Raw genomic sequence first — 70,654 nt, forward strand, 5'->3', positions numbered from 1 at the left:
AGGGTCTCAGGGAGGGAATATATGCCCAGTTTTGCCACCGACTCTCCAGCTGGGCCTTGGCTTCCCCTTCTGCCCAGGGGGCTAATGATCCCCACCCCTCAGGCCTGTTCTGAACACTGAGGGCAGTAACATATGGGAATGAAGCTTGTGGAAATCAGGTCAGAAGGAGTGGTCGCTCTGTCCCCCCACTCCCCACCCCCCCCGAAAATGCTCTCTCTTTTGGGATCCCTGCGTCTTGAGGATGCAGGCAGGTGCCCGCAGATTATGCCAGGGCCCCCTTGTCTCCCCCAGAGTAGTCCTAGGTGAGGGACCTGCACAGCCTGGCCTGAGTGGGTGGGTGGGTGGCTCTGGCTCAACCGTGAAGTGCCTGCTTCTGATTGGAGGGCTGGTTGCTATGGTGACCGATTGATTGCCTGAGCTGCAGAGACTCAAGGGGAATGAGCAATGGGCCTTTCTCCCAAGCTGGATAGCTCAGGCTTGGGCCGAGAGGCCAAGGCAGCGGAGACACCCATGACTCCTCTCAGGACTGAGGGATCCACTGGGAACAGAAGGGCACCTCAGCTCAGCCCAGGAGCCACTATTGGGCACATGCTGTGTGTGTGTGTGTGTGTGTGTGTCCTGAGCTACCAATGTGATGGAAGGAGGGGGAGGGACAGCATTTATGAAGCACCTACTGTGTAAAAATGAAGCTGCTGGACAAATGTCATATGATATCACTTATATGTGGAATCTAAAAAGAATGATACAAATGAACTTATTTACAAAACAGGAACAGACTTCGAAAACAAACTTATGGGTACCAAAGGGGAAACGTGGTGGGGGGAGGGATTAATCAGGAGTTTGGAGTTAACATATACACACTACTGTATATAAAGTAGATAATCAACAAGGACCTACTATATAGCACAGGGAACTCTACTCAATATTCTGTAATAACTTATATGGGAAAAGAATCTGAAAAAGAATGGATATATGTATATGCATAACTGAATCACTTTGCTGTGCACCTGAAACTAACACAACATTGTAAATCAACTACGCTCCAATATAAAATAAAAAATTCAAATTAAAAAATGAAGTTGCTGGGACTTGAGCCTGGCCCAGCAGAATCTCAAGCTGTTTGTGAGGACTAAGCACATTTATGGGGGCCCAGCATGTACCTTTGGTCCATCAGAATGTAATCCCAGTAGCATCAAGCTGTAAGGGTGAGAAAGAGACAGTCGTTGCTGAGGGAGGTCAGGGCTGGAGTGTCTGAGGACCGGAAGAGTCAGGGCACACGGACTGGGGATGAGTTGAAGTGTTTGGAGTGGGGGAAATAAAGGCGTCCCTTACAGGGGGTGGGGGCACTGACTTAAGCAAAGGCAGGGAGGTGGGATGAGCAGGGCACGTGGCAGGAATCGGTCCCGCCATCTGTGATGCCGACTTGCATACGCTGAGAGGGATGGCATTGGTCTCTCTGGTTTGTTAGCCCCAGAAGTCTGTGCTGGTCCTACCCTGCCCCCTATCTTAGCCCCTCCTTCCAGCCTCCTCTCTGGATCTGGAGATAAGCTGGTCTCCACAGTGCTTCCCCTTTGCCAGGGCCCCGGTGAGTCCTTGGCCCTCTCTGGCTGCACTGGTCCCACCTGCCAAGGGAGGAGATTGGCACAGGTGAGACTGTCCCCAGGACTCAAGTGTCAGTGGCTTCCTCCTCTCCTCTCCCTGCTCTCACTCTCCTCTTAGATTCCTTTCCTCTCCACCTCTTTCTCAAACTGCTTCCTTCTCTCCCCTGACCTGGGAGGACCCCTAACTCTCTCACAGTCTCTGTTTCTGCCCCCCTGGTGGTGGCATGATTTTGTCCTGATCCCTGTACCAGCCCCATCTCCCCAGTGAACCCAAACCCTGCTCCAGCCCTTATGGTTCCTGCCCCAGCTCTGCCTCATCCCAGCCCCATTCTGCGCTTCTGCCAGCCCCTGCCCTGCCCTGCCCTGCTCTGCCCTCTCCTATGCAGCCTCTGCCCCATCTTCATCCAGAACTCCTACCCCACCCGCTGCCCCTCTCCTACCCCTGCCTCAGTCCTGCCTCTCTCTGCCTCGTCTTCATTCTGAGGCCCTTTTCCAGCCTCGGGTTCCCAGATAGGCTTGCTTAGGTCTTGGCCTCATTGTCATTCTGTCCACCGCAGCATCAGTTGCTGGCTGCAGGCGCTGTTGGGGGTGAGGGAGAGAGGGGAAGAGCCAGGTTGGGGCTGCAGGGTGCGGGGAGCTCTAGGTCTGCTCCCTGAGCTCTTTCTCTGGGCAAAAAAGCTCTGACCAGGACTGGAAGAGCTGCTGTTTATTGAACACCTACTGTGTGCCAGAATCTTTAGACCACAGCATCTCTAACCTCCCAGCAGCCCTATGAGGCAAGTGTTATTCTCCATTTTACTCCAAGAGGTGAAGTGATGTCCCCATAGTAGATGGCAGGATTCACCCTGGACCCAGGTCCTCGTGGTCAGAGCCCCTGCTCACTGGCTTTTGCTGTGGGATCTGGGGAATGTGACAGTAGTTGGCTTCCCTACATCAGGTGCCCCTGGGTCCGTGAAGTCCTGTGAGGTCTCCAAGGTTGGCCTGGGCTCCCATAGGCACAAATGGGGGTGAGTGCAGAAGACGTACAGGGAGGGGGAAATGCATGGGCAAATGCTTGGAGGTTAGGGCTGTTTAGGAGAGACAGGCCTGGAGGACCCAGTTCTGTTCCTGCCCGCCCCCCCCCCCCAAGGGGTGTATGTGATCAGAGTCACTTCATATAAGGCTTGAAGACCAGGCTGGGTGCCTGGCCTTTATACGGGAGAACTGGGGAGCCACTGAAAGTTGTTGAGCAAGGGAGGGACGAGATCCCATATGTATTAATCCCTTCCTTCCTTCATTGATGCATTTATTAAAAATTTTACTAAGAGCCTTCTCTGGGCCATGCCTTTGCTGGGATTGATGATACAGAAATACCAGTCACAATCTTGGTCCTCAAGGGGCTCAAGGGCTCACGAGGGGCATGCATATTCATGCTTTCATATTCATGCATATTCATAACGGCACTGAAATCCCACTGGTGCCAGGATAGCTTTGTATACTGGGGGCAGTGGAGGTGGGTGAGAGATCTGGAAAGTTTTCAGGAGGAGTTGGGGCCTGAACTGAGTCTTGGGGAGGGGTCGAGTAGGAGATGCCAGGCACATTGGATTGGAGGTAAGGAAGAAGATTCCAGGCAAGAGGGAATAGCAGGAGCAACCGCCTGGAGGCTAGATCCAACCTTTTGTGTTCTGGGATGCGCTAGCGGTTCGGATATTTGGTAGGACTGAATAAGGGCGGTAGGTCAGCTCTTTGTGTGCTGCACTGGGGAGCATGGCCTGAACACAGACAGCAGTGAAGAGCCATGGGGGAGGTGTGACACAGGCCGGTCACCCTGTCTGTAGGGTCAGAGATGGAATGGAGAGAGCTCGACGGGGTCAGGGAGACTTGGCAGGAAATGACGGAGGTCAGAGCAGAGAGAATGGAGAAAAGAGAAAGACTGCAAAGTATCCACTCATCCATTTATCTAGACCGTGTTTGCTGAGCACCTACTGTGTGCCAAGGACTGTGCTGGGCACTGATGGGGAGCCAGCCAGCCTTGGTCACTGATTGGATAGGGGGCTGGGGGCTCAGTTGATAAGGATGGAATGAGGACAAGCAGGATTAGGCAGTGGGAGGTGGATACTTTGAGTTCAAGGTGCATTCATCCAGGTGGCTGTGCTTGGGGATGGGAGAGGGAGCAAGTGGCAGGGGCTAGGAGAAAACGAAAGGTATTTCCAAGGTTGGGGGTGGGGAGAAAGGAGCTAACTTCCTGGTGCTTTGCTGGTCTTTTCATTTAATCCTCATTTAATGTTAGTCCTGTTTGTTCAGATGAGGAAACAGGCTCAGAGACTGCATCGCTTGTCCCGTTAGTGCAAGGGTGGGCAAACTTTTTCTGGAAAGGATTTAGGTTGTAAATGTCTTTAGCTTTGAGGGCCATGTCTCTCCGTCAAGACTTTTCAACTGGGCCGTTGTAGTGGAAAGCAGCGATTTCAGTAACCAATATTAAAAGGGTATAGCTGTGTTCTAATAAAACTATACGTATGAACATTGAAATTTGGATTTCGTATAATTTTCACGTGTCAGGAAATCTTATTCTTCTTTTGATTTTTTTAAATATTAAAAAATGTAAAAACCACGCTTAGTTCCTGGCAGCTTGGTGGACAGGATTTGGCCGGTGGGCTGCAGTTTGCTTACCCCTGCTTGGCAGGTGGTAGAGCTGGGGTTCGAACTCGGTTCTGCAAGCCCGGTGGACTTCCAGACCAGATCAGCTCCAGGTGCCGTGCACAGCCTCGGCGTCCCTCCTGCGGGCTCTGCTCACTCTGTCTCCAAGGTCAGCTCAACTTGGGATGCACGCGCGCAGCCGTGCTCTTGGGAGGAGGCCGCGAGCTCTGGATCTGCCAGCCGGGAAGGGGGTCCCTGCTCAGCCCTCATCAGCTGGGAAGACCCGAAACCTCTCCGGGCCCCCGTCTGTTAAGTGGGGCTTAGCAGAGAACCCACTCTCAGGGGCGCTGTGAGAACCTGCCTGGAGACGTGCCTCTGCCCTTATCTGCCTCAGTTTCCCTCCTCTGCTCCTGTCTCTGAGGCTGGTCTATAATCGAGCCTCGGCCTCCCCCGGCCTCCCCGCCTCCCCCGCCTTAATGGCGAGAGCGACGTCCAGGGTGTCTCGCAGCTGCCTCCCGAGCCCACGGTATCTCGAAAGCTTTTAAGAATGAGGCTCCCTCCGGGGTGGCGGGGTTGGTCGGGAGAGGGGCGCTCGTCCGCCGGAGCATCCTTGGCGGGCCGCGGCGGCCGCTCCCGGTCTTCTCGGAAGATCTGCGGCTGATTATTATGGAAATCAGGCCCCAGCGGCGCGCCTGGTGGCGGTGACGCGGGAGCGGGGAGGCGCGCGTGGCTCGTCTGCAGGCCGCTCGGCGCGGACTCAGCTGCCCTGGGGAGGTGGGGAGGGGCGCAGCCCCTTCCGCCCTCCCGGCACTACTCTGGCGTCTCCGAGCCCCGGCGCCCGGGCAATGCAGTTCCCGGGCGGGGCTGATGGGCTGAGCTGTCCCTGGAGGGTCTGGGGTCGCGCTCGGAAGCCTGAACGGGCAAGGGCTCTTTGAGGCGTCGAGATTCACTTCTGCGGAGACCTGGGGACTTGGGACCCGCGGTGCTGGGTATTTTCAGTCCAAACAGAGGAAAAGGCTGTGGGACTCATGCCCCCGCCCTGGGAACAGAATTGGGCATAACGACAAGACCCATTTATTGAGTGCTTACTTTGCACCCAGCAGTGTGCTAAGCGCACTGTGGCTGGTGATCTATTTAAAATTTTCCATTCATGAGGGCATTATCACTCCCATTTTGTAGATGAGAAAATAGAGTCTCAGGCGAATTCACAAGGCAAACACTTGAGAGATCTGAACCCGAGGCTGTCTAAGGTCTATGGCCAGTTCTTACACCCTTGGTCATCCTGTCCCCTTGCATTTCCAGTGGCCCCATCCAACCCTGAACTGCCCAGTGCCTCTCTGGAGGGGGTGTCTGCAGATGGGGAGACAGACAACATGGCTGTGTCTGGGGCAGAGCTGAGGGTGCGGCGTGGTGGGTAGTGCTAAGAGGCCCTGGGTTTCTGCATGTACCCAATACTCTGAGAGAGGGTTTGAGGTGAGCCAGGAGGGCACCCTCTCCCCACTCCCCACCCCCACCCCCAACTGTCAGGGCGCACCAAATCCCATCATTTGAAATCCAGTTCCTTTATATTTTTTTCACATTCTGTGGAAGGGAGACAATCTCAGGTTAAAAGTGATAGAGGGAATAAAAATGGAAAAGTCAGATGGATTTGGCCACTCTGTAATATGACCAGAAAAATGAACTCAGTAGAAAGGCAGGCAGCAACCCTGGAAAATTTTTGTAGCAAACAAGACCAGCCATGGGGTCTGTCTGTTATCTTTGCTCTCTAACAAGCTTGGGTAGACCACGAGGAAAGACAGGGAAACCTGTGGGCAAAGGACAGGAGCTGACGATTCATATTTAAAAGGAAATACAAATGCTTCATCACCGCATGGAAAAAAAAATCATTCCCACTCAGAGACATAAAAGGCACGAAAACTTTAATAAATGCAATTCTATTCAAATTAACAAATATCTTAAAACATGAAGTTATTTAATCTACCGCTGAATAACTGTAACTATCTTTAACTGAGCTCTTGTGACACGCTTTTAAGAGCTCTCCCAATGTTAGCTGTGCTCATCCTCACAATGGCTCCAATTCACAGATGAGGCAACTGAGGCTGAGAGAGATCCGTTACTCAGTTTGCCCAAGGTTACACAGCTGGTGAGTAGTTGAGCAGAATCACCTGTCAAATTACAAAGCAGGGGCATTAAACCACTAGGCCAGTGGTTCTCAAAGTGTGGTCCCAGACCAGCATCATCCATCACCTGGGAACTTGTTAGAAACACAAATTCTTGGGCCCACCTCAGGACTACCGAATCAGAAACTCTGGGGGTGGGGCCCAGCAGTCTGTTTCAACAAACCCTCCAGGGGATTCTGCTGCTAAGATTGGAGAATGATTGCTCAGGGCTCTGGGTGAGTGTTCAGGAGTGGACCTTGCTTCTGCTGTAGAAGGCAGGTTGTGTTGTTCCAAACTCTTTTGAAATACAAAGGGACGGCGGGTATTCTGAGACTGAAAAATGGCCAGTAATTGCACTTCTGAGAAGCTATATGGACAAGGTTTTATTCATGAAGCTATTAAGATAGTGGATTTATAAACGTGTAAAACTGGAAACAATCTAAGTCTCCAACAATAGGGGATTAGGGAGGAAAACCATGACTCATCTGCTAGATGGACTGTTGTGCAGTCACTGAGAAATGAGTTTGTGAAGAATATATAACATGGTACAGGGAGGGTGAACAACTCATCCTGGTTTGCCCTGGACCTTCTCAGTTATGGCTCTGAGAGTGCATTCCAGGAAAGCCCTTGGTCCTGACAAGTGAGGACAACTGGTCATCCTAATTACAATGGGCATTAGTGCTGCAGTCCAAGTATTTCTATTCTCCCTTCTTGATAAGCAGGTGGTAGAAGGGTAACTCTCTGGCTCCTTGAAGTTAGGTGGCCATGTGACTTGCTTTGGCCAATGAAATGTGAGCAGAAGTGATAACATGTCCAGACAGTACTCCCAGTGGCCTGTGTCAGGATGGCACCTCCCCAGCCCGGGTCCCTGAGTGACTGTGATAAACAGAGGCCCCTGTCCAACACCCCACTGAACATACAGTGTGAGCAAGGCGTAAACTCTTATGTGTGAAGCTGCTGAGATCTGGGGGTTATTTGTTACCACAGCATAAACTAGCCTGTGCAGACTGGTACACATGGGGAAATATCGATTCCATGGAGTTCAGGACTTGTTACAAACTTGTCTGTGCAGTAGAAGCGTTGCAGAGATGTCACGTATAGAGTGTATAGGTGTGCTGGAAAGAATCTGAAATGTTTATGATATCAGGTAGAAGAACTCTTGATCTAAGTTTTTTTTTTTTTCTTCTTGATCATTGCATTTTCCAATTTTCTCCAATGAACATGTTTTATTATTTTTTAATAGAGGATATTTTATTCAAAAAATAATTTCTTTGGGTCAAAGCTGGGTCCTTTCTGGGCTCTTTCATTTTACTGAATGAAAATCTTTTGGAGGAAACAGGAAGAGAAGAGAGTTAAGCTTTAGTTTCAAGAGATCAAGGGGATTGTAAAGGTCATGGATTAATCCTCCACTTCTGCTGGAAACTCCCTGCAGGTTCCTGGCTCCTCCTGGCCTCAACAGCTCAACAAAAACAAGTTGATCAGATGCTGCTTCCTGGCCATGTAATTCTGGGCAAGTCACAAACTCACTGAGCCTCCACATCCTCATCTGTTAAATGGGAATAATCCTGTCTCCCTCGTGGGCTACTGGGAGGATAGATGAGATGAAGGATGCTCAATAAATGTTGGTACCTTCTGCCTCTGTCTTCCTCGTGGAGCCTCCATGGTGGCTGACCCCTTAGCACATGTCCTTTGACCTCTGTGAGCCTCAGTTTCCTCATGAAGAAGGGGAAGGATGATTTTACAGGCCAAGGAATTCCTGGATGGAGCTGGAGGTCTCTTTGTGGAAGCAGAGAGATGGGGAGAACGAGGGGGCTTGTGGGCCTTGGAGTCCAGCAGCAGAATCAAATCTCACACTCTCCTTTGAGCCTGGCAGCCCCAGGCTATGAAGTCAGAAGGACTACCTGCAAACAGCCTCCAGCCCCGCCTGTCTCCTGCTGTGATCTCTTCCCCTTCCCCATCCAGATAGAGTGTAACTGCTCGCTGGCCAGCCTGGTCCCAGCTTCTATTCAACTCCAACTGCTGCTGTTCTAGGCACAGGCCCCCTCTGTGCCCAGTGAACAGTTCACCGCTCCCCAGCCGTGCCACGCTGCTGTGTGAGGGCTCCAGGCATTTCCCTGCACAGCCCTTGCCATGTCCCCCCAACTGCCTGGCAGATGTCCCTCCTCACCCCCGACAGCCCCTCTTCCACTGGTCCTCCGAGGCGCTGCAGGCCCCCTTCCCACACCCCTACTGCAGCCCCCAGCCCTCTGCCCCGCGAGGAGATCATTCTTGCCTCCTCTGTCTGTCCTGCCTCCGGCCTCTGACTCTGATTCATTCTTGTTTCTCCTGGAGCCCAGTACCAGCCTGGAACCTGGTACCGGAAGAGCATGTTCTCTGGAAATGAGGCCCTGTGGAATCTGGCTTGTCTCCTGGAGGGAAGTTGGTAGATTTCAGGCAGAGGAGGCTGTGCTCACAGCTGTCTGGAAGAAGCCAAATTAGGTAGGAATGACACTGCCAGATAGGGAGAGGGAGGAAAGGCCCTGGCTTGGTGGGCATCTGTCCTCCCTGGTGAATGTGGGACCAGAGAGGGTCAGCCACTTGTCTAAGGCCACGCAGCAATTTGGGGCCAGGCCAGGACTTCGACCCAGATCTGTCTCACTCTGAAGCTTCGCTCTTCAGCCATTCTGGGGAGGTTTGGTGGGGTGGGGGGCGGGCAGGGGATGCTGGCTGGAGTGGCTAGGTCTCTGCTGCCCCTTGAGGACCAGGCTCTCAGGACAGTTGGAGTGGTCCTTCTATTGCCGAAGGACAGCTCCAGGCTGGCAGAGCCCGGGTGGGAGGAGGCCTGTCTTTGATTCTTTGATGCTCACACTTTGTGGACCCCTGGGGAACGCCTGAGTCATCGCTGAGCTGGCAAACATATTTAGCTCCTTTCATCGTCTCTAATAAATCAATTTCTCCAGGTCTCTCACACCTGCCGCTCGACTCCTGGCTGCCTGCCCCCCATTTCCTGGCCCTGGGCATCCGGGCGCAGGGTCCCAGGGCCAGCTCTGCGCTTCCAGGCCAGAAGCACTCCTACTTCCCAGGCACTGGGCAGGGGTCCCCCTTGCCCCCTCCTGCTCCACCCCAGGCCATCCAGTGCCAAGCTTGTTCTCCCTCCTTCTGTGATGGCCTAGTTCAGCAGCCACATTACTGGATCCTCAGCCAGAGCTTCATGACAAGGGGCACGATGGCCTTGGAGACGCAAGAGACTGCAGCATCGTGCACACAGCTCAGCCCCTGGCAGGGCCCAGCCCCTATCAACCTTTCTTCCTCTTGCTTTGGGGGCTTGTTTTGGGGGCTCAAGGCAGTTCCAGAAATACATTGCCTTATCAAGCATCTTTGTTTTGGCTCCTCCTGGCTGGAAGAGCCAGGCCTCCATTTATCTTACCTTTCATGGGCACCTCTGCCAAGAAGCCTACCCAGGGCTTCCCTGGTGGTGCAGTGGTTGAGAATCTGCCTGCCAATGCAGGGGACATGGGTTTGAGCCCTGGTCTGGGAAGATCCCACATGCCGCGGAGCAACTAGGCCTGTGAGCCACAATTGCTGAGCCTGCGCATCTGGAGCCTGTGCTCTGCAACGAGAGGCCGTGATAGTGAGACACCCGCGCACCGCGGTGAAGAGTGGCCCCCACTTGCCGCAACTAGAGAAAGCCCTCACACAGAAACGAAGACCCAACACAGCCATAAATAAATAAATAAAATAAAATAAAATAAAAATTAAAAAAAATACAAGGTGTTATAGAAGCACTAAAAAAAAAAAAAAAAAAAAAGAAAAAGAAAAAGAAGCCTACCCAGATCTATGACCCCCCAACCCCCCCCGAATCTTTCCTCCTCCAGTGGTCCAGCCTGTTTTGTATCTCCATAAAAGCATGTACCTAGGGCTTCCCTGGTGGTGCAGTGGTTGAGAATCTGCCTGCTAATGCAGGGGACACGGGTTCGAGCCCTGGTCTGGGAAGATCCCACATGCCGCGGAGCGGCTGGGCCCGTGGGCCACAATTGCTGAGCCTGCGCGTCTGGAGCCTGTGCTCCGCAATGACAGAGGCTGCGATGGTGAGAGGCCCGCGCACTGCGATGAAGAGTGGCCCCCGCTTGCCACAGCTAGAGAAAGCCCTCGCACAGAAACGAAGACCCAACACAGCCATAAAAAAAAAAAAAAATTCAAATTCTCCAGAGAATTCCCCTCTCAATTGCTGTATTAGTTAGGGTAACACTAGCTGCAAAAACAAACAAACCCAAAATAATAAAAACAGCTCAAACACAATAGAATTAAAAAAAAAAAAAAGCATGTACCTAGTTTGCCTTGTGATGGATAATAATAGTAGCATGTAACCCTGAGTAGGTACTCAACACTGTTCTAAGTATTTTGCATATATTCTATCATTATCATTTTATAGATGGGAAATCTGAGGCTCAGAGTGCTTAGGAAACTTGCTTAAGACACAGGGTAGAGTTGGGCCTTGAACCCAGGGCCTCCGGATGGCCTCACTACTGCCCCCTGTGGCCTATTACAGTACGTGGCTTTTGTGGCACCTTCTCACTTGACACCCACCCTGCCACACACAACAGTCTCAATTCATCCCAGGGCAGGTGCTGCCTGGTACCCACGTCTGAGACTCCCTTGCACAGAGAAGTCCCCGCTAAAGGTTTGTGTCCTAGAACTCACCTGTCCTAGAACACTTCAAGGAGGAAGATCACATCTAGAGAGGGTAAGCTACTAGTTCAGGGTCCCACAGCCAGAAAGCCAGAGCCCAGGGTATCCCGACTCCTAGGCTGTGCAGGGCTGACTGCGCCTGGCATGAGGGGAGAGGGAAGGCCCATGCTTATCTGTGCCCGTGGGCGTCTGGGCCTGCTCGAGCCCGCAGGTCCTAGTCGACCAGGTGCATCCCTCTCCGGGAGGCCCAGTTCAAGGCTCTACTCTGGGTTGAGGCCTCATCCCTGAAAGGGGCAGCCGGTCCCATCTCTGGTCTGGCTGCGTCGTGGAACCTCTCATCCACGGGTGGTGGGAGCCCCCTGCTGCCCAGAGTGAAGAGTGGCAGAAGGGTGGGAAGGTGGGCAGAGGCCACGGGAGCAGGGGAGTCCTGGGCCAGCAAGTCAGAGCTGGACCAGATTGCGATGTGGCCCTGCCCGCCTCTCTAGCCACGCCCCCGCCCCTCACCGCCGCACCACCGTTCCCACAGTTCCCCGCACCCCCAGATATTTGCATTTCCTGATGTGGAGCCCCAGAGGGCCTTTTCAGTTGACTTCAGTCTAATCAAGAATTCTTGTGCAACCTCCTGTGTGCCAGGCACGGAGCAGTGACAGTCTGGCGTGTGAGGAATTTGCAGTCAGTGTGTGTGGTGGGGAGGAGCAGACATGAGGTGAGCTCACTGCAACATCAAGTGTGTGTCCTTTCTCCCACCTGATTGCCAACACTCAAGCACAGCTCCTTTGTGAAGCCCCTTGGATTGCATCTCCGGGCAGCCCAGCCCAGCCCAGCCCTCCACCAACCCCTGTGCTCCACTCTATATAACAGGCAAGTGTTGGCCTGGGCTGTCACTGCTCGTTTGCACCTGTCTTCCCCAGCAGACTGAGCTCCCTTTGAGGGCAAGGGCTTTACCTTCATCATCTTTGGATCTCTGGTTCTATGTGTGGAACCTGGTACATAGTAGGTGCTCCATAAGCCTGGGCCAAATAAAAGCATGTTGATCAGTCCAACACCTTAAGGTCTTCAAGGAGGGGCTCAACGGTGGAATTTCAGGCAGGGGCCACCTCAGTGCCTTACACATCTGAGGGTGCTGCCTAGAGTCCTAGAATTCAGGACCACCAGAATGTAAGCTCCATGCGGACAGGGATTCTGTCTTGTTCCACCAGTGCCTGGAACACTGTAGGTACTTAATAAACATTGTGGAAAGTACAAATAAATGAAGATGACCAAATTCAAGTCCCTCTGTAACACCCTAAGTGATCATTGGAGCCAATCTGTACTTGCATCCTTCTGCAGACAGGGAGCTTATTACCTATCTCCTGAGCAGCATTCTTTCTCTCTTTAGACAGTGCAGCCTATTGGGAAGTTCTTTTGCTTTCCCCCGGCCTTGGCAGAACCAGTGCACTCCTGCCCATGCTCGGAGGGACCTCTGACACAAATCCAGCCCCTGGAGATCTGCCCAATGTGGCAGCCCCAGTGCCCAGAGGATGAGGGTCCAGGGTCCTTGGAGTGTCCACTCTTCCCTGTCTGGCCCTCCTGCACTCCGGCTGGGAAAAGGATGAAGGTGAAGGGGCAGGGTGGGCTCAAGGATGGGAGATGTAGTCACAGGCAGGACAGAGCCCCACTCACGAGTTGAATCATGAGCTTTATTCTCTATTCTGAGTGATTCCCAGAACAGCCACTCATGCCCAGAAAATCCCCTGTTCCACCCTCTCAATGATGGGGGCGGGGGGAAGCTGAGGACCAGAGAGGGGAAGGAAGTGGACTAAGATCACACAGCCAGTGTATAACCAGTGGCAGGAGAGAACCTCAGAGCCCATGACGCCTGGCTGCCCCTTCAGGGGCCAAATGAGGCAGCAGGGGTGACGCTCAGCTCCCAGGCTGACATGGAGTCGGTGGAAGGCCTCAAACGTCCTGTAAGGCTTCTTCCTGCAGATGCCCAACCAGATCCTCCTCAGTGCAATATCATTACCAGGTTCTTGCACACCTCCAGAGACAGGGCTCTCACCACTGCAAGGCAGCTACTCTATCCTGACACCCTGGAGAGTGTGCATGTGTGTGGGAGGTGGAGGGGAGGAGAGGTTGCCTCCCTTCCCGGGGGGAATCCACCTTGCTCCGGCTTGCCCACGCAGGCTGGGAGTGGGGCAGAGGTAACCCCATATCCTGCTTCCCTGCCAGGGAACTTCCCTCCAGGGACACCCCCAGGGCCTGTGAGATGGGGTGAGAAGTGCTACTGAGAAGAAACCTGTTCGTGGAATCCTCCTCCAGGCTGGAATCTCCCTGGAGAGCTGCCTGCCTGTGGGCTGGGAAGTCAGTTCCACTCTTGATGGTGCTACTCCCGAGGATCTGAGGATGCTGGGACCCTGCTCACCACCATGGGAGCCCTGGGCAGTGGTCCAGCAGGGAAGCTGTAGCTGAGACTCTGCTACAAGCTTCTGTGTCACTCACTGGCGTGGCCGCTGCCTCCAGGCAGCCCTCTTGGTAACCACAGCTCACAAAGCTCTCTTCTTGACTTCTTGATTGTACCGCCAGTTCCGCCTGAGTACATCTGTCTGGGATGCTGTCTGCCATTTTCTTGAGGAGTCCCACCCGCCCCTTCTCTAAGATGGACATCCTTGAGGATGGAGCCCACTCTGCTCTCTGCCTCCCAGCAGCCTTCAGTCCAGAGCCCCCTCCAGCTCTGGTGCAGACATCTCCAGCCAGAAGCTCCTTGGGAGACCCAGTCCAATCCTGTCCTACCGAGAGGAAGCAGTCTCAGAGGAGGGAGGTGGCCAGCTCACGCCCTGCTGGGACCTACCTAAGGCCATTGCTAGCAGGTTGAAGGTTGCAGTGGGGGCGGTGCACAGAGCCAGGAGGGCCAAGACATTTCTCCCCAAACACCGCACTTTTCCAGGAACCAGAGAAGGAGGGTGACTTGGCCGAGGGCACACAGCAAGTTGGAGACAGAGCTGGGACTGAGACTGTGGCATCAGGGCTTCTAGTCCAGTGCTCTCGGGTCTCCCAGAGGTCTTGTCGGTGGGTCTGAGATGTGTACTTGTGTCCCTTGGGCAGGGAAGGCCAAGCCCCAGCTGAGGACGGGGGAGGGGCTGGCGGAGAAACGCCCTAAGCAGAGGGAGGAGGCATCACCATGGCGGAGGGTAGGAAGCACGCAGGCCCCTCCTGCTCTGAGGGCTGACAGCACTTCAGAGGGCAAGGAGACGTCTGACAGGAGAGGAAACTGAGCCCCAGAGAGAGGGCCGGGTGCCGGGTTCTGGGCTGCTTTCCTCACCCCTTACTGCGGTGGACTTGGGGCTGGGGCGGGGCCTTTCCTGGGTGTCCAAGGCCAGCGGCCTCATGGTCGGGCTTTGAGCCCTCGGTGGTTCCCACCCACCCTCTTTCTTGAGCCCTTCCTCCCCTCTGCTGTCAGTTTGAAGTGAAGGGGGTTGAGGGAGGATGTCTGCGGGCCAGGAAAGGGTGCCCTGGGGTGGGAGGTAGGTCTCCAGGTACCACAGGTCACGGGGTTCCCAGGACGCCGGGCACCACCTCCCAGGAAGCTCATTGCTTGCTGGCAATCTTCTTCTTCCGAGCAGAGACCAGGTCGTAGAAGGGGACACGGGTGATGCTGGCTCTGGAGTGAGAGTAGGTGAAAAGATCTCAGGGCTGGGCAGGCTGACTTAAAGAGTCTCATATCCCAGGGAGGGGTCGGCCTGCCCTGCCTCAGGGGAAAAGCCAGATGACCCCAGCAAGGACCAAGCCAGGGTGTGTCCAGCTTCGAGGGCCTAACCCAGAGTCCCACGGGCGGGGCCGGAGCCGGTGAGGCTGAGGCCTGAGAGCCTTGGGAATTCTGCCCCCAAATGTCTTTGGACCCCTCTCCAGGCTCCCATCAGACTCTCAGAAGGAGGTGACAAGAGCCCAGGTGGAACCAGCAGAACTGCTTGCTGGTCCCAGCTCTGCCCCTCACTGGCTGTGTGGCCCTGGGCAAGTCCCTCCCCTCTCTGGGCCTCAAGTCCTCATCTGTAAAACGGAGGTGAGCATGGCTTTGGCCTGACGTGCCCTCTTGTTTTTGCCTGCACTGCTCGTTCCACCTAGAAAGGCCTCCCCTCCACCTCCATCAGGTCTTTCCAGGGCCACTTTGGATCCTGATGTTAACAGGCGCTGGGCAAAGAGCTTTACATGCAACATCTCCCGTGATCCTCCACCATCCCTGTGAAGTCGGTGCCTCTCTCCCCTGTGTCCCGGACCTGGCACTGTGCCGGCCCGGAGGGTATGCTCACAGAATATGTGTGGAAGGGATTTGCATGCCAGAAACAGGAGGGAGATTCTAGAGTTAGCCCTCTTTACAGACAAGGAAACTGGGCTCCAAGAGAAGCAGGCGCTTCTGGAAGGTGACAGGAGACACCTCCCCACCAGTCCGGCCACCCATTACCGAATGGCCTTGATCCATTGGTCCCGCTCCTCAGCGCTGGAGGCTGAGATCCGGTAGGACTCGTGCTTGCCCTCTACCACTTTGCCGTCGCCATCTGTCTTGCAGGCCTTTATCTTCTGGCCCCGGCAGCTGGGGTTGTAGAGCTCCAGGCAGAACTGTGGGGAAGTGGCCAGGTGAAGGCAGGGCAGGGGTGGGAGGAAAGGGCTGCTATACTGGGCTCTCTGGGAGGCTCAGAGAGGCCTAGACACTTGGGCAAGACCAGTGCTTGGATGAGCGGCAGGACATACCCGACCCCCGGGCCTTCCTGTGAGAGGCAAAGGGGCAGAAGCTGCAGCTCCTCACGTTGAGAACTTATTACGTGCCTGGCTCGACCTAAATCCATGATTCTTCTTAAAATCCCCAGTTGACAGATGGGGAAACTGAGGCTCAGAAATGAGCAGAGACTTACTGAACGTCCCTGAGCCAGCGTCAGGAGGAGGCTCTGAGAGTCAGCGAGGCCAGGCCCCCTTGATGCCATTGACCTGCCCCCAGGATTCACAGCCCCAGGAGGGAGACTGAGGCAACCTTGAGCCACCCCGAAGGTGTGATGGGCACGCCCTCTCCTCCCACCCTGTTTTGGAAGTTCCCGCAGCCGCTCTGGCCTCGGGCCTCCGTACCGATACCTACTGGCTTCTTGGGGTCATCCACCTTCTGCACTGAGAGGTTCTCAAGGGGTATGATTCCCCGGGGCTCCTTGTCCTGCAGGGGAACGGGAGACAAGGTCAGGATCTGCAAATGGAGATTCAAAGCCAAGGGCAGGGAGTGACCTTGGGGGCTCCCTAGACCCAGAGAGAAGTGTGCCCATCTCCCCAGACTCTGTGCAGCCCTGGAGAGGGCAGGGGAGCAGCACGGGAAGAGCCCCGGCTGGGAGTCAGGAGTCCTGACGTTAAGCCCCGGCTCTGCCTTGCACCTTGGCCCAGCCCCTTCCCTTCTTTGTAGCTCAGTTTTCCCCATCTGTAAAATGGGTATGGAGGAGGTCCGAAAGATCTCAAGGGGCCCCAAGCTCTGTCAATGGACCGCTTAGTGGGAGTCTGGAAAGAGTTTGGGGGGAGGCGCAGGGCAGGGTAAGGCTCACAGTGGTGAACTCAAAGTAGTAGAGGCAGCTGTCCGTCAGGATGAACCAGCGTCGTTTCCATGTCTTCACGCGGCCGCCTGCGAAAGCCAATGGCGGAGTCAGTCAGCCCTCCTCTGCCCTGGGCCACCAGCACTTCCCTCCACGGAAGAGCAGGGCCTCAGATGCTCTCCTCTGGGCCCCGACTTGAGCAGCAAGCCCCCAACCCCTTGCCTGCCGCATCTTCCCCCTTATCTATCCCTTCCCGACTTAAAACCTGAGTGGCTCTATCACCCCCGCACTGCCCCTGAGCTGCCTGACCCAGGCTCCTCCATGATCAGGCCCTGGGGCAGGCTGGTCATTCCCTGCACTTTCCTGCTGCCCTCACCCCTCCGTTCATGCCTTGGCCCGCTCCCTGCTTGGCACTGTGCTAAGCCTTTCATCTTTCATTTGCCAGGCAATGTTCTAGAGATTTCAAAAAACTTTCACTTACTAATCCCTATAACCACCTATGAGGAGGGGACCATTATTAACCCCATTTTACAGATGAGGAGACTGAGGTGCAGAGAGGCTAAGTCATCTGCTTGAGGTCTGGCTGCAGAGCTGGGATTCGAACCCCAGTGTCCCAGCCCCAGAGCCCAAGTGCTTGGCTTCCCACACATTTAACTGTCCCAGGGATGATTATCCCCATTTTGCAGCTGTGGAAACTCAGGCTGAGGATGGGTGGAGGAGCAGGGATCTGTGACTTAGAGCTGCCCCGGGACTGAGGACAGTCAGTTGGGCAAGCAAGGAGGCTGCAGTCTGCAGGGGGGTCAACTGGGAGGTGGGTCTGGAGAGATGGAGGGCTTGGATGGGCACCCCAGGCCAGGGTCCCCGCTCCAACACGAGGCGTCTGTCCTCCCCTGCCCTGGAAGACCACTGTGCCTGGCTGGGCTGCCCCTGCTGGGGTAGCGCCCAGGAGTGTGTGGGGGTGGCAGGGGCATGCGGCCGGGCCCTGCAGTTCCCCTGCCAGATCCTCCAGCTGCAGCGGTGGCACCCGCCCCAGCTGCCCTCTGCAGGCCCGAGGCCCTCCGTGTCCCCTAGTCCCATTGAGGGGAGGCTCCCCGAGCCACATCCTGTCACACTCCCTCCCTCTGTCTTTCAAGGACACCCAACCCTCTGCCCACCAAAATCCACCACTGGCTGGCTGTGTGGCCCTGGTCAGATGCCCTAACCTCACTGGGTCTGGGCTTCCTCAGAATTGCTGCAGGAAGAATGACCTGCGGTTGAAGCGTTTATCTATGAATCAGTCAGCTTCCCGTCCCCACTTCCTGCTTACCGTTCCCCTCCCGCACTGTCCCCTCATCCCCAGGACAGACAGATGGACGGATGGGACAGGCAGACCGCTGCTCCAGGGGTCAGGAGACCTGGGGCTGACCTGACTGCACCCCCGAGGCTGCATGTCAAGTGCATGCGTGTGGCAGCCGCGTTGCGTGAGTGTGCAGGCACGTCGGTGCATGTCCCCCAGCGTGCATGAGCACGTTCTCACCCAGCTTGAGCAGCCAGCCCTCGCGGTCGGGGTTGAAGAAGGTGTGAGTGAGGTCGTTGCCGTCGTCCTCGGGGATGGAGAAGGGCTCACTCTTGATGCTGTCGAAGAGGTTCTGCCCCCGAGAGAAGGGAGGGAAAGACCTGCTGTGACATTCATCCCAGTCCAGGGCCTGGGTCCAGCCTGTGTGGCCTCGGGCAGGTCACTGGCCCTCTGGGCAAACTCTTTCCCCTCCTGTTAGCTCCTCGTTGGTCCCTGGCTTTCTTGGGGAAACCCTCCCTGGCCCCCCAGGCCCAGTGGTGCTCCCCTGCCCCCAACCCCATGTCATGCCTCCCCCTGTGCTATTGTAGAATGGAGCGGGTGTGGTGAGCCCCGCAGAGAGACCGCGCTGGCTGCTTCACCCATGGTCCCCACGCTCTCAGTATTTTGCTGTCAGTCTGCTTGCTGAGGCTGACTTCCCCAAGTAGATGGGGAGCTCCTCCAGGAAAGGCCTGGGTGTCATAACCCCAGAGCCTCCCCCAGGGCCTGGCCTAAAGCAGGTTAGCAACTGTTTGCTGACCAAGTGGCTGATGGTTCCCATCCCCCACCTTCCCGCTGGAATCCCAGCCAGTGGCAAGAGAACCAGGGCGGAACAAGAGCACCTGCTCAGTGTCAGGCCACCTGGGTTGAAATCCCAGCTCGGTCACTTGATGGCTGTGTGACCCTGGGCACATCCCTCAACCTCTCTGAGCTGCTCTGTCTTCATCTGAAGAACGGACAGTGCTGACCCCCCGTGTTCTAGGGAGAGTAAATGGACTACACTGGGGTCAGAGCCCCTCCCTGCCCCCAAGTCAAGGGGAAGATGATGAGGAGGAGAAGCCCCCACCTGCACCCTGACCACCCAGCACTGCTTAAGGGTCAGATGAATGAGTCAGGGTCCATCACCCCCACGTCTGAGAGTGTTGGAGACAGGATGCTTGGCTGGGATGTGTACACCCACACACAGGTTCACCAGTGTGCGTGCATGTGCACGTGCGTGCGTGTGCGCGCACACACACACACACACACACACTCACTCACTCTGGGGCACAGCAGCCAGATTCAGGGCCTCTTTGGACAACATCTAAGGGGGAAGGGGTCTCCTCTTCTCTTAGGTGCAGTAGCTAGACTTCCAGGTGTACCGTGGGTTAGGGGACACAGACGACCTGCTAGGGAGTTGGAGATTGGCTGCCCATGTTGTGACTCAAGATGGGATGCTGACCTAGGCTCTTAAAGCCCCCTCTCCTAGGCAGAGACCAGAGACCTGTTCTAGGGGGTAGGAATTTCCCAGAAAGCAGATTTTAGTTCTCTATGGAGGACTTTCTAGAAGTTGGAGCTGCTAAAATATGGAAGGAGCAACCTTGTAGGGGTAATGAGTTCCTTGTCACTGGAAGTATGCAAGCCAGGGCGAAGACCTCCCTGTGGGAGAGATGTGGATATTGGCAACAGATCACCCCTGGGTGTTTTGAACCCCCTGCCGTGGGGCACTGCGTTCCATAGATGACCTGCCCAGATTTCCGAGTGTTTGGAAAAAACATTCTAAATTGTCTAATTCTGCTGATTAAAACCAGACACAATGCTGGGTCTCTATCGTTGAGATAATGAAATCATTTCCTTCTGTTGCGGTTGTCTGTGCTGCTGTTCAGATGGTTTCCTCGAAATTTTAAATGAAAATTTTCCCAAGTACTGTTCGATTCCCCAAAGTTTTAGAAATGGTGTTTTCTGGTTTTTAAAGGTCTTTTCTGATCCAGGAGCTTAGGGGTGGCGGAGGGGTAAGAGATGGGGGGAGGAGAGTGCCGGCTGGAAGCAGGTTGTCCTGGGTTTGATGGAGTGGGCTCCGCTGGCTGTGGTGGGGTGAGTGGGGAAGAGCAGGGACCACTTTCTCTGTTTGGAGCCCCTGCATTCCTAGAGCAGCCGGGAAGCCCCGCTTTACCCCTCCTGCCCTGGCCCAGCCTGGCCCTGGGATTCCCCAAGTGGCGGTGGCCGGTTGAACAAGGTCTGTGTTAGCAAGGCCTTGTCAGCAAACCTGGCAGCACAGACAAATATTCTGAAGGCTCAAGGAGGTGAGCAGGGGGACAGAGAGGGCCTCATCCTTCATGACACCCACAGGGAGCCCCATGGCAGCTTTGGCGGGCGCCCTACAGCCTACACATTCTGCCCCCACAAGGGAAACAGCTCAGTTCACCCACATTTCCTGTACCTTGTAAACCCCAGGCTCCCCCCGCCCCCACCCCCTGTACTAAAACATCCTTGCACCTGGACTTTCTGTCCAGGTTGCTCAGGGGTTTGACACTCACTGCCCACCCGCCACGCCCCCAGGCTCCAGGAGACTGCGAATGACTCCCATCTGGCTAATCAGAGCATTTCATCCTACTGGTCACAGTGACAGGTTCAGAGAGTGACCTGTGACCCATGCCAGTCAATAAGCCTTAATTCAATAAGCCTTAATTCTGCGACTCTAGTTTAAAGTATAAAGCAAGATGGAAGCCTGGAGCTGCCCAGGCCATCTTTGCTGCAACCTGGGGAAAGTCCATTTAAGAGGGAAGCCGACTTGGAAGAGGAGGTTGCTCAGAGATGGAGAGACCAGACTGTGCTCTTCTGACCTCACTGAGCAACTGGATCTAGCTGAGCCTGAAGCCAACCACCAATACCCCATCTTTTCCATGATATGAGCTGAGATTCCTCCAGCCAGGAAGAAACTGGAAGCTGGGAAACACGGCCAAGATCTCCATCCCCTAATCTTGCTTTCTGGTCTCTGCAGAGGGAAGGGCTTTGGAGTCAGACAGACATGGGTTTGAATCTGGACTCCTCACAGACTGAGACCCTTGGCCAGCTACCTCTGCTGGAGCTCAGTTTCCTTCGCTGTAAACTGGGGATGGTACCTGCTGCCTAAGGTTGTCGAGATGACTTAATGGGCCCATATATGGTCAGTTCTGATGGAGACGCTTGGACAGGAACCCAGGAGGTCCGGCCTTGCCTGCAGCAGAAGATGCCCTGAACTGGGGGACTGTTCCCTTGCCCGGACCTCGGTTTCTCCACCTGTGACACTGGAGAGTGGACAAGCCCTCCTTCTATCCTCTCTGCTTCTTCCCCTCCTCCACCCTGGCTTCCTCTCTGGGCAACCCTGTCAAGGTGAGTGGTGCCAGGTGCTTGAAGTGCTTTGTCTGCTTCTCAGGAGAACAATGTGAGGTCAGTGTCATCAGCCCACTTTGCAGATGGAGAAACTGGGGCCCACACTCAAGGGCACACAACCATAAGGGCAGAGCTGGGATTTGATCTCCCATCTTCTGAGTCTACACCCTGTACCTTTGGGCTGAGTTTCTTAGGCACTCGCCCCATCCCCATCGGGGTGGCCAGGGCAAGACCCGCTCAACATGCCTGAGCCCCAGCTCCCATCATGCGCCTCTTTGAAGCCTTTCCCAGCTGCGCACCCTCATGGTCACGGGGTGACCTCTCTTTAGGTGATGTATCTGTGTCAATTTAATTTCATAAATCAGGTCACTTAAAAATGTTATGTGTCCAGGAGAATCCTTCTGCAAAGCTGCAAACTGAATACCTGAAGGTGCTTAAAGCTGAGTCCTTGCTTTACACATGGGGAAGATGAGACCCCAAGAGAAAGCAAGAGGACCCCGGTCCTGAGCAGCTTCCTGTGAAAGACTTGAAGAGCAAGGACCAGGCCAGTGTGGTTCACTTTGTGTCCTGGGAAGCTTCTGGATTAATTAGCCAGTCCAACGACATAGGTGCTGTGCTAAACACCTTACTAATCCTATAAGCTTACCTACACTAATCCTATAAACCGGGAGCTCAGAGAGGTCAAGCCACTTACCTAAAGTCACACAACTTGAAAATGGGGGAGCCAGGACTTGGATGTGGCTGTGACTCCAATTCTTTTCCCTGCTCAGTGCCTGCCCCTCTCGGCTGCCCAGGAGGATAATAAACCCTTCCCAGACCTCCCAGGAAGAGCTTGAAGCTAAATTGAGATAATAGACTGGAAAGCCCTATGAGAAGAAAGTTACAAGCTCTATACAAATGCAGTGCATTGTTATTAACAAAAGGCTTGAATTGGGAAAAATACCTAAGGAGGGAGCTGCTGAAGGAGGCTCTTTGGGGGCTGAAGCAATAAAGTGGCACCTGGGAGATCCAACAGGACTGGTGCTGGCATGTCATTAACTCATTACCTGCTGGACAAGGTGCGCCCAGCTTCCTGCCCCAAGTACCACAGTGAGATGCGTTACCAGTTTTCAAATGCTTTTCACGTTTTAGGCATTTTACTAAGGGCTGGGGATTTTAAATTATTATTAATTACTCTTAATAGCGACCTAAGCTACCATTTAGAGCTTGTGCTATGTACCCGGCATGGGCTATGCCCTTTACATTTTTAAAAATTACTACTCACAGCGGCTCTGTGACGCAGGCATCATTATCCCTGTTCTCCTGGTTGAGGAAATGGTGGCTCCGAGAGGGTGAGTCATTATTTAAGGTCACCCAGCAGGCAAATGGGGAGATGGGACTTGACCTGGGCTCTAACCTACTCTCAAGCCCTCATTTTATGTCGTGCCCCCCGCCCACCAGGATAAACTGTCTCTGGGGACCAAGGAGGGGGGTGGGCTAAGGGCGAGGCTGTTCTCAAACACCGAGGGGCACCAGAATCGCTCCAGACTCAGGCTCTCCCCCCACCGACCAGACTTCTGCTGTCGGAGGTACACAGGGTGCTGAGCTGCCAGGGTGGGGTTCACACCGTCTCCTCCCCTCCTGCTGTGCTCTGACCTGGAGGGAACTGAAGCTGTATTGAGCTCTGGGGCGTCTCTGGTCCTAGAAATGAATCGTCAATTCATTTTTGCAGAGCCAGGCTTTGAATCTCACTCCTGTGTTTCTAAAACAGCTCCTGGCTCCACTTTGCCCATAGAAAGTAGGCAAGCTCCTAAGGCTGTCGTTCGAAGCTATGGTCTCTCTGGCCCAACCTTAGTGCCCATCACTGTCTGTATGTATCCAGCTGGCCACTCTGGAAGCCCCTCCCTTTACCAACCAGGTCAGGTGCTGGCCAGTTCCTCTTTCTGGAATGTCCTTTCCCTGCTTCTCCTCTGGGCAAACTCCCACTCAACGTTCAAGGCCCAGTTCAAAAGTCACCTCCTCTGTGGAGTCTTCCAGGATGGCACCCTTCCCCTGCTCCCAGGAGAGTGATAATAGTGTCCTCTGTGTCTCCATAGCTGTGTCTCCTACGGTCAGCGCAGCATGAATCACGCAGGGTTATAATTCACATGTGTATCATCCTCCCACCAGACCCTAAACGTGGGTTTACTCATCCCTGGGTGCCCCATGCCAGGCACAGGGCTCGGTGCAGTGTAGCAGGGGTGGGGGCTGTTTGAGGAGGGGATGGGAGGCCTGGGTTCTGCTCGACTCTCGAGCTGATGTGTAGCCTGTGGAAGACCTGTTCCTTCCTCTCTGAAAGAGGGAGGGGTTTGAGCAGAGTCTGGGGATTTTCAGCCCTGACCCACTGAGAGTCTAAGAATCTGGGATTCCAAAAAAGTAGACCTAGGCTGCGTGAGGCACCCTTTCTGGAAGGTGTGAATGATGGGTGCCCAGAGTTCCCCAAAGGCTGAGCTCTGGGAGGACCTCCTGGGTGTTCAGTCTTGGACCTCCTTCTTAAGATGGGCCCACTTGGGAAAGCCCTTCTCTGGACCAACCTCTTCTGTGATGGTCCCTCTCAAGACAGTTACCAACCTGAGAGGACCATCTCAGCAGCGCCCTCTCCTGGAGTGACCTATCTTAGAGGAGCCCCTCTTGGGCCATGGACCTAAGGACAGGCTCTTCCTGGATGCCTGGGGACGGGGCTGGGTGGGGCCACACCCTTCTTACCCGCAGCTGCTCCTCAGGCAGGTCACTGCCGTCATTGATGCCACGGTTCATGGACACAAAGCGCTCGAAGGGCGGCCTGTCCCGGACATTGGGGTTGTGGAGGCTGGTGTTGAGCATGATGATGGAGAAGGACAGGACGTAGCAGGTGTCTGCGGGACGGGACAGCGGTCACAGTCTTGGCCCTGGCCACTCCCCCCTCCCCTGCCCCAATCCCTTCCAGGGGCCAAGAATGGGCCGTTTCAATGTCCTGAAGGTCCACTCTGTCCTCCCGGCTTGGCATTTGACGCCTGGCCTCACCTCCCATGCTTATGGGGCTCCCTGCTCCAAACAAGCTTCAGTTGTCAGTTCCCGAGCCCCTGTGTGCCTTCCCACCCTGGTACTTCTGCTCCCGCTGAGCCCCCTGCCAGGCACTCCCTCCTCTTCCCTTTCTACCCACTTAAACCCTCCTGCTCTTTGGGCTCCAGCTCCAGCCCTCCTCCCCACCGAGCCCTTCCAGCTCCCCTGCCCACTCTGTTCTCTGCCTTCTTGGAACTCAGAGGATGCTTATTGCTGGCAACACTGTTCAGGGCTTCGTCACATGTCACTTGGTAATCTTATTAGCATTGTGGGGCTCCTGGAGCCGTGCTCCTGTTCCATTATTCAGACTTTCATGTGCTCGGGAGCGAGGCTGGGCTGAGCGTTTGGGAAGGAGGTGATCGCTACTCTATGATGTTTTAAAGCCCTGGGTCCAGAGCCAGGGAAGTCCAGCTGTGTCCCCAACTCTCCGGTTGACCTTGGAAAGTACCTGAGTTCCCAGAGCCTCAGCTTCCCCATCTGCAATATTAGGAGGTTTAACTTTGAAGTAGCTTCATGTTCTAGAACATCAATGATTCTACCTCTGGTAGCAGTGGCACTAATGTTGGTGCTTGCCCTGTGCTAAGCTCTTTACAGCCCTTGACAACACTATGAGGTAGGCACTGTTACCACCACCATTTTACAGATTAGGAAACTGAGACACAGGGAGAGTGAGTTACATGTCCAAGGTCACAAAATTAAGTAGTGAGACTGTGATTCATATCTGGTGCTTTAAAATTCCTTCCTTCCTACAAATATTTATTGTGTACTTCCTAAGTGCTACAGAATGGGGATTCACTGGTGAAAAAATCTGTCTGGTCCCCACCCTTGTGAGACATTTAGACTTGTGGGGCTGACAGATAACAAACAAGCAAATCCCTAATTTGTATATAACTACAAGGTAGGCAAATGCTCTGTAGGACTTGCCCATGGATATACTGCTGAAAAGCTCCCTTCACATCTCGGAGTCTGTGTTCCGCAGGGATGAGAACACTGATGACCTTGTAGAGTGGATGTAAGGATTACATGACTTTGCATGGGTAAAGCACTTAGCACATGGGGAGTGCTCAGTATGTGGACTTGGTTATTGCTATGGTATCTTCAGACCCAGAGAAGAGGCCAGGACAAGCCTGCCATGATGACTTTTCGCCCACCATGTTGGGGGATGTGGAGGACTGAGCTTGGCTGATATCTTTCTATACCCCTTTGCGCCCTGCATCCTGCTCAGGCTGTTTCATGCTTCTGTGCCTTTGCTCAAACTAGAACTCCTGCCCAAAAGGCCATTTCTCCTCTTGATCTCCTGGAGAACTCCTATTCATCCTTCAAAACCCCATTCAGACCTCAGGACCTCTGGGAAGCCAGCCTGGACACGCTGAGTCCCCCATCCCTGCCCTCAGATGAGGCACTGATGCCTTAGCACCCTGTGCCATTATTTCCTGCCTTCTCTCCCAAGGATCATGCCCTGAGGCAGCTCTGCCTGACAAGCACCCAGCAGAGGGCCTGGCACAGAGTTGGCACTCAGTGAGGGTTCATGAGGGGATCTGGGCTCGCAGGGTCTGGGTGCTTGGGAGAGACCTGAGGGGGTAGAGAGGCCGAGGTGCCTCGGAAGGCAGATTTGTGTCTGGCAGGGTCCCCTCCCACACTGGCACCTGTGGATTGGAAGACACCTGGGTTGCAGAGGCAGTATCGGGTGGCAAAAGTCTCCATCATGCGGTCGATCTTCTGGGCCTCGCCTGGCAGTCGGAAGCTCCACAGGAATTGTCTGGGGGAAGAACAGAACCATGGGCAGTGGAGGTGGGGGAGGCTCTCAGATGGGGCTTAGGGGCTTCCCCATCCCCCCACCCCCTAAGCTGTTCTGTGTCTCCCAGGCTTAGTCTCTTTATCCTGTAAATGAGAGACTCTGCACCTGTCATCTAGGCTCATGGGTGTGGGGGGGGTCAGTGGAATTTGTTCTTTGAGCACCAAGACTGCAGGAGGGATCCAAGAAATGCTTTTTCTTCTAGAATACAGGAGCTGAGCGGGCACACCCCTCTGCCCATCTGAGACCCAGCACCATTTGCGTGCCAGTCCACCTTAGCCCTGTGGATTCCCGGGTTCTGAGGGTCCTCCCCGCCTGGCCACTGGGCCCTGGGATTTGACTGTGGGACCCTGGAGGAGTGTCTTCCCTTGGCTGGGCACCCCTTTCTTAGAAGTGAATGATTTCCACAGCTTCCAACTAAGTTCCCCAAGGGCAAGGGCAGTGCCTGCTCCTCTCACATCTCCTGCTGAGCTGGGACAGCCAGTAACTGCTCAGTAAAGGCTAGCTGAGTGAGTGAAAGAATGAACAGGTGAATAAATGAACGAATGAATGTTGGAGACTCCCAACCTACCCCTCTCCTTTAAAAAGCATGGGAGTCAGAGGGAAGGCCACATTGCTTAGATGGTGATGGCTTCTTCCTTCTCTGCCTAGCAAACTCCTAATTATCCATCAAAGCCCAGAACAAATGCCCCCACTCAGGAGCTGATTTTCCAGGCATCATCTGCAGCAGCAAGACTTACTAAGCACTTACTGTGGACCAATTCTAAGCATTTTCTCACTTAGTCCTCACCCCCCTATGAGGTTGGTACTGTTAGTATCCACATTTTACAGATGAAGAAACTGAGGCACGGAGAGGTTTTGTGTGTGTGTGTGTGTGTGTGTGACTTTCCCAAGGGGTGAGTAGCAGAGATAGGATATGAACTGAGCAGTCTGGCTCCAGAGCTTGTGCTCCTAACGCATATACTGTAATGCCTCCCATTGTTGTAAAAATGAGTAGCAACAATAATATCCTAATTAGAAAATAATAAGTAATAATAAATGCAGTACACACTAAGCTGCATTAATAAAATAAGTAAAACAAACACTAATCCAAAGAGCAGTGGGATGGGAATGGCAGTCATAATAGTACTAATGATTATGATTAAATATTATTATAATAATGATGTAATATGATAACAGTAGTAGTAGTAACGAGCCAGGTGCTCCTCCAGGCAGCCCACACCTATTATCTCATCTAACCTCAGCTCTATGTGGGGGATGATGTCATTAATTAAGTTTATTTATTTATTTATAAAAAAATTTTTTTTTTGGCCGCACCACGCAGCTTGCAGGATTTTAGCTCCCGGACCCTCAGCAATGAAAGCGCTGAGTCCTAACCACTGGACCGCCAGGGAGTTCCCTCATTTATTCATTCTTTCTCCTGATGCCTTGTTTGTGCTGTTAGCCATGTGGAGGGTGATGCCCCAACCCTTCCTGCCGTACCACCCTCGAGGGTCAGGCCCCTGCCCCCTGGACCACTCACCTGAGGGCCTGGACGAGGTTGAGGTTGGCGAACTCGTGGCAATCTACGAAGGCCTGGAGGACCTGCAGGTTGATGGGGTCCCTGGCGAGGAGGCAGAAGGGAGGGCGGGACACACTCGGGCATTTGCTGGCACCCACCTCCTGGGGGCGGTCGAGGTGGGGGAGGCCAAGGAGGGGAGAGATGTCCTCCTTCTGAATCCAGCCACATCTGGTCTGTTCACATCTGTCTGAGCCCACATCACTGTCCCCCCGCCCCCTCCCACACACAGCAGACGCCCCACCCCCCGACGGCTCACCAGGACTGTCCTCACCTGGGAGGGGAGCTCTGGTTTCAGAGCAGCCTGCCCTGAGTCAAATCCTTCCTCTGTCACTTCCTTCCTGGGTGACCCCACACAAGCCACTTGACCTCCCCAAGCCCCAGTGTACACATCTGTAAAATGAAGAGAAAATGCCCACCCCCATTTCCTTCCCCTTCCCAGATCTGAAATCAGAAAGCGCTGCCCTTCTTGCCACCTGGGCTCCCTGCTTGCTTAGGAGAAGGAGAGTGTCCTCTGGGGAGCCTGGGGGAAGGGTTCCTGGCTTGCTGGCCCAGCTCCACGCCTGTCCCCTATAGTCTATCTGCCACCCAGCAGCCAGAAGGGTCCCCTCAGACCACTCCTCTGCCCAGAACCCTCTCAGGGATCCCCACCTTGTCACCTACTACTTTCTCCCTTCCTCTCTCTCTTCCAGTCTCACTAGCCTGCTGTTCTTTAAGCAGGCTTCTGCCCCAGGGCCTTTGCACGCACTGTTCCCTCTGCCTGAAATGCTCTTCCCCCAGAGCTACACTGCTCACCTCCTTTAAATTTCAGTCAAAGTTCACCTTCTCTGTGAGACCCTTTGTGTCCACACCATTTAAAGTCACAGCCTTCGAAGCATGGTTCCCAGAACTTTCTCATCTCCCTTCCCTGCTTTATTTGTATTCCAAAGAATTTATAACTTTCTAACTTATTTTACATATTTTGGGATCTGTCTTCCCAATTAGAATGTACCTCCTTGAGGGCAGGAGCTTTTTGATTTTGTTTTGTTTTTGTTTTTGGCCATGCCACGTGACTTGCGGGCTCTCAGTTCCCCGACCAGGGCTGAACCCAGGCCCATGGAAGTGAAAAGTGCAAAGTCCTAACCACTGGACATCCAGGGAATTCCCAGTAGTTTTTTTTTTTTTTTTTCACTGAAGTATAGTTGATTTACAACAGTGTTATTTTCAGGTGCACAGCAAAGTGATTTGGTTATACATATATATGTATATATCTGTATTCTGTTTTTCAATTCTTTTCCATTATAGTTTATTACAGGATATTGAATATAGTTCCCTGTACTACACAGTAAATCCTTGTTGTTTATCTATTATATATGGTAGTGTGCATCTGTTAATCCCATACTCTCAATTTAACCCCCCTGCCCGCACCCCGGCCAGGAGTTTTGTCTATCTTGTTCACTGGTGTAAATCCAGGGCTTGGAGCACTGCCTGGTACACGGTAGATACTAAAACTATCTACTTGTTTTCTAAATGAGTGAAGGAAGGAATGAAGGCAGGCAGGCAGGCCTTGGCTCAGGGTCTGGAGGGGCGTGATCAGTTAGCCCGCTCAACCCCAGGAGTTATGACTTTCCTAACATGACTCATTCCCTTACTTACCTGCACACACAACCCCCTCACCCACACCTGTGCACACCTGCACACCCTCATTCTCTGCCTCCCTAAGGCCCCGCCCTCCTTACCTCTCCCCCAGGTAGGTGCCGATGGCTGTCTTGTTGAGGCCCTCGCCCTTGTACAAGAACTGGGCGATATCTTGGACATCAGGGGTCAGCAGCTTGTGCTCAGTGAGATACTGGATGCCCTGGAGGTGGTACACAGAGCCCGTGAGTAGCCCTGCCCAGCAGCTGGCCTGGGAGGAGGGAGGGAGGGAGCCCCCGCGGCCAGAGCCCTGGGCCTGGCATTCTAGCATTGGCAGAGCTTGTTCCGGGAAGTTGTGTCCCCTCCATAAAAGAAGTTGCCTTTGTAAGGTGGTGAGTTCCCCATCAGCAGAGACGTGCAAAGAGAGATGGGGTTCCTGCCTTGAACCAGGTTCATGCCAGGTGCTCCCCAGGGTTCCCTTCAGTCAGACACTCTTTGATGATATGCTTCGATGATTCTATGAATTTATAATTTTAAGATTAAATGATTCAGCCCTTCCTTTTGTCCCCCTTAAAATTCATATTATTTAAACATAGTGTTTCATTTTTTCTTACAAGTAATCTATGTCCATTGTATAAAAATTAGAAAAAAACTGCTCAGTCAAAAGGAGAGGAAATTGCTCAGTCCTACCACTTGGAGGTAGATGGTTTCCTGGGTGGTCCTTTCCTCCCTTTTCTGTGTGAAAATGGGAGTGTGCCTCGCCCGATTTTCTGATTTGACAATCTCTCAGACATCTCTCCCCACAACCCAGGCACTTGAAGTCTGTCATCTAATTTTAGGAGTTTGAGGGGTTGGTGTCTGGTTTTCCGTGATGATGCCTTCGAGCCCCTATCCCTTTTGGAGAAGAGGCTGCTGGGAGAGGGGGGACAGGTTGTGGAGGGATCTGAGTGACAGGCAGATGGCCCAGGGGACCCCTCAGTGGCCCCTCCCTGAGGGGCGCTCAGGCAGGATCAGGTGGGAAGTGAGTTAGCGCGCGCGTGCGTGCGTGCGTGCGTGTGTGTTTGTGGTCTGTGTGGTCCCTGTGGATGGGGGCAGGGGTGGATTGCTGTGCCAGTGGGACACGGGAGGCCTGTGATGGGGAAGAGACAGCCTTCTAAGCGAGAGCAGTAAATTTCCAGGGACCCCTTGGCTTCCCTGACCCCACCTCCGTGTGTCAACTTGTGGCTTCCTCCTGTCTCAGCTCCTACAGGAAAGGAGCCCAGGGCCACCTGGCTGGGCGAGGGGTGGGGACTGGGGGTGCTCTGAGGCCAGTGGGGGTGGGGCCGGGGGTGGGGTTAGAGCGTAGCTGAGCCCTGAGCGCTCAGGGCTCCACGCCAGTGTCCCAGGACTGGCTCCCCCAGCTGAGGGGCTGGAAGACACTTCCGGAGACTGAGCCCCAGAGTTTAAGGGCCCCACTGCGCAAAGTCCAACTCACAGAGCGGGGGACAGACATCACAGACCCCACCCCATCCTCCTGGCTCCCACCTCATGCCCTGGGGCTACTATGCTGTGGGGTGACGGAGCCCCCAGCCATAACAGGTGCAGGATAAGATGCTGAGCCCCGCAGGGCTTCAGTTTCCTCATCTGTAAAGTGGGTAATTGTGTCAGTTGAGGGGAAGAAGAGGACATTGTGGAGGGACCCAGCATGCAGCTCTCCCGGCCCCCTGACTCGGCCCCCGCACTGCCTACCTTCACGGGGTCCATGTTGAATTTCTTGCGCCCGATGCCCAGCTCCTTCTCCTTCTGGGCCATGCGGCTGTAGACAGGAAGATATCAGCCTGGACGCCCCCGGACCCCGGGACACCCCTCCAATCCCGGAGGACGCTTCCCTCAGCTAGAGCCAGTATTCCCTAAGGGCCTCCAAGTGGGGCTGGAATCACCGGGGAAAACGTGAGAAATGCAGGGTCTGGGCCCCTTCCTGAGCTACGAGACCATATTTCCAATGGGCCCAGCTCTGGAGCTGTGGCCTCAGGAGCCAGAGATGCTTCTTGGGGGGGATTTAGAGGGGCCCCGTGCTTAGAGGGGGAGCAAGATAACAGGGAGGTTGGGGGTGAGAGCACAGGCTCTGGAGCCAGGTTCCTGGTGCAAATCCCACTCATCTCTCTGGGACTCAGTTTCCTCATCTGTAGAATGCGGTGACTCTACCACCTGCCCCCTCAAGCATTGTTGAGAGGTTAAAGCATTGAAACTAGCTAGTGTTAGGTGCCGTGTAAATGTTATGTTGTTGTCATTGTTGGGGCTGGAGACACAGGGGCAGTGCACCTGTGTATGCGGGCGTGAGTGCATGCACGTGTCCGGGCTAGGAAGGTGGAGATCAGAGGCATCAGAGAACTGAAGGCTGGCAGGGGCAGGGTGGGGATCTCCTGGGACACCGTACGGAGGAGTCAGTGCCCTGGGGCCATAGGGGATTATGTAGGGACCAACCTTCTCATTATACAAGTGGGGAAACTGAGGCCCAGTGAGGGGAGGACCAACAGCAGGTCACAGAGCCAGGGGCAGTCTTCCTATAGAAGGGGTGGGGTGATGACATCTTATGGGTGGAGTGAGGTGGACCAGCCTCGGCCTTGGCACAGGCCAGGCTCCTGTCCCCATAAGGCCCCTGGCTTCCTTGTCCTCATCCTTGGGGCTGAAATTCCCCTCTCCCTGGCCCATCCCAGGATGCTCCTGGCCAGCGATTGGTCAGGGGCTGGGTCAGGGTGGGTTGGGAGAGACTTTGGGTGGAGGAGGTGGGAGAACGGGGTTGCTGCTGAAGAGAGGGGCTGCTGGAAGCAAGGACCAGACCAGACCACGGGATGGAGTGTCAGGGCCGCCCTGTTCCTATTTCACCCCCCTATGCCTCCCCTCTGGGGGTCCGACCCCTGATTTCACCAGGGCCTGGGCTCATTCACTCTCACTCATGGCATGTGACATCCTCAGGAAGCCACTGTAGCAGCTTCCCAGGGTCCCCTGCCGGGCCCCTCACCTCTCCTCTGCTGTCTCGAAGCAGTCGATTTGAGCAAACACATCTGCGATCTCGTCCTTCAGCTTCTGTGGGGTGGCGGGGGCAGGGTGCGGAGGTAGAGTCAGGGGGCAGAGCCTGGGACAGAAAGGGCTTCACGACCGCCCCCCCCGCACCCCAAACACAACCATTCCCACTTCCAGGCGTGATTCCCAAACCTCTGTCTTGAGCTGCCACTAAGGGACCCTCCCCCTGGTGGATCCCTTTCCCGAATATCTCATATCCTCAAAATCCCAAGCCAAACTTCTTGCCTCTGTTTATACCTAGTTCTCCCGGGGCTCCTCTCTTGGGGTGAGGGAGTCCCCAGTCCCTAGCCTTTCCCCCACTCTATTTCTGGTCTTCCCATCTCTCACCTCTGCAGCTGAAAAGTGTCCCACCCTTGAGCCAAAACTTCCCGACAAGCCCTCCTCCACCCAGCTGCCATCTTTCTGAAGCACAGCTTGGTGCCGGCCCTTCTTCCGCTCAAACTCCATCCATGGCTCCTTACTGCCTCCCCAGGCAGGAGGTACAAACTCTCACCCAGTGGTCAGGCCCCAGCTCCTCTCTGGTTTCCCTCCATCCATCCATTCACCCTGTCCCGCTCCCTAGACTCTGTGGCCACTACGAGCCAGGTGCTATGGGTCAACAGGGTACAAGATGGCACAGGACTTCTTCTCAGGGACTTTGCAATTCCTGTGAAATTTACAGGACACTGAGGCCCAGAGAGGTGAAGGGACACGTCCAACATCTGACTCCAAGCCTGTGCTTTCCCTGACACCCCCCAAGCCTTTTCCATCTTGACCCGGCGGGAGGTGCCCAGTGGCAGAGGAGACCCCCTAACTCAGTGGCAGCAGCAAGAGCCCCCAAAGGCACCCCAGCCTTCCCTCATCTCCCTCCAGATCTTTGGGATGGGGGTAGTCCTAATAGGGGTTTGTCCTGGGACCCAGGAGCAGCATGGGGCCTGGAGCCTCTTTCTGAGCCCAGTCAGCTCCTGTCCATGTGAACTTGACCAAGTCACTGAGTGTCTTCCCCACAAATAAAATGAAGTTTCACTCGTAAGTATTAACTGAGTGCCTACTATGCTCTGACTATTGGACTCGGGATATAGTGGTGGGAAACAGACCCAGGCTCTCCTTACATGGAGCTCACCCCACTGGACTTTGGATCATAGGGCAAATGAAATGACCATGCAGAAAATGGTCAGAGTAACGGTCTAGAAAGAGCCTGGCACATGGTAAGTACTTGCTGAGGGAGTTATCTTGTGCCTTTGTCTTTCTCTGGAATCTTAGGTGTACACGTGTTGGGATGGGAGGTGGGGTCCCACCAGCTGCAGCCAGAGTGGATAGGGCGGCCCCTAGAAGGAGAGGCATTTGGGCTGAGAATGAACTAGGAGAAGAAGGAGCCATGAGGAGGGATTAGGAGAGTCTCAGGCAGAGGGGACCGTGAGTGCAAAGGCCCGGGGGCAGGACCGAGCAGGGTGGCACATTCCAGGAGCAGAAGCAGGGCCTGTTTCAGAAGGTGGCTGAGAATCAGATGAGCTGATGCCTGAGAAACTGGTGAACTGACAAGTGCCGGGCAGATAATGGTGTTATCTTGACCAAATGGTCTACATTTTCGGGGGGGATGAATCTGAGGTCCGGGTTGGAGATGAGACCAGACTGAGGCCATGCAGGTGGGGCTCTGCACATAGTAGGTGCTGAACTGATTGTTCCCTTTCTCTCCCCTGCTCTCCTGGCTCTCTCTGAGCCCTGGCAGCTGAACCCAGGAGTGGGGACTCCCCTGGGAATTCTGTTCTCCCCACTCCTGGGGGCCGGGGCTGAGGCTACACGTGGGCTGGAATCTGGCCCCGCTCTTGGCCCAGGCTGGGTCAGGAGGTGTGCGAACGTGTATGGCTGCTTGCTTGTGGGTATGTGTGGTTTGAGGGTGTGTCAGCACGAACATGTGGGTGGACAAGAGCATGTGTATTTGTGAGCGTGAGTGTGAGCACACCTGGATGTCCTCCAGAAGCTGCTTCCGATGCCATTTGATCCGCTGCAGCTCCTCCGCCTCCCCGCTGCTCAGCTCCCCTGGGTCTGGAGAGGAGAGAAGAACTGGTGGTCCCTGGCTCATTCCCCGCCCTCCCCTCCATCACTTGGTTCCGGCCACCCCAGCTAGCTCTCACTTCCCCAGGACCCTCTTCCTTCTAGAAACCCATGACTTGCTTGCCCTCTTCATCCAGGCCTTGGCTCAGATGTCACCTCCTCCAAGAGGCCTTCCCTGACTGCCCTGTCTAAAGCAGTCCCTCCCCACACTCCCCTCCTACCAGCTTTATGTTTCTTCTGCCCCTCTGGGTACAGGCTGCCTAAGCCATCTTGTTTACTTGCATCTTTTGTGTTCTACTCATTCCACTCAGCCCCATGAGAATAGGCACTTCAACAATTTTGCTCACTGCTGTATCCTCAGCACCTAGAAAGAGCCTGACACATAGCAGGCGCTCAGTGCAATACTTGCTGAAGGCATTCATCGTTTGCTGCATCTTTACTTCTTCACTGGATCGCGCATCTGTCACTTATTCATTTGTTTGTATGACCAGGAAGTGGTGATCATTTTGCCTCACATCCCATTGGCCAGACGTAGCCACACGGTTACAGCTACCTTCAAGGGAGGCTGGGTAATGAGCCTTTAATAGGGTGGTCCTGATATCCTTACTATGTAAGATGGGGAAACTGAATTTGGGGGGACATTTCACAGTGCCTGCCCCAGACACTCAGGCACAGAGAAGTGAGGTGACCTGGCCAGGGTCCCAAAGGGACAAGTTGCTGAGCCAGGGTGGGACTTGGGTTGGGATGACTACAAAGTCTGAGTTCTTTCCTCGTCACCTGGAAATGAATGAAAGGAGACACAGGTGTGCCAATGTTCTGGCAAGGTGCTATGACCATTTCCGCACCTGGGTCAGCTGACCTACCTCTACCCACCTCCCCCACCCCCCCTTCCTGTCCCATCCATAACACTCTCCTGGTCAAAATCTCCATGGAATCCTTATTCCATAGGGGGAAAAGTCCCCATCCAGCCAGCCTTATCCCCACCATTCTCAACAAGAGCCTGCCAGCCCAGCCTGCCTGCTCCTCACTGCCCCCAAATGGTCTAACCCTCAGTCTTACTTCTCCACCTTTGCCTCTACAGCTCCTCCACCCTGTGATGCCTTTTCCTGTCTGCCCATCCAAATCCTCTCGACTCCCAAGTCCTTGCTTTGGGAAGCGCCTGGTCACGTTTCTTAAAGGTTTTGCAAGGACAGATATGATCTCTTCCAAATAAAAGCAGAGAATATCAAGAGGTCCCTTTCCCTACTTCCCCTCCTGTTGACTGAGCAGTCATCTTGGACTTTGAGATGTTAGCTGGGTATTGAGATGGCAGAGCACCAAGCTAGAAGGGGGCTGGGCCCTGGGCAACCATGTGGAGAAGAGACATCATGTGCACCTCCACCAGCTACCCACCTGGACTTTTCAATGAGAGAGAAATAAGTTTTGAGAATGTCTCAGTCACTGTTATTCTGAGTCTTTTTGTTACATCAGCCACACCTGAAACTCAACTTATACAGTGTCCTTGACTCTGAAGCATGAACCATAACCTAGACGGTGGTTGTCAGGATTAAGAAAATCTGAATTGTGTCAAATGCTCAGTGAGGATCTGACATGTGGTAAGGGTACAACACATGTATAATGGGAGCCATGTTGTGTCACCCAGTCACCCAGTTCTCCCCCTCAGGACCAAGGCACCCACTCTCTCAGCTGCTGGGTGTGTGTGTGTGTGTGTGTGTGTGTGTGCGTGCGTGTGTGTAGCATCCTGATGACTGACACCTGAGTCCCTCCCCAGGAACTTACCTCAGCCCAAATGGAGCTGCCTCGCCCAAGGATATGCCCCTCCCAAAGGGCAGTCACTACATGAAAAGCCAAGAGCCCTTGCCTGGTTTGTGGACCTGAGCAGGTTTTAGATCCCAGGCCCTATTGACTGAAGGAGAGGCCAGGCCCCCGGAAGGAAGGCTCCTGCAACACTGTGGCAAGTGTAAATGGTAATGATTCCCCTGTCAAGCAGCCAAGATGTGTCTGACCCACCAAGTCATAAAGTCAAGTGAGCCCAACAGCAATCCTTTGTAAGTGGTTCACCAAGAACAGGTGTGAGCAGAGACAGAGACAGAAGGCTCCAGGAAGCCCCAGGGACAGGTGACCCAGACCCCCATGTCATCCACTTGCTGTCATTCTGTTGTACCAGGTCCCTCAGCTCATACTATGTCTTTATGGATGGGTCCCTTGTGACCTCATGACAAAGGAGAAAAATGCCTGAACTCGGTTCCAGGATGGGTGGCTCAGTGTTTGTGTACAAGTGAAACTGGACAGCTATTGAACTACAGACCTGCTCAAGGTGTTCCAGAAAGAGTGGTGAGAAGTCCTCCCAGAGAGCAGAGCTTTGGGCAGGGCACCTGGTCATCTATTTCATGTGGAAAGAGAAGCGGCATGAAGTGAGAATATACATGCATTCATGGGCAGTAGAAGATGCCTTGACTTCTCGGTCAGGAGGAAGGAAAGAAGGAAGTTTGGGAACAGAGAGGTCCGGGGAAGAGTCAAGTGGGTGGCCCTATGGGAGTGGGCACAGAGTATGAAGATTTTTGTAAAGCACACTAATGTTCCCCAGGAAACAGCCACCACAGGAGAGGCACTAAATCACCAGGCAGATAGAATGATTCAGCCAGTTGACATCAGCCAGTCTCTGACTGGCTAGCCCAGTGCTGGTACAAGGGTACACGAATGAATGTGGCCTCTGTGGAGGCTCTGCGTGGACCCACTCACCCAGGCTCTCCAAGCTACCACCACTGCTGAATATCAGACCTGCCGGCAACAGAGACCCATTGTTTCTTGAGAAGACCAAACAGCAACTTGGTGGCAAACCGATTACATTGGATCCCTTGTTCTGGATATGGTGGCCTTTCCTGCCCACAGAGTCTTGGCCAGCACCATTATCCAAGGGCTTGATCTGCTGACCCAGAACACTGCAACATATCACATTAGACTAAAGGACGACCCTCTTTACAGTACAGGAGGTGTGGGAGGAGCATGTGGCCATGGGATCCAGTGGTCCTCTTACACATTTCACCACCAGAGGGTGCTGGCTGGATGGAGGGCTGGAGCAGCCTATGGGAGGTGCTGCCGAGGTGTCAGCTTGGAGATGATATACTGCTTGGATGGAGCATCGTCCTCCAAGATGTACTATACACCCTAAATCCATGACCATTAGATGGCGCTCTTTCCCCAAGAGGTAATCTCCTGGGATTCAGGGACAAGGAAGGAATAGGAGTGGTACCATCCTTCTAGTGACCCACTTGGGAGTTTTCCTTTCTGCCCCTGCAACTATGAGGTCTAGAGATCCTGGTTTCCTGCGGGGTGAGGGGAGGTGGCACTTACACCAGGGGACAAAGCAAGAGTCTCATCAACCTCTAAATTCAAACACACCTACTCCATGCCAGCAGCTCCATGTAAATTATGTCATTTAATCCTCACAACTCTTGCAAGTGGATCTTTCTCAGTTTAAGACACTGAAGGTCAGAGAGGTGAAGTGACTTGCCCTGGGTGGCATAGCCAAGAAGTGGCAGTTCTGGGATCAAAACATTAGTTTGCCAACACCTAAGCCTCCATCCCAGGAGAGGTGGATTCTGCATGCCTCTGGGAACATGCAGGGACAGAAGGAGTGAGGGGCCATCCTCACGGAGACAGGAGCAGGGCCATAGCAAGAGAGGCAGCGTTAGAGGCTGGGACCCGGAACTCTTCTGTCAGGAGTGAAGAGAGGCTGAGTTCCATGGTGGAAAAACCCAATCACCTCTAGTTGACTTTGGGGTGAAAGAGCAGACTTTTGTGTTTTGTTTGTTTGCTTTTCGTTGTTTTCCTGTTGGCTGGCGCTTGTGTCCTGAAGGCCTGTTTCTGGCCCAGGGCACACCTGCTGCTGGAGGCCACATGGATTCCAGACAGGCTGCTTGTTGGAGAGAAGCTGGGTGGGAATTCCGTGTTTCCATTGATAATCCCCGATGTGGATCCCATGGCTGGGTCCCAGGCCGACTTCTCCTCTCTCCCCGCGGGGTCTCATTAATCCCCCTCTCCCCTCCTGGGCCAAGGAATCACACACATACCCTCAGCTCCAACCCCTTCCCCGAGCTTCAGACCCTTCCATCCCCCTGTGTCCTGACCAACAGCTCATTTGTCACTGTGACTGATACGGAACTCCTAGAACTTCCCGTCAACCTGGCCTTCTTCCTGAGTTCTCAAGCTCTGGGAATGGCTCCCCAGATACCCCAGCCAGAACCCCAGGAGGCACCTTGACATGCACCCCCTCTCTCAACCTTGTGTCCATCACCAAGCCCTGTCCATCTTCTTTCTGTTTCCATGGCCTCCACCCCCCACACAACCCTGGACTCCGCTGTCTGGATGACTGAGGGCCTCCTGAAGTCTCGCTGCCTCCACTCTGCCCCTCCCATTGTCCTGGGGATAAAGCCCCCAAATCTTACCGGGTCCACCAGACCTGCTGGTGCCCCACCCTCATCTCACATTGGGCCCGCCCCTGCCCCAGGCTTGAGGCCTCCTGGCTGCCCTTCATGTGTTCCAGTGCGCTCTCTCCCTCCACGGGCCTTTGCACATGCTGTTCCCCCCGTGTCTGGAATGCCCTTCTTTCTCCTCTCTGCCTAGCGGCTCCTACTCATTGTCTCCATCTCCTCTCAGGGGCCCTCCTGTGCTCTGTCTGGGCACGCCCCCTCCCTCACCTCCTTCCCATCCCCGCAGCAGTTCTGGGATCTTGCTCCCTAAACAAGCCAAGCTGTTGGCTAAGGAAAGGCATGCTGGTTGAACACCTACTGTGTTTCAGGCCCTGGGGGCTCCAGGCTTTTGCCATCCACTCTCTTGTTTGATCCTGACCACAGCTCTGGAGGAAGGTATTTCTAAATCTCATTCTATAGATGAGGCACCCACAGCTCAGAGAGGTTAAGTGACCTGCCCAAGGGGACACAGCTGGAAGGGGGCAGAGTTGTGGTTTACACTCATCTGGGGCTCCAAGGCCATAACCCTCACATCGATCTTCAGAAGCCAGGTATCTCTGAGCAAATCATCAGAACCCCATCAAGACGCTAAGCTTGGATATTCTGACACAGAAATGTTGACCACGGCTGACCACCAAGGAGAATGAAGACAAGATGCTGGATGATGTCTACAGTCTGAGCCCCTTTCTCTTTTTGGGTAAGAAATAAAACAAGGCCAACATGGTAGAGCTGGGGAAAGTGCTTTTTTCTTTTTCCTGGAAGAGTGGGTTGGCATGAGGGTAGACAGGGGTTATTTGCCTTTTTCTTCATGCAGCTCTTTTCGTGGTTTGACAGGCGCATTCCTGAACCCTCTCAGTCCACTGTCCCCTTCTGTCAGGTCCTGACCCCAACAGGTGGCAGCTGGCCGAGTACATCTGAACCCTGAAACAGTGCTGACAGCCCGAGCCTGTGGCACTCATCCCGTGGTGCATGGGGGGGGTCTTCCAACCCTTCACCTATTTGTTTAAAAGCGGGGATTTCTCTCCATTTCAGAGCTGACAACACTGAGGTTCAGGGAAGGTGACAAGGGCACAGCCTGAGGGGGGTCACTTCTGATTCCAAGCCTAGTGATGATGGAGTTTCAGGCACTGCTGCAGCTCATGGGAGATGGATTTTAATGATAATAATAGTGACAATAATGATAAAAAACACAAAGGTATTAAAATGATGGTAACAACCGCCACCACCGCCACCACCATGAGCTCTGTTTACTCCTCACTGGGCTGTGCTTCCCACACCTCGTGAAGGCCACCCTTGGACACCGACCCACACACCCCGCGGCTGGGCTGCCCTCCGCACCCCGTGCCCAGGCCAGCTGAGTGTGCCCAGGTGCCGCCCCGGCCATCTCCACAGCTCCTCTCTACTTCCCCTTTGTCCTTCCTCTTTCCCATCATATTTTTAGAAATCTGCTCGCAGCCCGGCTTCCAGGACAGCTGGCCCCGCTTCCCCTTTCCAGGGCAGGAGGAGGGTGCGATCCTGGGGCCCTGAGGCGGAGGCTCCTCAGAGTCTGGGTGCGAGGGGGTCTGAGATGGGGGGCGGCTAGCAGAGCTGCACCCTGCCCCAGCCCCAGAGGGCCTGCAGGCGCGTCGAATCGTGTGGCTTCCTCCCCCAGCCCATCTGCCTCTATTTTTAATCTGCAGTCTTGCTGCAGCAGCCCCACGGCTGTCTTTGGTCACACTGGGGCTTTGTTGCCTGGACCTCTCAGCTTTTCAGCAGACGTAGGGGGAGGGGACCTGCTTCTGGGTGTCAGACACCCACAGCTGGAGGAGGGCAGGCCGCCCCTTTGCCACCATCCTGTCCATTGTATGAGCAGGGAAACTGAAACGCACAGAAGGAAGAGGCCCATCATGACCACTGGCAGGCTGGTGCACAGCTGGGATCTGAGCCAGGTCGGGCTGACTCCAAATCCTTGTTCTTTCCCCACTTCCCCGGGGTGAGGCCAGGATGATGGTGCCCACTTAGAGATGACAAATCGGAGCTCAGAGAGGGAAAGTCAGCAGGCTGTGAAGGACCTCCAAGTAAGACCCAGTCTGGGTAGCAGAGAAATGACCTTCCCTCCCTCCACTTCCTCCAGGAAGTCTTCCCAGATCTCCCTTGCCCCGGGTAGAGAGAGTCGCTCCCTCCCTGGCTGCAGGTCTGTGCCCATTTGCACATCTGCGCTGGGTCACTGTCCTATACGGTTTTTCTCCCCCTCCCTCCATTCCCGAGCCAGCAGCTCCCTCAGGGCTGGGCCTGTGGCTGGGTCATTGCTGTCTCTAGCATTGCACAGCCCAGGACCTGCACACCAGAGGACTGCTTATTGAATGAATGAATGAACGAATGAGTAGATGAACTGATCAGTGGAATCCTCACATCTCCCAAGAGACTGCCTGCAGTGACTCCGTCAATCCCTGTCGTCCCAGGACCAGCCTGAAGCAAAGCAGTGCCGCACCTCTTGGCCTCCCTGGGAGGCCTCGCCCCTCCCCTCCCCGACAGCCCAGGCTAAACTGGGACTCTCGATCCTCTCAGATCTTGTCCTTATTCTGCCACTTATTGGCCGCCGGACTTTGGGCAATTCCGTCCTCTCCTCCAGTTCACCTCTGTGGGCCTCAGTTTCCTCTTTGCATTATGGGAACAACCATCCTAAGGACTTCTGTACATGAAGACCCCAAGAATAATGGTGGAAAGACAGGCAGTGTGTGGGGGGATTACTTCACTCTTTCTTGTCACCCTCGCATCTGCTGAGTGACCTTGAGCCAGGCACTGCTCCTCCTGGGTCTCCTCTTGCGTCCCTACTTGCCCCTAAGATGTGTTCACTGAGCCGTACAGTCTGTGAGCCACCTGCCCCCAAAATCCCCCAGGAGAAGCATGGGGTTCGGGGAGAGAGCACTGGACAGGGAGCTAGGAGGTGGGGAGTCATCCTGCCTCCGCAAGACTGTCCCTCTCCTGGCCTCCTTTGTTCCAGCTGTAAATGGGGGCTGTTGAAATGGATCAGTGCTTCTCTATGTTCCCCAGAACACTTGGGGCAAGGGGAGGCCCAGTGGGTGGGCTCAGACTGCTTTGTTTTAGGTTTTGTTTGAAGAAAGGGGTCTGTTGCTAATAGGGTTCACGTCATCTGGACCTGGGGAACTGGACAGCTCCTGGCACCCCTTGTCTTCTGGAGTTCCAGGCCATGCTGGAACATTCTGAGATGCAGGGCGCAGAAACTTGGCTGCTCTCCTCTTGGCCTCACAGAAACACAACACAACACAGTCCTGTCCTCTTCCTGTACCAACTGACAGCCTCCTCTCCTGCTTACCAGGTAGGGTCTCAGCCATGGTCCCCTGCTGCTCATCCCCTGCTGGCCCCTCCACTGGCAAAAGTGGTGCCCTCAGCCTCCCCAAAGGCCACTGTCACTCACCAGAGGCCAAACGGGCTGCAGGGCCCTTGTGCCACCCAGACAGTTATCATTCTCGCAGACATCATCATCTTCGACACAAACAACCTTTTTCAGTCCCACCTCAGGGCCTTTGCACTGGCTGTTCCTTTGCCTGGAATATTCTTTCCCCAGAAACCCACATGGATCACTCCCTTCCCTCCTACAAGTCTCTGCTCAAACGCTGTCTCCTCTTGAGGACTTCCAGCCACCCATCTTCCTTATCTCACTTTACTGGTCTTCATCCTGCTTGTCACCACCTGACATAGTACATTCATACATTTACTGTCTGTCTCCCCCTCTAGAGCGTAAGCTCATGAGGGCAGGGGCCACGCCTGCTTTGTTCGCGGGACTCCCAGCCTATGCAACACAGCTTGGCACCTAGCCTAAGCTCAGAAATATCTGCTGCCTGCCTCTGCATGTCCCATCTGTGTTATATCTATTTACACAGCGATTCCTGTGAGGCAGGCACTATTATCCCCATTCTACAGAACAGGAAACTGACAGGGCGGCCCAGGTGCTTACCTGGGTGGCACAAGTCCATTCTGAAGCCCCCGGGGAAAGGTGGCCTGTGCTCCTGAGGCCCACTGACCCAGCTGCTGCTCGGGCTGCTCAGGCACGGATGCGCCATCTCAGCTACGACAGGCCCCTTCCCGTCTGCCCCGCCCAGCACGGTGTGGGGAGGAAGTCCTGTCCTGCTGGGGTCTGGTGCGTAGTCTCTTGATGTAGCAGCACTTCCTAAAAACCAGCAGTTTTGAATAGCGGGGACTCTTTGCATCTTGGGTGTGGGCAAGGGAGGGACAGAGGCAAAAGAGACAGAGAGGGATAAAAAGAGAAAGATGGTGACACAGAGAAAAACACACACACACAGATACACACACACACACACACACACACACACACACACACACACACACACACACACACACCAGAGGAAGATGATTACTGGAGGACAGAACCTCCCTGCCTATAAGCTTAAGGATCATTCAACTTGGACTGTCTAAGCTGAGCCCCATCAATTCCACCCCACAAGCTCTCTTTCATCAACTCTCCCTTGAGCAAAGAAAAATTAATTGAGTGCTAGGAAGGGCTTTGCTTTCCCCTCAGTGAAATGCCTGGCTTTTTCCTGTCTAGTGATCAGTCGGGCATTATGTTCAGTTTCCCTTTTCCCCCAGGCTGCTAGGAAGCTCAGTCAAATCTGGCGCTCTTTTACAGCGGTTCTGTTGTAGCATACAGACTTTAAGGCCAGACTCAGCAGTGTGATTCAGCTCTGCCACTCAGGACCTGTGTGAACTTGGGTGAGTCACTTATCTGCCATGAGCCTCAGTTTGCTAACTACGAAAGGGGAATAATAATCCTCACCTCAGGGTTATGGAAAAGATGAAGGGAGATAATGTGTGTAAGATGCTTGGCTATTCAATAAACACTATCTTCTTTACCCTTTTGGTTTAAATTTTCTTTGGGGGTTAAAATTCATAATTTTATTGCTTGTGCCTTTTTTTGGCAGGCTGATTCCATACTTTATGGAAAAAGGTGCGGTGTAAAGAAAGATCTATAAAGTAAATGCTCATTCCTTGTAACTTTGTGGCACATATCGGTTTATTCATCTGTCTCCCCCACCAGTCTCGAGGCCCCATGAGGACAAGGTCACCTCTGTGTCCCATGTCTGGTAAATGCTGGGAACCTAGGGGGTGTTCAAGCGTGCAATGAATGAATGCATGCATGAATGAATGAATGAATGAAGGGCACACAGGGGAGATGGTGTGGTTGATGCATAAGTTGGCTACAATTTCCACCACTTCCTGTCTCCACACCCCTTTGTGCTGTGACGCTGTCACTCTTCCCATCAAGAGGTGGTGTCTATTTCTCTTCCCCTTGAACCTGGACTTGGCTGTGTCTTCCTTCGACCACTAGAATGCGACAGAAGTAATGTTACATGACTTTCGAGGCGAGGCCTTAAGAAACCTTGTGGCCCAGCTGCCCCGGGTGGCCTGCTGAGGATGGAGACACGTGGAGAAGAGAAAACTGAGGCTCCTTTCGGGGACACGCTTGACCAAGTTGGAACTTGAGTGAGTAGCCAGCTCAGGACCAGCAGCTGGGCCGACTCACTGCTGGTCTAGAGCTCTCAGGCTCTTCAAACCTGCCCCCACGCCAGCACCCCCTGCCTGCCACTTCTTGCCTAGCTCAAGGTTAGTTCCTAGGAAACTTGTTGAAATTATCTTCATGGTAAACTAGAATTTTCTCAACACATCAGGGCCTCAGGCACAAAAAAACCATTTCCTGGGTCACTTCAAAAAGAGAAATGGAGAGAAAGGTGTCATTCCCTGTGCAGAAAAGTGTTAACGGTGGGTCTGAGACCATTATTCTTTAAAAGGCCTGCTTGCACTACTTACAATAGTCAAGACAGGGAAGCAACCTAAGTGTCCATCGACAGATGAATGGATAAAGAAGATGTGATACACACACACACACGCACATGCACACACAATAGAATAGTACTCAGCCATAAAAAAGGAAATGAAATAACATGGATGGACCTAGAGATTATCATGCTAAGTGGAGTCAGACAAAGAAAGTATCATATGATATCACTTATAGGTGGAACCAAAAATAAATGATGCAAATGAACTCATTTACAGAAGCAGACTCACCAACATAGAAAACAAACATACGGCTACCAAAGGGGAAAGGGGGGAGGGGGAGGGATAAATTAGGAGTTTGGCATTAGCAGATACATACTACTATATATAAAAGAGATAAACAACAAGGTCCTACAGTACAGCACAGGAACTACGTTCAATATCTTGTAATAACCTATAATGGAAAAGAATCTGAAATCTGAAAAAGTATATATCTATATCTATATCTATATCTGAATCACTTTGCTGTACACGAGAAGCTAACACACACTGTAAAACAATAATACTTCAATCAAAAAAAACCCCATATATACATATCTATAAAAAGCCAACTTGCATTTTGGCCCCCGGCTGGCATTTGGGAACTTGGATTTCAGGAGGGTTCCTGCTGTCCCCTGGTAAGAGTGGCCCAAACTGTTTGTGCAAACAGTGTGGTTTGTGCTGAACACCCGTTTCCTCCTGGGACTCTGGGATTTGGGTACGTGCTACGCAGAGAGTGCCTACGCGAACAGCTCCCAGTAAAAACCTGGGGAGCGGAATCTCTACTGCGCTTCCCTGGTTGACAACACCTCTCATGTGTTTTCACAAGTTTTTGCTGGAGGAATGAAGCGCCTCCTGTGTGACTCCACTGGGAGAGGATGCTTGAAAGCTCATGCCTGGTTTCCTCTGGACGTCACTCCACGTGCTTTCACCGATTTTGCTTTGTATCCTTTTGCTGTAATAGAGCACAGCTGCAGGTAAGACTATATGCTGGGTTCTGTGAATCTTCCTGGTGAATCACTGAAACTGGGGATGGCTTTGGGGACCGCTGACACATGTTCTAATGTTACAGCCAGGTCCAGTAGGTGTCCCTTGCCCAGGGCCACAGTTTGGCATCTGGGACTTCCCTTTTTGTCTGAAGGACTGGTTGAATGGTTCAGTATTATTACTATTATTACTATCTCTTTCTCTAAGGCTCAACTCAAATACCACCTCCTCTGTGAAGCCTTCGGTGATTACACCTTCCTTCGCTCTTCCCCTACAGCCCCAATCATGTCTAACAGCTTGTATGCAGGTAGTCTGGGAGGGAGGCTACTCTCACTGTGGGTGGCAAAGGGTTTGGTAGAGTCAACAGTAGGGGAGCTATGGAGACCTGGATTCAAATCCTGACTCAGCATCTGCCAGTTGTGTGAACTTCTACCCTCTGAGCTTTGTTTTTTGTCATCTGCAAAATGGGGACAGATAAGATTAAGTTTGCTTGGGCTTCCTTGGTGGCGCGGTGGTTAAGAATCCACCTGCCAATTCAGGGGACACGAGGTCCAGGAAGATACCACATGCCGTGGAGCAACTAAGCCCGTGCGCCACAACTACTGAGCCTGCGCTTTAGAGCCTGCGAACCACAACTATTGAGCCCACGTGCCGCAACTACTGAAGCCCACACGCCTAGAGCCCATGCTCCACAACAAGAGAAGCCACCACAGTGAGAAGCCCACGCACCACAACGAAGAGTAGCCACCACTCAATGCAACTAGAGAAAGCCTGCGCGCTGCAACAAAGACCCAACACAGCCAAAAATAAATAAATAAAATAAATAAATTAAAAAAAATAAACTTGCTAAAAATAAAAAGATTAAGTTTGCTTACATGAAAAAGAAAACCCGAATAACAATGGCTTAAAGAAATTAGAGGTATATTTATCTCCTACAAGAAAGAAGCCTGAGGTAGGTAATATAGGACTGCCATCATGGAAGCCTGGTAATCAGGGATCCAGGCTCCTTCTAACTTACCACTTCTATCCTTAAGGTCTCCTCATGGTCCAAAGTGGCTGCCTGATCTCCAGCCATTATGCCTGAATTTGAGGTAGGAAGAAGGATGAAGATGGGAAGGGGTCCCCTTAAAGGGCTCTTCCTCTAGTTCTTTCTGGGCTGAGGTCAGAGTCTCTGCTTACTTCATGTACACGAGGTGGAGGTCCATAATTGGTTATGGGACAACACACAACAGTCCCCAACCATGGGGTCTGGGAGGTCCCCAAACAATCACCACAACCATTTATGGAGTGCTCACTACCTGCCAGGTGTTGTGCTAAGTGCACATCTCACTTAATCCTTTCCACGACCCAATGAAGTGTATTACAATCCCTATTTTATAGTTGGGAAACTGAGTTCAGAGAGGTTAAGTCACTTGCCCAAGGTCACACAGCCAGGAAGAGGCAAAGCTCAGATTCAAGCCCTGTGCTCACTTCATTCTCGTTCTGAATTTGTGCAAGCATCATTTTAAACATTTAGAAAGAAACTCAGCGGCCTGCCCACCCCTCAGGGGAGAGATAAAAAGGTCCAGCACTTGAATTGAATTGTAGCAAAACTACATGAGTGACACTCTCTGTTTGCCCCAAAGCTCAGAATTCTTCACCTTGATACCGATGGCTCTAAGGAAAGAGATCTAGAAGGAGCTTAGAGGTGGTCTAATACAATGACCTCATTTTACACGTAAGGTAACTTAGACCTGGAGAAGGAAGAGACTTAGAGTGGGTAAGGGCTGAACCCTTGAACCCCTTTGGGCTGCAGAGAGTACTCCATCCATCCATCCTTCCATCCATCCATCCATCCACCCACCCATCCATCCATCCATCCACCCACCCATCCACCCACTCATCCATCCATCCATCCATCCATTTGTCCATTCATTCAGTTGGTGTTTACTGAAGACCTACTATGTGCCATGTGCTGTTTTTGGCATTGGCACATGACAGACAAAAATCCCAGCCTTCATGGGACACATGGTTAAGTCAGTTGGACTGGGTGGGACGTGGTAGGTGGTGGGCAGGGTGAGTGCCTGGGATGAATCATCTCTGAAGTCCCCCCATTTCATAATTTTCTCTGATTTCTCATTTTATCTCATGACTCAGAACTGTAGATAGCCTCTGTCTGGTGGGTGGGGCATCCCTACATCCTGGGGCTGCTGAGGGTCTTGCCTATAAGGCCTGAGCGGCAAGCAGGTCTCCAGAAGCCCACGGGCTCTCCAAATGTTCCTGATTTCCATCATACCTGTCACTCCTCATCTGGGTTTGGCCACAAGACTTACTGGGATCCTGTAGGACAGAAGGATAGAGGGAAGCTAGGCCTGTGGGAGGGTCCACGACTCAGCCAAAGACAGGGGAGGGGCTTAAGGGCAGTGAAGCACACTTTCATGTACAAGTTCACATCTAGAAATTGCCCCTAATGAGATGATTGCACGTATGTGGGAAGGGGTGAGCAAGCACACAGCATCACTGATAACTGGGGACTTTGGGAAGAGTCAAAATGTACATAAGGGACTAAATCGTTAATAAATTATTTGGGGTCCAGATGATGGGCCAGTGTGAGTCATTAAAGAGAATGGTGATATTCCAGAATTCAAGCATCTTTTGTTTTTAAGGAAACATACCTCAGTCTGGCTTAAACTGGAATTTACTGGCTCAGTTCCTGGAGAGTCAGGGATGGGGTTGGCCTTGGTGATATGGATACCAGAGACTCAAGATGTCCTTGTTCTCTCCCCCTCTCTCTCTTCTCTCTCTCTGTCTGCCTTAGCTGTTTCTGTCTCTGGTTACAGATGGGTTTTCTCCATGGGGCAGTCAACCTGGCCACAGAAAGCTCCAGGCTCACATCAAATTACCTTTGACTTCAGAAAGAGGGCCTACCCAAAAAGATTCTCAGGGAAAGATTTTGATTGGCTAGGCCTAGGTCATGTGTCCATCTCTGGACCAGTCACTGCCACATCACTCAGCAAGGGCTTCACAGAGCAGGGATGCTTGTCTGGAGTCTTGGATATTTGTACAAGGAAGGAAAGAATCCTCTGGAAGATCAAGCAGGAGTTTGTGCTTCAGAGAAGGTGAGGGAAGGGTGTTCCAGGTTGGAGGAACAGCATGAGCAAAGGCTCAGAGGCTTGAGATGGAATGGAGGGTGGGACTTGGGATGAATCCAGGCCCGGATCTGGTTTTGCCTGGGGTCTGTCCCTTCCCTGCACCTCCTCCTCCTCCTAGGCCTCTGCCCTCCACTCAGGGGCTCCCTGACTCCCACTTCCCCTTTCCAACCCTTCATAATTTTCTCTGATTTCTGATTTTGGGGTGGTAGTAGTTTGGGGACAGTAGTTTCTGCTGGGCACAGGAGCACACACTTGCACATCAAGTGCATGTGTGCATATCTCACATACACACAGGAGGTGGCCCAGGCTCTACCCTCCTCCCAAGCTCACAGAAGTGGGGGCCTGGAGGAAGCAGAAGGTCTCCAGTAGGCCCGAGTAGCCAGAGGCCACGTCTCCCTGTGTCCTGCCTCCCTCGTTGTCACCAGATGGCTGCAGCAGCTCCAGGCATCTCATATCTATTTGACCGTGCCCGCCAGGGCTCTGCTCATCCCATTTGGCCAAGGTGGACCCATGCTCACACCTCGATGCAAGGGATCCCAGGAAACAGAGCAGCTGGTATTTGCAGCATCTAGGTGGGTGGTGGATGCCCCCGGCCAGGGAGGCGGCTGCTGGTGGGAACCAAGGCGTTAACCCGTGGGGCCCTGGAGAGAGATGTCACCACAGGGAAGGAGGGGGAGCAGTCGGAGAGACAGGAGGAAACCCAGGAGTGGTCAGAGACCCCAAGATGAGGGCTTTTTAAAAAAAATAAATTTATTTATTTTTATTTATGTTATTTTTGGCTGTGTTGGGTCTTCATTGCTGCGTGGGCTTTTCTCTAGTTGCAGCAAGCGGGGGCTACTCTTCATTGCCGTGCCTGGGCTTCTCATCATGGTGGCTTCTCTTGTTGAGGAGCGTGGGCTCTTGGCGCACGTGCTCAGTATTTGTGACTTGTGGGCTCTAGAGTGCAGGCTCAGTAGTTGTGGCACATGGGCTTAGTTGCTCCGCGGCATGTGGGATCTTCCCGGATCAGGGCTCAAACCCGTGTCCCCTGCATTGGCAGGCGGATTCTTAACCACTGCGCCACCAGGGAAGCCCAAGAGATGATGGCCTTTTAAGAGTTGGTCATCAGTGTCCCCGGCAGGGTCAGGGGGCGGGGGGAGGTGAAGGTCCCTGAATGTTCACTGCATTATAGCCGGGTGACTGGGGTGGGAGGTGGCCAGGCAGGGACCACAGGCCGGGGAGCTGAGGAAGTGGAGGCAGTGAACGGGGGTGTCGAGGAGGGAGTGAGAGGTGGGGTCCGCTGATGGGCAGAGGAGGGCGTTTTTAAGAAGGGAGTGGCTTCACTTGAGCCAAGCCACCGGAGACCCAGGGCGTTTGGGACTGGAGAGGGTCCTGGGCAGGAGGAGAGGATGGCCCAGAGTGGAGGGGCAGCCTGAGGGGGGAGGGCCAGAGGAGTCCCCCGGCCCGAGGGCGCCTCGGCTTCCCGCTCTACAGACCAGGAAATGGGCTCAGAGGGATGCTGCCGCTGGTGCCCCTGTTGCCGCCAGCAGGCTGGGATTTGGCTTGGAGTTTGGTTCTGACTTTTGGGTTATTGTGGTTGACATCGAGTCATCTTCCTGGGACATCAGTTCTACTTACTTTGGAGCCGCTCCTCTTTTAGTTTTTGTCAGCCCTTCAAAAGATGGAAATCTGATACTTCGTATGTAAACTTGGGTCAGGTTCCTTCTATCGTGGAGTCTCATTTTTTGCTCAGAAGTGTAATTACAGAGCTTTACCAAAGCGTTCTGTTTACACGTGTCCTCATGGGTGCCCCCCAGTGCCCTTTTCTGCCATTTTGGTCTCATCTCTTTGGCCGTCGTGTCCACGTTCGTGGGCCCCGTGGCATGGGGGCAGGCCAGGGCTACCCAGCTGCACCTTCTGGGTTTGAGTCCTGGCCTCTGGGGTTGCCACACCATCTAGAATCACCCCCACCCCCGGGTAGAGCTGGGGCTCCCCGGGACCTCCTGCTTTGAAAACCAACCTGGTCAGAACCGTTTCTGTGAGCTCAGAGGGCAGGGCTCGGTGTTTTTTGTTTGTTTGTTTTATTTTATTTTATTGGCCGCACCATGCAGCATGCAGGATCTTAGTTTCCTGACCAGGGATCGAACCTGCACCCCCTGCAGTGGAAGCGCAGATTCTTTTTTTTAAACATCTTGGAGTATAATTGCTTTACAGTGGTATGTTAGTTTCTGCTTTATAACAAAGTGAATCAGCTATACATATACATATATCCCCATATCGCCTCCCTCTTGCGTCTCCTTCCCACCCTCCCTATCCCACCCTTCCCATCCCACCCCTCTAGGTGGTCACAAAGCACCAAGCTGATCTCCCTGTGCTATGCAGCTGCTTCCCACTAGCTATCTATTTTACATTTGGTAGTGTATGTATGTCCTTGCCACTCTCTCACTTCGTCCCAGCTTACCCTTCCCCCTCCCCATGTCCTCAAGTCCATTCTCTACGTCTGCGTCTTTATTCCTGTCCTGCCCCTAGGTTCTTAAGAACCTTTTTTTTTTTTTTTTTTTAGATTCCCTATATATGTGTTAGCATACGGTATTTGTTTTTCTCTTTCTGACTTACTTCACTCTGTATGACAGACTCTAGGTCCATCCACCTCACTACAAGTAATTCAATTACCTTTCTTTTTATGGCTGAGTAATATTCCATTGTGTATATGTGCCACATCTTCTTTATCCATTCATCTGTCGATGGACACTTAGGTTGGGAAGTGCAGATTCTTAACCACTGGATCGCCAGGGAAGTCCTTGGTTAGGTATTTTAAAATGTTACCTGGGATTTGGTTTTATTCAGGTATGGTGAGGCCAACAGAACAGGAGATGACTGTCTGAAAAGATGGTTTGTTATATGCACAGGTTCCCAAGAGAAGGGGGCATGGCAGGCCACGCAGGGCCACACAGAGAAGTAGCAGGGCCAGTCAAGGGGGCAGAAGAGTGAGAGGAAAGCATGGACAAAAGCCTTTATAGTGGTTTTCCAGGGAAGAAATGGGTGAGGCAAGGTAAGCATGGAGCAGGGTTAGGATTGGCTAGTTGGAATAATTTTGGCAGGCTCTGGGCAATCGGGGTGGTTCCTAGTTGTCTAGGAAAGACTGTTACGTCCTGGAATGTAAAGCCAGACAGAGGAAACAGATGGGGATACGGACCCAAGATTGGTTGGTTTGCATCTGAAATTCATGCTGGCAGGCCCCTTCATTTACTAGCTCTAGAAATTAGCTAACCCTGGTGCAGTGGAAGTCGCTTCCCAGCAGTGAGGCCCCAGGTGCCAGAGCCTCAAGAATGCAGAAAATAAGGAAATATGGTTAGTATATAAGTTAATACACTGGGTTGGTTTGGTTCCCTGCTGCTTCCGAGGGACTTAGAACAGACTGGGCACACAGTAGGTGTGCAGTGCCTGCTTCTTGAAGGAATGAATGTGACACTGTCACTGGTGAGGCTCAGGCTGTTTATGAAGGGTCGATGTGTGTTTCAGCTGGGAAACTGGCCTCTTCCTGGCGTCAGCCTGTAGCTCAGTGGGTCCTGGCTTTGAACCTCAGTGCCTCCACCTATGAGCTGTGGCAGTATCCTCTGGGACTCAGCATTCTCATCTGTAAAATGGGGATACTGCGGAGCGTCACGCTGGCTTGTAAAGATTGGAGGGCGTGGTTGTACAGTGGAACGGGCCTCAGTGGAGGCAGCTACTGGCCCTTGTCTGTCTCCCCATGGCTCGCCTAATTTCCAGAGTGCTCCAGGGCCCCAGTGGACAGTAGGCCCTGCTTTACTGTCTGTTTTCCTGAGATTTAGGAAAGATTCTCTTTGGCAGGTGACCCCTGGATATGTCCCCTTGGGAGCCTATTAATGTACAAACTGCCAGGCCACTGACTCCTGGGTCCATCCTCTGATGGAGGGGCCTGAAATCATTATTTTATTTTATTTTATTTTATTTTTTTAAAGAAGGGACATTTTATTTATTTTATTTATTTATGGCTGTGTTGGGTCTTCGTTTCTGTGTGAGGGCTTTCTCTAGTTGCGGCAAGTGGGGGCCACTCTTCATCACGGTGCGCGGGCCTCTCACTATCGTGGCCTCTCCCGTTGTGGAGCACAGGCTCCAGACGCGCAGGCTCAGCAATTGTGGCTCACAGGCTTAGTCACTCCGCGGCATGTGGGATCTTCCCAGACCAGGGCTCGAACCCGTGTCCCCTGCATTGGCAGGCAGATTCTCAACCACTGCGCCACCAGGGAAGCCCAATTATTTTAAATATATGCTCAGATGCTTGCAACCCCGGCAAGGGAGATGTTGTCCTTCTCTCTGTAATGATGTCAGGATACACTGCAGGCTTCAGAGCTCTGGGGTCAGCCTTTAGCAAAGAAGTTATTACAGGAAATAAGGAGACCACTTCTGTATTTGCTGTTGAAGGCATGATGTCACTCAGCGCTCCTTACATCAAGAGCACACAGAGCTTTCTTCTAGCGGGGTGTTAGGAAAATGCAACTCACCGGAGAACTGGCCTGTTTCCCCTTTTCCAGTAAGGAGAACTGAGTAACTTGCCCTGTTCTCTTTTTACTCCAGCTGCCCGGAAACTCAAGCAAATCTGAAGCTCGACTGCAGCATCATTTGGCACATTTGCCTTCTTTTCTCCTGGACCTGATTGTATACTTTCATATTCCTAGTTTTTTGTATATATGGGTGATAGTCTGGGAGATAACAAATTCTCATCATAAAAGAAAGGAAAGAAGGAAGGAAGATAGCATAAAAATCTCGGGCAAAACCCAAGTATAGTGGTCAGAGGAGACCAGACTTAAAGTTTTGGCCACCAGTCTGCTGTGTGCCCTTGGGCCACTCACTCACTCGCTGCCTCCTTCTGACCTCCTAACCACTTCCCAGACTCCTCTGCAGGCTCCCCTTTCTCTATGTGTCCTGAAATGTCTGTTCAACACATTTATGAAGTGCCGATTGTTCTGCTACGTAACAAGCCACTCCCAAACTTCCTGGTGGATCTAAATGACATTTATTTTGCTCATGAATCTGCAATGTAGGCAGGGCTCAGTGGGGATAGCTGATCTCGGCTCTACTTCGTGTCAACTGGGGCAGCCCAAGAATGCGCCTGGGATACCTGAAGGCTCGCTGTCTTGCATAGTTGGTGGGTCTGTGGGTTTGAACATCTAGAACTACTTGGCATCTCTCTCTTGCTCTCCACGTGGCCCCTCCAGCATGGCGGTTCCAGGTAGCCAGTAGCCTTGGGAGCCATGAGAGAGCCAGGTGGAAACAGTCGCCTTTTATGACCTGGCTTTGGAAGTCTCTCAGTGTCACTTCCACCATAGTCACGGGGTCACATTATAAGATTATGTGGATGGGAGATGTTGGTGCCGCCATCTTTGGAAAATACCACTTGCCACTCTTCCTCACGCCAAGCAACGCGCTAGTCCCTGGGGACATGGACACAGTGGTGTGTAGGATGCTGGGGTTCCTTCGGGGCCTGTCCCAGCACCTCTTTCTTTATCATTCAAGGTCTGACACTCCCGCCCAGTGCTCTGTTCTGACTCGTCCCCTACGTTTCCAGTTTCCCACCTGACAACTCCATTTGGGTGTTTCCTCTGCTCAGTGGGTCCCAAACTGGCCCCTTGTATGTTTTCCAGCTCAGCAAACGGCAGCACTTTCCCCCGCCCCGCCCCCAGTCACCCAGGCGGGACCCCGGGCATCGATTTAGACCCCTCTCTTCCCTCCTCCCTGCCTGGATAATCAGTGTTCCCTAGAGTCTGGTGTCCCAAATGACTCTCGGAGCCATGGACTCCTCAGGCACCCTCACTGCCACCTCCCTATTCAGGCCACCATCACATCATCTTTCCTCTGGTGACAGCTTGAGTAGGTTTTTGGCCTCAAGCCTTGCCCCAGCCCCACCCCGAATCTTTGCCCTCATAGTACCCAGACTGATTTTTCTAAGACATATCTGGTCACGTCACTCTTCTGCCTAAAAACCTTCAGTGGCTCCCTGTTGCCTTCAGGATGGCATTGAGACTCCATAGCATGACCCACAAGACCCTCTGGAGTCTGGCTGCTGTCTGCTGCTCTGCCCTCTTCTGCCATCCACTCTGTGCTACAGCTCTGTAGGCCATCTTTCTTTACCTTGATCAGACCGTGTACTCTCATGCCCCAGGGCCTTTGCACATGCCACTCCTGCCACCAGATGTGCTCTTTCTCCTTGTCTTCTCTGGCCAATTCCTCCTCAAGCTTCATGTTTTGGCTTAATCTGTTTTCTCTGGGCAGTTTTCCCTGACGCACATGCTCATGGCTCTCAGCGCACCCTACCAGAATCCTAGGACCCATCACTATAATTACTTGCTCAGTATGTGTTTTCATCACTGGATTATAAACTCTAGGAGGGATGGGGCTGGTTCTATCTGGTTAGCCTGTGGCACATGGCGATGCTAAGTAAGTATTTGTTGTATGAATAAATGGCTGGGGTGAGTGTCAGTGTTTGACCAAATCAGCTCAGTGAGGGCCTTTTGATCCCTGACCTTCCACGTCCTACAACCATAAAGTTCCATCTAACCAGAAGGCAGGTGGCCAGCCGGCACCTCTTCTCCACCTGCAAACCGTGGTTTTGGAGGTGGTAACACTGCCAACAGGGCCCTGGGATGAAATGAGAGCCGCTTCTAGTGTCACTCTGAGGTTGGTCATCGCCATACGAGCATGGCAACTCTGTTAACCAGAACCTTCAGATATCAGGAAGCCAGGTCCCTGGGCCAGGCTGGGCTGTGCGAGTCATGTCCAGGAATGGTGACATAGACCAGCTTGTGAGGGCAATGAGCTTGCAGTCCTGGAATCCCAGAATGTTCTGCTGGAAGGCCCCTTAGTGTGTCTGAGATCTCTCTCCTTGTGGTTATGGAAGAGAGAACCGTGGAGGTAGGGAGGTGTTCCCAAGCACCCTGAGTCCTGGTTTTTATTCTTTTCCTCCTGTCCGTCCTGTCTCCTCGGCCGCCCCCCATCCTCTGCCCTTCTGCCCACACCAGGCTGTCGATGTGCTGGGAGGAGGCCCCATCTGGTTTCTGTGACCCCAGGCCCACAGGGTCCTGAGATGACCCTGGGACCGACGGAGCACATGACCTGGCCAAAGTCAGCACAGAGCGGGGAGGGACAAAGGTTGCTGACTCCCACCTGCTAGAACTTTCTCTCTGGGCCCGGCTGAGTCTGCAGGCCAGGACACAGGGCCTCACAAGCGGGGGTCACGCTGGTGGGGTCAGGGCATGGGATGGTGCTGGGCAGTCCCAGGCTTCCCCTGCTTCCTCCGTCCCTCCCGGCTGTGTGACGGGAGCTAAGGGACTCAGCCACGCGAGCCTCGGTCTCCAACTCTGCAAAATGGGCCTGTTTGCCCATTTATTCCCAAGACCACCCAGAGTGCCCTCTGTGAGGCATGGGGCCTCTGGGCTCCCGGTGAGTGGTTGGCGCAGGTTGAGGAGCCCTGCAGACACAGCCAGGTCCCCACCAGCTGCCACCCACTTTCCCTTTCTGGGCCTCTCTTTCCTTCTCTGTAAAAACGGGGATAATGACAGCACCTCCCACGAGGGAAGGTGTGAGGGATTTCATGAAAGGATCCACGTCAAGCAGCCAGCACCCAGCGAGGCCTTGGGAGATCCAGGGGTCTCTGACCCCCTTCCCTTGTCCCCTTCCGCGGGTTCCTCGGAGACCAAAATCAGCCCACGGGCTCCACCCTGTGGTGGCCGGGGGAACGCCACGCAGAGGAGCCAAGGCCTGTGTGTGGGGTCTATGGGCGGTGACTGTAGGGGCGGAGGCGGGCAGGGCTGGGCGCTGGGAAGAGCGTGGCAGCCCCCTCTCTCTGCCTTCTCTTTCATTCTCCATCACTTCTTTTCCCGACTCTCCATTGCCGGCCTCAGGGTGGCGATGGGGGTGGTGGTGAAGTGATGGGCTGGGGGTGATGGGTCGGGGGTGAGGAGGTGCTGCGATGGTAGGTAAGGCCTGGACCAGGGGGAGGTCGTATAAACGCTGGGGCAAATTTGATCTTTATTTAAATTAAAAAATATTAACATTATTTTTGATATTTTGTTCATTATGGTTTTTTTGCATTGATTTTGATTTCTAAAGATATCACCTAAAGGATTATTTATCTTGATTAGTGACTTTGGCTTCCCTTTAGATTCTGCACCCGAAGTGAGTGCCTCACGTGCCTCACCCTATCCCAGCTCTCTTTGAGGGCTAGGTGGGGAGTGGCTGGGCTTCAGCTGGGAAGGCCTCACATGGAAGCCTCCTGATTCTATCCAGTGACTGGTCCACCCCGCCCTGCCCCCCCCCAGCCTCCTTCCATCATCCACCACCCCTTCTTCCCTCCATCCCGCTACCACCTGTCCGTCTATCCATCTTCCATGGTGGTTAAGAACTTGCATTCTGCATTTAGATGACCTGAGTTTGCATCCTGGCTGCCCATCCTGGGTGAGCTATAATGTCCATTCAACACCCACACTTCCCATCTGATACAGTTTTACATTTAAAATTATCCATATAATACTTGAATACATTGTTAAAAAATCCGTTGGCCTCTGATCTTCACAAACATTCGGTGAAATAGATATGATTATCCCCATTTTACAGATGAAAAACTGAGGCCCAGAGGGTGAAGTGTCTTGTCCAGGGTCCCAGGGTCTGTAAGTGGCAGGGATGTGAGATCCCAGGAGTCTGAGTCACAAGGCCATGTCCATCTTTTCACGTCACTGCCTCTCCTCAGGACAGAGTGAGATCCAACCAAGCCCTGGGGAGCCAGTCCAGTGGGGCAGATCATCCTCTGATGATTCTACAGGCACGTGGTGAGTTCTCGGAACAGGTATGTAGGTAATGATGGATTCCTGGTGGGGACCACAGAGGAGGAGGTTATGTGAACTGGCTTGGAGGAGAGAAGGTAGAAGAAGGAAGGGCATCAAGTGGTGGGAACAGCATGTGCGGACTGAGGAGGCGAGGCTGAGCGGGTGACCTCTAGGTGCATCCATGGGTCACGCTGTTAAGTGAGTGAATCTGTGCGTGTGGCTTTAGTGGGGAGCGGGAGATGAGCCTCAAAAGAAAAATGGGGGCCAGACTGTGAGAGGCTTTGCATGCCAGAACACAGCGTACATTTCTTATCTTACCTGACTGGTAATGAGGAAGTTAAGAAAGGAACCACCCTTGGTAGGAAATCTCTCTTGTGCCAGACACTGCAGAGGGTGTTCAAGTCTTTTGTCTCAAGCGCTCCTCACCACATCCCTTTGAGATGGCCATTGTGATCCTGTTTTGTAGATGAGTGAGGCTGAGCCTTACAGAGAGTTTCTGTAACCCCGCCCCCCGGGTCACACTGCCAGATGCGGGGAGCTGGGAGCCAATCCTACCACTGATTTGCAGTTTAGAAAGGTTGCTCTGATGATTATGTGAAAAAAGGACTCGATAAGACAGATTAAAAGCAGACAAAGGGGCTAAGACCATTCAATGGGGAAAAGAATATTTTCAACAAAAGGGGCTGGGAAAACTGGAGAGCCACATGCAAAAGAATGAAGTTGGTCCCTTACTTAACACCACATACAAAAATTAACTCAGAATGGATCAAGGACCTAAATGTAAGGCCTAAAACAAGAAAATTCTTTGAAGACAACATAGGACAAAATCTTCATGGCACTGGATTTAACAGTGACTTCTTGGATAAGCCACCAAAGGCACAGGTAACAAAAGAAAAAAATACACAAATTGGAGTTCATGAAAATTAACAAGTTTTGGACATTAAAATAAAAAACACTATCAACAGAGTAAAAAGGCAACCTACAGAATGGGAGAAAATATTTGCAAATCATATATCTGATAAGGGATTAATATCCAGAATATACAGATAACTCCTAAAACTTGACAACAGAAAAACATACAACCCAACTCAAAAATGGGCAAATGACTTGAATAAACATTTTCCCAAAGATGTACAAATGGCCAATAAGCACATGAAAAGATGCTCAACATCACTGATCATTAGAGAAATGCAAAACTACAATGAGATACCATTTCACATCCATTAGGATGACTATTATTTTAAAAAGCATACAAACAGAAAATTACAAGTGTTGGCAAGGATGTGAAGAAATTGGAACCCTTGTGCACCGTTGGTGGGAAAGTAAAATGGTACAACTGCTGTGGAAAACCATATGGCGGTTCCTCAAAAACTTAAAAACAGAATTACTGTATGACACAGAGATTCCACTTCTGGGTATAGACCCCAAAGAATTGAAAATAGAGTCTCAAAGAGACATTTGTATACCCACGTTTACAGCAGCATTATTCACAATAGCTAAAATATGGAAGCAACCCAAGTATCCATTAATGGCTGAATGGATAAACAAAATGTGGTCTATACATGCAGTGGAATATGATTCAGCCTTAAAAAAAAAGAAGGAAATTCTGCAATATGCTACAACATGGATGAATCTTGAGGGCATGATGCTAAGTGAAAAAAGTCCCCCCACCCCCAAAAAATACTATATGATTCCACTTATATGAGGTACTTTGAGTAGTCAAAATCAGAGACAAAAAGTAGAACTGTGGTTGCTAGGGGTTGGGGGGAGGGGGATGGGGAGTCATTGTTTAATGGGGACAGAGTTTCAGTTTTACAAGATGAAAAGAGCTATGAGTGGTGGTGCTGGCTGCACATTATGAATGTATTTAATACCATGGAACTGTACACTTCAAAATGGCTGAGTGAATTTTATGTTATGTGTATTTGTGGTATGTATTTACATATTACAAGTGTATGTGTATGCTTTATGTGTTTATACATGACATAGTGTAGTCGACTGATACATTTGGAGCTCCATAGCAGGATCTGCTTTGGAGACATGCATCTGGGTGTCATCACCATGTAGATGTCCACAAGGTTACGGGACTGCGTGAGTTCATGGTGGCTTTGGACTGAGAAAAGGATTGAGCTCAGATCCCTGTGGAGCACCGTGTTACAAAGTCCAAGCTGGAAGAAGGGCCCAGAGATGAGGATGAGGTTAGACAGGTAGAAGAACTGGAGGAGAGAGGTCAGGGAAGGTGAGGTCAGGACCTAGAGACATCTGCTGTTTGTGCTTACCAGGCATCTGCTCTACCTTATCCAGAGAGGGTCTTTGCTTTCTTTTGGGACTAGCACGCCTCCACTTTCAGTCCAGGTTATTTATAAGGCTGACCTCATCCCTAGCTCTAGGAAGGGGGTGGAAAAGGCATGACCTAGGTCCAGCTAATAATATTCCATCCCCTGACTGTGGTGATTGGTTCAACAGTGGTCCCGTGACCAAAGCAGGGCCAATGAGATTCAATCCTGGGAATTTTGCTGGAACAATGAGGAAAACAAAACTTTCAGGTGTGATTTCTAGCTGTGAAGATGATGCAAATCTGGAGCTGCCTGTGCCACCAGAAGGAGCCTGAGAATTAAGCCAAAGCAGAGGACAGTGAGTGGAGAGATGGAGAGCAAGAGAGAGTGAGTCTGGATGACATCATATGAGCTTCTGGATCTATCAGTGCTTGAAGCCAGGACAACTAATTCCCTTTATGGCTATGGCAAACATTAAAAATTGGCAATCATTAAAAATTCATTAAAATCATTAAAAACATTAAAACTTCTCAATCCATCTCCTCTTTTCCTTCCTCTACTACAGAGTCTGAAGAGCTAAATCATTATTTTCCAGCTTCCCTTGCTGCCAAGGGTGGCCATGTGACCCTTTCTGACCAATGAGGAAGTCCCTGGGGAGGGGGCCCCTTCCTTAATAAAAGGAAATTCTCATTAGGAGAATGAGTTTGGGCCCCCTCACCCTTTCCTTTTCTTGCCACTCGGAATGTGATTGTGAGGCTGGGAGGTGCGGCCATCATCTTGCAGCTACACAGCAACAAGCGCAAGATGTAGGACAAGCGCTAAGCATGATGGGACCAGAGCACAGGATGAGCCCAGGCTCCTGACAGCATTGCGGGGCTGCTGCTCCAGGCCTGGGCTGCCTCCTCCTGACGTTTCGCTGAATGAGGCAATAAGGCCCTGCCTGTTCAAACCCCTGCTGCTGGGTTTCTGTTACCTGCGCTAGAGTGGAGTCTGTTGACACACGGAGCCGGAGCCGGGGCAAAGGAGGGCAAGCCGATGCAAGGCAAGTGTTTAAAAAGTACTTAAGGGAATTCCCTGGCGGTCCATTGGTTAGGACTCTGTGCTTTCACTGCCGAGGGCCCGGGTTTGATCCCTGGTCGGGGAACTAAGCTCCCACAAGCTGCACCTTACGGCCAAAAAAAAAAAAAGTACTTAAAAGGGGAGGGAGTGGCCCACAGCCCCATGATGCAGAGAGGCTGGGAGAATGGGGCCTGTGTTGGAGCCATTGGAGGGCTTGCTTGCCTTCTGTTTTACCCTCCCCTCACTGTGCTTCCGTGTGCCACGCAGCCTGGAAAGTTTCCTGCTCGTGACCTTGGCAGCGGTTCCCCTTGGTCAGTTCTGCAGTGTTCTGGGAGTCGTTCCTGGAGACCCACCCACTCAGAGAGTACCTCCTGTGATTTTTAAGCACCCGATTCCCCACCTTAAATCCCTTTCTGCTGAAGACACCTAGAGTGGTTTTTAGTTCCTGCACCAAAACACGACTGATCTAGGATCAAGAAGTGGCCTTTGGGTTTAGGAATCTGGAAGTCCCAGGTGACCTTTGAGAGAGTGGTTTCAATGGAGGGGTGGTGAGGGGCGATCAGTTTTGGAGCCCTGTTGGTGCCTTAGGAGAGCATGGCCTAATCCATAGAAGTGGGCCAATCTCCAGGAGGACAGCACTGTGGAAGAACCCGAGTATGTCGATTTAGCCCCCAAATGTGTCCTTGGCTCACTGGGGTCTCTGGTCCCCCAGCCCTTCTTGGCCCAGTCCCTGGACCCCTCATCTTTGTGTATTAACGTCTGGGTCTGGTCTCGCTCCAGCTATGCCACAGAGGAAACCAGATTGCAGTGGGTGAGGGGTTTCCTAAGAGGTAAGGCGAAGAGATGGCTTGGATGGATGGGTGGGTGGCAGCTGGGGGGGACATGGAAACAAAGTCTCAGGGCTATTTCCTTGTAAGACGTAAGATGTGGGAATGAGTGAATGTGCGAAAGCAGTTGGAGAAGCTGGAGAAAGAGCAGAGCAGCGTCCTAGAGGAGACGAGAGGGATAGACTATGAAAAGGGAAAGCGGGCCCCGTGGCCGCAGCCTCCCCGATATTGACAAGCGTTTGTGGCTTGCACAGCACTGGCCTCGTGCTCACGGCTCTCCAGCAAGTGGAGGAGGTGGGTGTGATCACACAGCTGGTTCCAGGCCCGTGAGAGGGTGAGGGGGGAAGCTGGAGGAGGACCCATCTCTGGCCGGGTTTGAGTGGGATGGGAGCTGAGGTCACCTCCTGAAGGAGAGGGTTTGTGGTTCCTGAATAAGTGGTGGTCAGAGGGCCAGGGGCGTGTGTGAAAGAGCGCCTTCTAGGGCTCGGCAAGGGGATGGCTGAAAGCTCAGGGCCTTGCTGAGGCTGAAGGTGGACTTTGCCCCAATGGACTGTCTCCATCCACTGTGTGCAGCCCGTGGGTGGGCTGGGTGGGTCTGGAGGTCTAGGTCCCTGGATGGGGCCCAGCCAGTGTGTGGTTGGAAAGACAAAGAAGGAAGAAATTAAGGGTGCTTTGGGTAACTTGGGCAGGAAGAGTGATCTGAGAATGGGCTGCTGGCTGGGGTGCGGAGGGAGGGAGGGGAAGGCAGGCCTGGGCAGGAGGCCAAAGTGAATGCCATGAAGCTGGGTGAGGACAGGGCCAGGAAAGCCCAGAAGGGGGACAGATATGCCCCCTAGATATTTCATACTCAGTGACAAGTGTGTGGTAGGAAAGGGTTTCCTTGCCTCCTGCCCCCATCCCAGTTCCTCGGGTCATGCAGCTCAAGGCAGAGAAGGAGGCAGCCCGTGGAGGCTGCAGGGCTCCGGCTCGGTCCTGCCTGTTTGAGCGGTGCCCCTTCCCTGGCGGACCGCCTGCTTTTAAATACCATCTGCATCTGGACAACTCCACGCTTATGTCTCCAGTCTGGATTCTTTCCTTGCTCCAGACACATCATCCAGCCCCACACTTGACATCCCAATGTCCAACAGGCTTCTCAACCGAAGTTTGCAGAACGGAAGCCTCAATCCCTGACCCTGCAAACCCTCTCCTCCCACAGTCACCCCCTCCTGGTTAAGTGGCATGTCCACCTGCCGAGTTGCTAAGAATGAAACTGGCACCCTCCTTGACTCCATCAGCAAATCCTGTAGACTCCACAGAATATATCCTGGGTCCAGCCAGTTTGCACATTCTCCACCACCACCTCGGTGGTCCAAGCCTCCATCCCCTCTTGCTTGGACACCTCAGGGACGACCGGGTCTCCAGTTTCTGCCCTTGTCCCACTACGGTCTAGTCCTCACATGGCCACCAGAGGGCGCCATCTAGACGCGGATCCCGCGGTTTCCCTGCTCGCAGATTGAATGCACAGCCGTTCCTGGCGTCTCCAGGCCTGCGGGCCACTCTGCCTGGTGCGCTTCATTCAAGCCCCATAGGCCTTCTTGCTGCCCCTGGGAACACTCCGAGCTCCTCCTCACCTTTGCCCTTGGCAGGTCCGTCCTGCAGTGCTCTTTTGAGGGCTCAGCCAGGTTTCTAATCAAGTCTGCCTCTTCCCTTCGGTGTCATTCTCTTCTCCCTGGCCTCTTTTATTATTTTTTCACGGCACTTTCATCACTGGTATTATCTTTATATTGATTATCTTGTTTATAGTCTGTGTCCCTGGCTGCTGTGAGCTCTCCCGGGCAGGGACTTGTCTTTGTCCCCTGCATGTCCCCAGGGCCCAGCACCCAGGATTAAATATGTGTTGAGTAGCGCATGTCAGCCTGGCGTGGCACTGGAGACCCACAGGCAGAGAGCATCCTCTGCACCCCCCAGGCCAGGCCCTGTTGAAGGTGTCTTCCCCTCCCCTTTCCTGTTTAGTGTCAGAGCCTCTGGCCCACCCAGGACACCCATGGGAATGGGCAGAACTGGAGGACAAGGAGATAGGCAAGAGCAGAGGGGTTAAATGGCCTGGGGGTCCATGTGGGAGGGAAGGCATTTTGAGAGTCAAAAGGAGACAGGGGCACTCATTGGATGGAGTGGAGAAGCTGCCCCAAGACTCCTGGCCTCTGTCGTCTGGAGCAAAGGCCTGTCTGTACCTTGGCTTGTGCTGTGCAGCTCGTGTGGGTGCCTGAAGGCTGGCAGGCATGCTGGCTGGGTGTCTCTGCTCCTGTCTGTCATGGTAAGTGTAGGGGCTGTGCTGAGGAGGGGGGAGGTGAGTGGTGGGAGCTTGGGGTCCAGGGGGGACACTCACTGTGGAGTCTTGGGGAGAAGTAGGATCTGGCCAGGCAGGAAGAGGAGCCCAGATTTTTGGCAGAAAGAATGGAGGGTGTAAGACCACACTGAATGGGTAGTAGAAGATCTCAGGGGATCTGGCCTGGCAGTGATAGAGGAGGAAGGTGCGTGGGGACCAGCATGGAGACTCTCCTGCCCTAAACAGATGGGAGTGGGCCTTTTCCGGGGAAAACAGGCTCCCATTGAGATGTTGGAAGACTCCCGCCAGCACTGACACTGACATATCTGAACACTCCTGGGGAGAAATGCTGAGCTCTGAGCCAAGCTGCGAGGGGGACAGTGAGGGAGGGAGGTGGATTCAGGAACTGTTCAGGAGGGAGGACCCCAGGCCCTGGATGCTGGGACTGAGAGGAGGGAAAGCCCAGGGTTGCTGCCCAGCCCAAGGCTAACATAGCACGAGATGAAGGCCGCTTTCAGTCAGTGGGGAGAAAATACCCTCTTGGGGTAGATGACATTGGTCAAGGGGTAGCCATCTGGAAAAACATAAGGTAGGATCCGTACCTCACATGGTGCAGCAGGATAATCAAGCATAAAAAGCTAGACAAGGACTTCCCTGGTGGCACAGTTGTTAAGAATCCGCCTTGCCAATGCAGGGGACACGGGTTTGAGCCCTGGTCCGGGAAGATCCCACATGCCACAGAGCAACTAAGCCCGCGAGCCACAACTACTGAGCCTGCGTGCCGCACGCCTAGAGCCCATGCTCCGCAACAAAGAGAAGCCACTGCGATGAGAAACCTGTGCACCACAATGAAGAGTAACCCCTGCTCACCCCAAGTAGAGAAAACCCGCACACAGCAACGAAGACCCAATGCAGCCAAAAAAAAAAAAAAAAAGCTAGATGATGGCAGCAAGAAGAAATCATAGAAGAAGGTTCTAGGAATGCAATTTTAGGGTAGCAAAGGCCTTTCTAAGAATTACAAAGAACGTAGAAGCCAGACAAGAAAAGACTGGATGGACTGAATGACAAGAATATGAAGAAGTCTGTGTGGTTCAAGCCACTATTAGTAACATAGTGACAATCTGGGGAAACATGGTTGTAACTCATGTGACAAAGAGCTAATTTCCCTAAAATGGAAATCAGTGAAAAAGACCAAGCCGGAATAAGAAAATGGGCAAAGGGTATGAAAACACAGTTCACAGAAAAGGGAAATGCAAATGGCTTTCAACGCTATGAAAAAATGCTCACTCGGATTAAAAGAAATGCAAATTAAGACGCCATTGCTATCTCCTTCTTGGCTTCTTGGAATATCAAACATAAGAAATTCACCTAAAAGACTGTTGATGAGAACGTGGAGAAGCAAGCTTTCATTCATTGCTGGTGGGAGGTGCATGGGCACAGCCCCCGAGGAGGGGATCTGACACAAATGACACACTCTATCACCCAGCAGCCTCCAGACACTCGCACCTGGCAAAACGGTGTACGGACATTGCTATACACGGCAGCACAGTTGGAGGAGCAACAGGTGGGCGGGGGGAAACCCCAGCCATCCTTCAGTAGGAACTAATCAGATCACTTCCAGCATGCCGAAACAATGGAATTCTGTTCAGCTGCAAAAATGAATGAGGAAGCTCTTTATAAGCAGACATGGAACAAACTTGAAGGTAAATAGTGAATGGAAACCAGCAATGTACGGGACACCAGGCATTGTGTGCTTCCTTTTGGGGTGAGATAAAGGAAATAAAGAATGCTTTTTTTCTGCTGGGATATCTCTGGAAGGACACATAAGAAAATGGCAACAGAGGTGGCCTCCTAGGAGGGGACTGGGTGGCTGGGCTGGAAGATAGACTTATTCATGATTTGTCATGGTCAGTTCTTGTGTGCCTTTTGGAACATGTGAATGTATTACTCATTCAAAGGTAATATGAAAATATTAAAATAATGAAAAACTTTAAAAGCTTAAAAACAATGCTGTCTAGGCCCCCGTTTAGGGGACTGGGATAGTTGTGTTGTACTGGGATGGGGGATGGGAAAGACTGTTGAGTTGGAGGGACCAGTGGGGCATCTGGGGTGGGGGTGGGGTATCTCCAGCAGGCAGTGGAGCGAGACCCAGGAGCCATACTTTGGGGACGGCGATGGAACCCATGGTGTGGGGCCCCAGGGGGTGTAAGAGAAAGGCCAAGACAGCGCCCTGAGGGGCAGGTGTGTGAGGAGGAGGAGGAGGGTGCACCAGCATGGGCACCAGGAGAAGCGGCTCTCCCTAATGCATCAGTCGGCGGCTGGCCTGGGGGGAATGCAGGGAGGGCTCCCGGGGTCTGGGGGCTGGGGATCAATAGCAGTCTGGCTGTGCTTGGTCTCTGGGTGTGTCTGGGACACAGAACCTGATCCAGGGGCAGAAGGAGAGGCCCCTGATGAAGAAAGGGGTCTGCACTCCTGATCCAGGGCTTCATGGAGAATCTCCTGGGAGAAAATCCCCTCCCTGTGCCCTGGACGTGCCCTCATGGAGGCTTCTGGGCCTGAACTTGACTCCTCCAGCAGGAAGGAGGGAGGTGACTAAACTGAAGAGTAGCTTGAGGCGGTTGGCAGAGGGAGCTGGGTTGGGGCCCAGGGGTGGGGAAACATCTGTTTGAACCAGGCCCTGAGGAATTTGACCCCTGAAATTCTGGGAGGACCGTGCCAGGCTGGGGACCAGGCTCCAGTCACTGGGGACTGCCCGGAGCTGGCCACTCCTCTTCTTCTTTTTATTTTTTAAATTTAGTTTTTGGCCACGCCCCGCGGCATGTGGGATCTTTGTTCCCCGACCAGGGATTGAACTTGTGCCCCCTGCAGTGGAAGCGCAGAGTCCTAACCACTGGACCGCCAGGGAAGTCCCTGGCTACCCCTCTTCTGACACCTCCCTGTTGTGATGCTGAGCCTGGGGCTGACCAAGGCTGAGCGAGCCTCCACCCAAACCAGTTCCCAGTGCTGCCTCCAGGGGGCCTGCCAGAGACACCCAGGCAACCCCCACCCCATGGGTTTTCCTTTTTTTTTAATTTTAAATTTAATTTAAAAATTCTTATTTCTATAACAATTTACTGAGTGCCAGATCTGCGCCAGAATACAGTAAAGACTTAGAAAATGTTGGCTGCTATTTTAATAAAAGGTTAAAATGTTTATGAAGATTTAATAATTTTAAAGTTGTAAGCATTTGGTGATACAGCCTAAAGATTTATAAAGCAAAAATAAAATAAAATAAAAGTGATAGAATTACAAGGAGAATTGACAGATTCACCAGCATAGTGGGAGAGTTAACATATCTTTCTCAAGAGCTGATAGATCAAGCGAGACAAAGGAAAGCAATGATTTGTAATGATATAAAAGATTTAAGCAGCACAGTCAACATCTCTGATTCATTAGACACATAACAGAACACTGACTGTCTACACATTTATGAAAAAAAAACCTCATACTAGGTCATACATAAAGCAAGTCTCAACAAATTTAAGCAAATCAGTGTGATACAGTCCATGTTCTTTGATCACAATACCATTAGGAAGACAAAACAAAACAGAACAAAATCCCTTTCCCCAACATTTGAAGATTAATAACACACTTTCAAATAACTCATTGATCAAAAAAAATCATAAGGAAAATCTTAAGATACTTAGAACTAAAACACAATAAAATATTACCTATCAAAATTGTAAGTTGTGGTAAATGTTATGTATATTTTACCACAATTAAAAAAAAAAAACAACTATAGGTTGCAGCTAAAGTAGTATTTGAGGAAAATTTATAGGCCCAAGAGCTTATATGAGGAACAAAACAAGGCTGCAAATTGATGAACTAAGCATTCAAAACTGAGAAGTAAAATAAGAACAGTAGAATAAACCCAAAGGAAAAAAAGAAAGGAAATAATAAAGATAAGACCAGAAATTAAGTGGAAAAAATTGTATAGTAGAAAGGATATACAAGGCCAAAAGTTGGTTCTTTGAAAAGACTAATAAAATTAACAAATTTGGGGAGGAATTAAGAGCAAAGGTTGGAGGCAAAAATAATATTAGCATGAAAAGAAGGGATATAACAGAAATTGAAAAGTGGAGATTAAAAAGATATAAAGTAATACTATGAATAGCTTTATATCAGTGAATTTGAAAACCCAAGCAAAATAGAAAAATATATTAAATATTTCTAGAAAAATAGATAAAAGATGACTCAAGAAATAATAGAAATTCCAAATAATCCTATATCCATTAAAGAAATTGAATTAGTAGTTTAAAATCTACCACTCCCTCCTCCCACATCATCCCAAATCAGGCCCAGATGGCTTTACAAATATTACAAAATATTCAAGGAAGAGATAATTCAACATTATCCAAACTTCTCTAAAAATAGAAAAAAAGATATCACCAACTCGCTTCATGAAACTAGTCTAACTTTGACACCGTCCCCACCCCCCACAAAAGAAAGACAAAGACAGTGTGAAAAAAGAAAATTACTGGCCAATCTCACCGATGAACTTGGGGACCCCCCACCAATATTGGCAGTATGAAGCAAGCAACGTATAAAAGACAATCATCATGACTGCATTTGTTAGGGTATAGTTTAAGCTGCTGTAACAAAAAGACCCCAAAGCACAGTGGCTTAAAGAAGACAACCACTCACATCCAGAGGTCAGTGGTTCCGATCGATCATCCCCCACACATCCAGGATTGCACCAGTGTTTCTACTTCCTGGCCAATGAGGAGGGAAGAAAGATGTACAGGACATGTGGCATAGCCTTCAAGGAGATGGTAACGGAAGTTGCACTCACCACTTCCACACATACCCTTTCCCCCCCCAAACGTAATCATGAGGCCACACCTTGCTGCCGGGGACACTGAGAGTTGTGGTCTTCAGCTGGGTGAGCCTGGGGCTGGCTACAAGTCTTGGAGCTCTGTTCTTAAAAAGAAGAAGTGGAGAATGGCTGTTGGGAGCCAGCAGTATCGCCCAGAGCGACTAAGTTAGGTTTATGCAAGAATTCACTGGTAAGTGTATATTAATGTTATCCACATCATCTCCATAGATACAGAAAAAAAAAAGCACTCAATAAAATTAAACACATATGATCAAAACAAAACTGTTGTTACTAAGAATAGCAGGGAAGCTTCTTTAACTGATAATAATGTATGATAGTAATATCTGCCAAGAGCCTGCATCATGTTCAGTGGTGAAACACGAGAAGCATTCTTTTAAAAATCAGAAATAAGCAAAGATGTCTGCCATCAATGATTCTATTCAACCTAAGGAATTATGTTACAAAAATTGGGAAGGAAGAAATAAAACTGTCATTTTCCACAGATAAGACTGTCTACAAAGACGGTCTTAGACTTGTTTGTAGCTCTCTAGACAAACTCTAGATAAATTGTAATAAGAATTTCCATCCAAGCTGCCATATACATAAATTCAATCTGCAACGTTTGACATTCTCCTACATATAAGCAACAAACAGAAAATGCAATTTTAAAAAGTTTTAGTTACAATGACACTGAAAGTAATAAGGTATCAGTGAATAAATCTAATGAAAAAAAAGTGCATGACCTTTCTGGGGGAAATTATGAAACTTTATTGAAAGCTATAAAGAAGAAATATGACATGTTAATGGGTAGGAAGATTGAATGTTACAAAGATGTCAATTCTCCCCCAAATGCCTCTATAAACTGAATAAAATTCTAATCAAAATCCTGACATAGTTTTTCTTGGAACTTGACAAGCTGATTCTAAAATTTCTATGAAAGAGCAAATGGTCGTTGACAATTATAACAATTCTGAAAAAGTTCAAGAGAGGAGAATTTGCCCTGCCGGATATAAAGACCTGACATAGAATTTCAGTAATTTAAGCAGTGTGATGGTGACTGCAGCGTGGACAAATAGACCAAGAACAGACTCACATACACACAGACATACTGGCCATGAGACAGCTTGGCTGCCGCTCACTGGGAACAAGGCAGGCAGCTCTGCTCGATAAATGGTGCTGGAACAGCTGGTCATGGAGACGACGAAATTAAATCCTTAATCTCATGAAAATTGAAGAAATCCTATCTTACCACACCCTAAAATCCATCCCAAGTGTGTAAGGACCTGAATATGGGAAACAAAACTTTAGAAGTTTTAGAAGAAAATGCGGTAGAACGTCTTTATGAAATTGGGAGTAGGGAGAGACTTCGTAGGCAAGACTCACTCCACAAACACAAGTCTCTAGGGAAGAAATTTAAATTAGACTACATCCAAGTGAAAATTTGTGCATTCAAAGTCACAGCTGATTAAAAGACAGCCCAAAGACTGGAAAAAAAAGATTTGTAATGCATATAGCAAATTTAAGTTTGAAAATCAGAATATACAGGGACTTCCCTGGTGGCGCAGTGGTTAAGAATCTGCCTGCCAATGCAGGGGACATGGGTTTGATCCCTGGTCCGGGAAGATGCCACAGTCTGCAGAACTACAAAGCCCGTGCACCACAACTACTGAGCCTGCACTCTAGAGCTTGCGAGCCACAATTACTGAGCCCGCATGCC

At 52.1% G+C, this 70,654-nt stretch overlaps 1 protein-coding gene across 1 annotated transcript; it reads right to left on the bottom strand.

The window, feature by feature from the left end:
• Positions 1–12,760: 12,760 nt before the first annotated feature.
• Positions 12,761–42,907, bottom strand: CYTH4 (cytohesin 4). Its single transcript, XM_007165655.2, has 13 exons — positions 42,802–42,907; positions 34,280–34,362; positions 32,276–32,340; positions 31,003–31,069; positions 29,379–29,497; positions 27,625–27,705; positions 25,954–26,066; positions 23,972–24,120; positions 18,101–18,212; positions 16,597–16,673; positions 16,149–16,220; positions 15,483–15,637; positions 12,761–14,684 (listed from the first exon to the last, which is right to left on the bottom strand). The coding sequence occupies exons 1-13, from the start codon at positions 42,905–42,907 to the stop codon at positions 14,612–14,614; spliced, it is 1,272 nt and encodes a 423-aa protein (XP_007165717.2). The 3' UTR covers positions 12,761–14,611.
• Between the last annotated feature and the right edge of the window lie 27,747 nt (positions 42,908–70,654).

This window comes from Balaenoptera acutorostrata, chromosome 11 (assembly GCF_949987535.1).
Source record: "Balaenoptera acutorostrata chromosome 11, mBalAcu1.1, whole genome shotgun sequence".
Taxonomy (NCBI): Eukaryota; Metazoa; Chordata; class Mammalia; order Artiodactyla; family Balaenopteridae; genus Balaenoptera; species Balaenoptera acutorostrata.

Excerpts from the sequence above, each read along its gene's own strand:
- CYTH4 (XM_007165655.2), bottom strand. The coding sequence starts at position 42,907 with ATGGCGCATCCGTGCCTGAGCAGCCCGAGCAGCAGCTGGGTCAGTGGG. Across the intron at positions 31,070-32,275 it reads TTCGAGACAGCAGAGGAGAG|CCGCATGGCCCAGAAGGAGA; the intron begins GTGAGGGGCCCG and ends TCCTGTCTACAG. Across the intron at positions 27,706-29,378 it reads GGCACCTACCTGGGGGAGAG|GGACCCCATCAACCTGCAGG; the intron begins GTAAGGAGGGCG and ends CCTCCTCGCCAG.